This window comes from Gymnoscopelus braueri (genome assembly GCF_963280865.1).
Source record: "Gymnoscopelus braueri genome assembly, chromosome: 24".
Lineage (NCBI taxonomy): Eukaryota > Metazoa > Chordata > Actinopteri > Myctophiformes > Myctophidae > Gymnoscopelus > Gymnoscopelus braueri.
Genome location: NC_137626.1, coordinates 33,340,848 through 33,412,936, shown reverse-complemented (window position 1 = coordinate 33,412,936; position 72,089 = coordinate 33,340,848). Strand labels below are relative to the sequence as shown.

The 72,089-nt window shown below is 42.1% G+C and overlaps 1 protein-coding gene across 1 annotated transcript; it reads left to right on the top strand.

Annotated features, from left to right (window-relative positions):
• Positions 1-21,920: 21,920 nt before the first annotated feature.
• LOC308080591 (uncharacterized protein) lies at positions 21,921-55,809 on the top strand (the record flags this gene model as incomplete). The annotated part of the gene is made up of 3 exons (XM_080422484.1): positions 21,921-21,980; positions 49,361-49,440; positions 54,896-55,809. The coding sequence occupies 3 exons, from the start codon at positions 21,921-21,923 to the stop codon at positions 55,191-55,193; spliced, it is 438 nt and encodes a 145-aa protein (XP_080278610.1). The 3' UTR covers positions 55,194-55,809.
• Positions 55,810-72,089: the final 16,280 nt, after the last annotated feature.

Below are 72,089 nucleotides of genomic sequence, written 5' to 3'. Positions count from 1 at the left end.
CACTGTACTGTACATCAGTGGTTCTCAAACTGTGGGTCGGGACACCCAGGGGTTTTATTTTTGGGGGGTCCCCAGATGATTAGCTTAATGTGCAACATTGTTTTCTCACTCAACAGTAAACAAACCAACATACAGTATAAGTGTATACAGGGTATCTGCACAATACCTTTTTAATACCTGTAAAATCTTGTACAGTGTACACGACGGTGTTCTATTGTAATGACACATAACGTGGACAAATAACACATGTCATTACTGTAGATAATTTCAGCCCACAACCGTGTCCTCACCTATTCATTCAAACCTGTTTAATGAAGAAAACAAAGCCGTATAGCCTGTAGCATTGTCTGATTATGCAGCACAAACAAAGACACTGGACAGTTTGTTTAATTTCTTTGTCATTATGATGGGATGCCGTTGACTAAAATGTTGACTCATTGACAGTGGTTCTCAAAGTAGGGTACGGGGTTGGTACGAGGAGTTACGAGTCTAACTCTGAGAGTGTACAAATGGTAGAGATGATACAAAGTCCCGAAGCTGACCAAATGGTCCATGCAAAAGGTTCTGGTTATTTGTCACAATAGATGCACATTATAACGTTGCTGTCGGGCAGAAACCTCTTATCTCCATAATAACAGCATCCTGAAACCGTTTTGGACATTTGAGGTTTCCACCCGACAGAGACGGTATGCGTCTAATTAGTGTGTACACAGGATTGAGCACAATATTGTGAAGTAACCAAGTACATTTACGTACAGTAAGTACTGTACCTACAGTAAGTAGAATTTTGAGGAACTTTAACTTTTTAGATTATTTATACTTCTACTTTTTACTTGACGACAATTATTTGAAAACATTAATTATCAAGTTGCTTTGCAGATTTAGATTATTAGTACAAAATGTGCATTAAAGGGATGGTTCAACCCCAAAAATACTTTTTTCCTATTGATTAGTCACCCCATGGAGACTTGAATTCATGGATATTTCTTTGTTTTTGTCGCATTCCTAAGCCAATAATTTGATGACCGGCAGCGGTTCCGGTAGGAGACACAAAGAGTCTTCTTTGTGAATTCAAGTGTCCATGGGATGTCTAATCGATAGAAAACATTGTCTTTTTGGTGCCTTTAACCCACTTACTAACCCATACTGCTGTATGGGGCTGAGACATGGACCCTCACAGCACAACAGGAAAAGGGCCCTGCATGGAGTCTACACAAGAATGCTACGAATGGCACTAGGTGTCACATGGACGGACGGAAATGTGTTCCTCTACGGGAACCTACCACGGGTCAAAGGCAAGGTCAGAGAGAGAAGGATGAGGCAGGGCACCGCGTCAGGCACCCGGAGCTAGAGGCAAACAAACTGACACTGTGGGAGCCAACCCAGGGTAAAGCCAGGAAAGGCACCACCTACGTAGATGCACTGTGGCGCAACAGCTTAGCTAACAACACTGTGGAGCTCAAGACCCTGATGATAGATAGGAGCGGTGGTGTAAAGTAACTAAGTACATTTACTCAAGTACTGTACTTAAGTACAATTTTGAGCTTTTTTTTTACTTTAGTGGAGTATTTCCAATTTTAAATACTTTTACTTCTACTACACTACATCTCAGAGGAAAATATTGTACTTTTACTCCACTACAATTATTTGAAAACTTTAGTTACTAGTTACTTTGCTGATATAAATTATTATTATAAAACATACATTAACCACTTTAGCCCTATTTTATACATAGGCTATTTGAAAATAGCCGATCTACAAGCTCACAACGCGTCGCATCGCGACGCGTTGTGAGCTTGTAGATCGGCTATTTTCAAACATTTTAGCACTTTTACTTTTGGTACTTTAAGTATATTATGATACCAATACTTTTGTACTTTTACTCAAGTAACATATTGAACACTAGGCCTTTTACTTGTAACAGAGTATTTTTATATTGTGGTATTGCTACTATGTATCTGAGTACTTTTTCCACCACTGGATAGGAGAGTGTGGAGGGCAGCGATTCAGGAGTCCCGAGTTGGTACTGGCCAGACCGCACTCTTGCATCGCTCCCCTAAAATGTTCTCTCCTATGACGTTTTTGTTGTTGTTGTAATTCGAGTGGAGTAGGCCGTCACTTGACCTGTTTAGACGTGTTTGAAGAATAACAACAAAATGAACTTGACCCCAGTTCCTCTGGGCATCGTTTGGTTATGCAGGAAACATAAAAACGTTGGCATATTATACTACTGTATGTGGCACGGTATGATGTTGACTGTACAGTACATGCCCTGGGTGTTTATCTACGCACACTATTTTTCCAGTGCACGACACTGGCACGCAACTATGTATAATGTTGTAATTATAAACGTACAAAGAACCATTTTTCTTAACAAACGTTGTGAGGACCATTTTCTTGGTCATCACAATGTTTATCTCTTAAATTTCTACTTGTGGGGACGTTTGATGCGCGAGCACGCACGCACGCACGCACACACGCACACACACACACACACACACACACACACACACACACACACACACACACACACACACACACACACACACACACACACACACACACACACACACACACACACACACACACACACACACACACACACACACACACTATGGGTCATGAGTATATATCAGATTATTTCCGTTTCCTACATTTAAAAATATATATTTATATATATACATTATTTCAAAATTATTAAACAAAAATAAATCAGGTATTTTCATCAATTAAAGACAATTCCAACATTTCAAAACTATTTAATAAATACATTCTAATCATTTATAGAACATCATTTATAGAACATACATTTTTTTATAGAACTTTTAATTATTTCAAAAGATTTTCAAAAAAATTGAAATAATGGATTATCAAAACAAAACGTTTCATCGTTCCATTTGTACACAATAGAACTAGTCTTTCTCCCTTATTTCCCGGGAGAACTGCTTTACCACCACACTGAATGTTTAACGTATTCTCCCGCTCATTAAACTTTTATCGTATAACACGAAGTGTGGCTCAACACGAGGTGTGGCTCAACAATGACTAATTGATACATATTCTGCCGTTAGCAGAATCTGTCTTGAGAGATTACCAAGGACCCAACTTGTATTTGGAGCAGTGGTGGAAAAAGTACTGACATTCTTTAATTAAAGTTTTAATACCACAATGTAGAAGTACTCTGTTACAAGTAAAAGGCCTGTGTTCAAAATGGTACTTGAGTAAAAGTACAAACGTATTGGCATCAAAATATACTTAAAGTACCAAAAGTAAAAGTACTTATAGCCTATGTATAAAATAGGGCTGAAGTGGTTAATGTGTGTTTTATAATATATTAATTTGTATCTGCAAAGTAACTAAAGTTTTCAAATAATTGTAGTGGAGTAAAAGTATAATATTTGCATCTGAGATGAGTAGAAGTAGAAGATTAAGTAAAAGTATTGAAAATGGGAAATACTCCAGTAAAGTAAAAAATCCTCAAAAGTGTACTTAAATACAGTACTTGAGTAAATGTACTTAGTTACTTTACACCACTGATTGGGATTATGAATTAACGCGGAGGCCGGAGGGGCTGTGGCAAGCACCTCAAGCAGTTCTAACCACTTAAACCGCAGCATCGGTATTGTGGGGAAAGCAGGGGTGGAAAGTAACTAAGTACATTTACTCAAGTACTGTACTTCAGGACAATCTTGAGGTATTTTTAGTATACTGGAGTATTTCCGATTTTCAATACTTTTACTTCTGTCCCACTACATCTCAGAGGCAAATATTGTACGTTACGCCACAATAATGATTTGAACACTTCAGCCCTATACTTTGGCTATTTGAAAATAGCAGAAATACAAGCTCACAACGCGTCACATTGTGAGCTTGTAGATCGGCTATTTTCCAAATATTTTTTTCATACATTTTGAACTTGTGAAATGGAACATTCTGCAAAATAAGTACATTTACTTTCAGTACTTTTTTTTACAGCAAATACTTTTGTACTTCTACTCAAGTAAATTTGGAATACCTGACTTTTATTTGTAACAGGGTATATCCACATTGTGGTATTGGTACTTTTACTTGAGTACTTCTTCCACCACTGATAATAACTATGGTTATGGACAGAGCTTCTTCCTTATTCCCAGGACCTACGTACGAATGCTGTGGAAGGTCGCGGGGTCGGCCGAGCGCACCACAGGGAGACTCTCTGCTGTCCCCGCAGGCCATATACTGTGACAGGGATTATTAGTGTCATGAAGTTATCATTATAATAACATTGTAAACCGGTTCCAGTGGTGTTATTCTGAGAATAGGCCTGTTGTTTGCCCTTAAGCAAAATATCATCTTTTTTGCTTGTGGTCAGACATGATGGAGACCAGACCTACATATACATATATACAGCACATGGCCTGTTTGTCATTTATGTCCCCAGAAGTGGTGGGAAGTAAGTTTTACTTAAATATTACCCGAGTAGAGAGAGAGTAGGGGCACGGTGGCGCAGTCGGTAGCGCTGTCGCCTCACAGCTAGAAGGTCCTGGGTTCGATTCCCGCCTGGGCACTGGGGGCGTGTCTTCTCCTCCGCGTCATCAGCGCCCATACCCTAGGTGGGGTTGGCGAAAGGGCCTACTCTGTGTGGAGTTTGCATGTTCTCCCCGTGTCTCCTAGGGTAGTTAATACCCTCACAAAAACATGTAGTAATTCTGGTCACTATACCGCCTCCCCCATGACAGCCGGGGCGCCTGATGGAGGGGAAGGGAACTGGTTGGAATAACGTGTTCCTTCCACGCGCTACGTCCAACCAGGGAAATTCCCCCCTGTCAGGTGATAAGAAGGTCAGTTGGCTCTCATGCCTGAAAGAAGCATGAGCTCGGCCCTGGCCTCCCTACTGTGGGGTGACAGGTGTAATACTGGTGTAGGGCTGGTGTAGTGCCCAGGATCACTTAGGAAATTGGCACCGGGTGAAAAAAATGGGTTACAAAAATCGCGGGATAAAAATTTAGAGAAAAAAAAATAAAAATAATATTACCCGAGTATTTCGATTTTTTTCATACTTCTATTCCACTACATCTCAGAGGCAAATGTTGTGATGTAGATTACAAAACATGCAGTACATTAACCCAGTGGTTCTCAAACATTTCCGTTTTCAAGGACCCCCCAAATTGATGTATATATTTGGCCGCGGACCCCCGTCTAAAAAGGTTTTGTGCCAGGGACCCCAAGAAGAGAAGATTTGTGTAAAAAAAAACACAAAAAACACACAAAAAATGATTCCAAATCTTCCAATACTTAAAAAAAAAAAAAGTGTTCAACAAGCTGATGTACAAGCTCGCAGAGCGGCACAAAGTGACGCACTGTGAGCTTGTAGATCTACTATTTTTTGAATAGCCAACGTATAAAATATGGATAAAGTGGTTAAAATGATTGTGATGCTATATTAACTACTTATGCTGGGGACCCCCTGGAACCCCCCTAAAGACCCCTGGGTCCCCAGATCCCACTTTGAGAACCGCTGCATCAACCAATAGATCCCTATTTGATACTTTGTCTATTTGAAAATAGCCGACCTACAACCTCCCAACGTGTCGCGATGTGACGCATTGTCTATTTTCACTTATTTTAGAAGATTTTTGGAAGATAATATTTTCTCAGCTCTATCAAGCCTGTAATAGGGAGGCCACGTTGAACGTGGTTAAAGGGATAGTTCACCCCAAAATTCTATCGATTAGTTAGATATTCTTTCGTTTTTGTCGCATTCCTAACTCAATAATAAGCCAATAATTTGCTGACCAGCGGACCGGTAGGCAGCGGTTCCGGTAGGAGATACAAAGGAGACTCTTTGTGTCTCCTACCGGAACCGCTGCCGGTCATCAAATTATTGGCTTACAAAAACTAAACAATATCCATGAATTCATATAGTCACCATGGGGAGACGCCTGCCATACGAAAACACACTACGGAAACTGTCTTCATCATCGCTGAGCAGTGGTGGAAATAGTACTCAGATATTTTACTTAAGTAAAAGTAAACAATACCACAATATAATAATACTCTGTTAGGGCGCGCTCCCACCACACTTTTATTTTACCTCTGGGGCAGAATCTGCCAATGCATTGTCAATGTAAATGCGTGGATTCACGCAAGAGCAGATTTTTCCGCTTGTCGCGCAGACCTTGCGTTTATCTGCTCTCCGCGACTAAGCATAAAACTGCTGGAGGCAGGAGACGATTTTCTCCCTCTGTCCAATCGGGTGAGTTGAAGGCGGACCGTCCCAAGATTCAGGAAGCACCATGGTGCTCAAGGCAGCAGGCGGTGCGGGCTACAGGGACGGACTTGAATGTGAGTGACAGGTGCGTCACAGCGTTTTTTTTAATCCGCTGGCTGCAAAAAACTGTGGCCGCGCACAACCGGCGTTTAACAGCGGCCAGCCAACTCTTGGTGGGAGCGCGCCCTTAACAAGTAAAAGTCCTGTGTTCAAAATGTTACTTGAGTAAAAGTACAAAAGTATTGGCATGAAAATAATAAAGTAAAAGCACTAAAATCTTTGAAAATAGCAGATCTACAAGCTCACAAAGCGCGATGCGGCACGTGTGAGCTTGTAGATCTGCTATATTTTCAAATAGCCTATGCATAAAATAGGGCTGAAGTGGTTAATGACTGCATAGCCACACATGTCTCCAACACCATCATAAAGTACGCGGACGACACGACAGTGATAGGCCGAATCGTCAACAACGACGAGTCTGACTACAGAGAGGAGATCAAATCACTAGCACGCTGGTGCCGGGAGAACAACCTCTCTCTTAACGTCGACAAGACCAAAGAACTGATCGTGGACTTCAGGAGGCCGCGGAGAGACCATGCGCCCATCCTCATCGACGGTGCTGCAGTGGAAAGGGTCAGCGAGTTCAAGTTCCTCGGAGTACACATCGAGGAGGACCTCAAATGGGAGACGCACTCCACACACGTGAGGAAAAAGGCTCAGCAGCGACTGTACTGGCTCCGCCGCCTGAAGAAGCTCGGAGTAGGACGTCGCATCCTCAGGCTGTACTACAACAGTTCTGTCGAAGGCATCCTAACAGGCTGTGTCACGGCCTGGTACGGGAACTGCACTGCCCGAGAAAAGATCAGCCTACAACGAGTAGTGCGATCGGCAGAGCGGATAATGGGAATCGAGCTCCCAGCGCTCCAGGAACTGTACAAAAAGCGGTGCGTGCTCAAAGCCAAGCGCATCATCAAGGACAAGCACCACCCAAGTCACAGACTGTTCAACCCCCTACAACGACCGCGACCGGGCAAGGGGCTCTACCGCAGTATCAAGAGTTCCACCACCAGGTATTGGTGTAGTTTCAATCCGGCTGCTGTCAGAATGCTGAATGGGGAATAAGCCTGGATGAGGCATAGGCCTTGTTCAGCAGCCTTTTCTTTTCTGGCTCTTCCTGAACACACCTGTGGATTATACCAGGGACAATGACTTGGACTTTAGCCCCCCCTCGGACACACCTGTGGACTACACCAGGTACAAATGACTTTTTGTTGCACTCTCTCATGGAGCTACTTGCGGATTATACTAGGGTCAGTCCACTCTAGGTGGACACGCACTGACCTTTTGCACCTTAATCCCTTGTATAACGCACTGACTTTTTTTTGGTCTTTTTATTGTGCTCCTTTTCCTCTAAGCACCTTAACGTCCATTGTCTATCATGCACAGTATAAGTATAACATGCACAGTATACAATACATTGCTGCTATGCTCAGGCACCTTAGTTTAGTTTTTTTTAGTTTTTATTATCTCAGGTAATTTGTAAATATGTAGATAACTTGTCTGGCCTTCTGTTGCTCTCTTGTTTTGATCTCCTTCCCACTTACCCCCCACCCTCTTCTTCTCCCCCCCCCTCCTCTTTCTATGGAAACTAACGTTGCGATGGGAACGATGTACAAAAAAGAATTTCACCCACTCTTTTACCTTGTAAACCTGTGATGTGACAATAAAACTGATTCTGATTCTGATTAAAGGTAGGGTAAGTGATATTTTTTGGTTAAAACAAAAAGTATTTTGTTAAAAGGTTAAAACACTATATTCTGATAGTAATCATTGCTATAGAGTGTTTTTTCAGTAACATATGTCTCCCTGTCTCTCCAGCTCTTTAATAAACAGAAAATACATTTTCCGGTAGGTGTCAAAACCTCAGCCAATCAGGAGAAAGTACCCATTTTTAAGCTTAATTTGTATAGTGTTCCAGTTCCAATTTTGTCTGCTCATTTCTTAGTGTCATCACTTCCAATTTCACTTGTTTAATCTGTATCCTGATTGAGTTCTCTGCCCTGGTTGGATAAAATTGGAAATGAAACTGAAACTGAAACGAAAATGCATTTTCTGTTTAATAAAGAGGTGGAGAGACAAGGAGACTCCTGTTACTGAACAAACACTCTATAGCAATGAGTATCAGAATATAGAGCTATTTAACACTTATTTTAACCTTTAATGTATGTTTTATAATATAATGATTTATATATGCAAAGTAACTAGTAATTAAAGTTTTCAAATAATGGTAGTACAATATTTTCCTCAGAGATGTAGTGGAGAAAAAGTTAAAGTATTGAAAATTGGAAATACTCCAATAAAGTAAAAGTACCAAAAAATTGTACTTAAGTACAGTACTTGAGTAAATGTACTTAGTTACTGGTGTAACCACTGCTGATCGGAGTTTGGAAAACCTTTTATATCTTGTCAGACCTTTCTTCATTAATCACTGTGCGTGTAATTACAGCAGACGTGGAAGAAAATGAATTGCCGTGGAAGGAAATTAATAATAAAAAGTTAAGAAAAGATTGTAGCGATAACTTCACAGTAATACAGCATGGAATATTACACATAATAATACTTCAGCTGTGCGCCAAGTAACTGACGTCCTTTCAAGATGACACTACGGGTGCTTGGGTGGCGCAGTGGTAAAGTCCCTGCCCGCCACCACGGAGGTTGTGGGTTAGAATCCACCGTGGCGCAACCGGCTTTGTCGGGGCGTCTATGGGAACACAATTGGCCCGTGTTCGGGGGAGGGAAGCCGGGTGGGGAGGGTGATACTGGTCATTGCATGTATTCCTACGGCACCTGTCAGCAGGGAGTGTTGGGCGGGAGGAGTAGGACGAAGGCCCTATAGGTCCTCCCGGTGGGGGCTCCTCACTGGCAGGTGAGTCAGTAGGATACGACAGCAGTGACAACACAGACATGTGTGTAGGGAGGGATTAATTGGGGAGAAAAAAATTGGTAAAAAATTACTGGCTACTCTAAATTTAAAAAAAGAAAAAAAAGATACACTGAGTAAATAAGGATGGGTGCCATGCCATTGTGACGGCCCATTATTCCGACGTCCCATTGGTCCGATTGGCCCCATTATATTTAACCCTAACCTCACACTAACCAAATGGTCGGAATAATGAGATGTCGCAATTATGAGCGGACCCCGCAAGGATGTCCCATTTTACCTATCGATCCCCACATCGCTTCCTTGCGCCGTTAAGTGGGGCAAAGCTAAGGCACCAGGAAGAGACCCAAGTGTGGGACACAAGGATATAATAATAGCTTTGAAACGTGACATTTTCAGTGAACATTCAACTATTTTCCCACAGATTGTTCACCTATTATGATGACATGCCCAGAATCGGGACACCATGTGGTTAATCATTTTACATACAGCATAAACAGCAAGCTCAGTGGCCTTGTGGTTAGAGTGTCCGCCTTGAGATTGGGAGGTCGGGCTTCGATTCCCCACCCTGGTCATACCAAAGGAAAGACTGTTAAAACGGGACGCAATGCCTCCCTGCTTGGCACTCGGCATTAAAGGGATAGTTTACCCCTAAAATGATTTTTATTTCCTATTGATTAGTCACCCCATGGAGACTTGAATTCATGGATATCTTTTTAGTTTTTGTCGCATTCCTAAGCCAATAATTTGATGACTGGCAGCGGTTCCGGTAGGAGACACAATGAGTCTCCTACCGGAACCGCTGCCTACCGGTCCGCTGGTCATCAAATTATTGGCTTAGGAATGCAACAAAAACTAAACAATATCCATAAATTCAAGTCTCCATGGGGTGACTAATCGATAGATTTGGGTGAACTATCCCTTTAAGGGTTGGATTGGGGTAAATCCCTAGGCTACACGCTACAGAAAGAGGAGATATAGGCTCCTAACCTTTGGGCCACATGGTTCGGCAAGGCTTGCCAACTTACTTACAGTATAAACAACAAGGACTAGCCTACCTTTGTCAAGCAGGAGTACTAGTCAACTTGCATCCACAGACCACTCCACTCCATGTCCTGCAGACAAAATATATATGATTCACACGTATCCTACACACAGAAAAATGAAAGTTCTGACTCGGAAACAAAAATGGGTTCAGGCCGCGTTTCGAGCTTGCGGATCTGCTACTGTTCATACTTTTGTGTGACACTGTAGTTATGATCAAGTATCTCCATGATCAAACAATGGAGATAAGAGGTTTCCGCCCAACAGCGACGCTGTAAGGAAAGTCAGAGTACTTCATCCACCACTGCATCCATCCATCCATTCGCACACATCGACGGCAGAGGCAACCATGCAAGGTGCTCACCCGTTTTGGCTCAGCGAACTCACATCTTGAGCGACTGCAATTCCTATGGATGAGGGACGTTTTGATAAGATTTTGGCACCCTTTTTATCTGGTATCTTGGGGAGACATGGGATCTCAGACAGACAGCTATACAAATGGTTCTTTTCGCCTGGAAAAACAAAGCGAGCAGTGCTGTGCTGTTGAACATTATTTCACGCGTTCTGGATTTGATTCCATACATAGTACGCTGCGGCATGGCTTCAGATAAGGTTCTCGAGGTAAAGCCAGGGGCTTTAGGGGCTGCAGCCCCGGGGCACCAGAATCAGGATCAGTTTTATTGTTACTTCCACAATACACAGTAGGCATACTGTACATGGGAGCAAAATACCGTTCTCCGGAACTCATGGTGCTCATCGTCACATTTAGAAACGACAGGCACATTAAAAAGAGGCAAAGGCATTAAAAACATTAAAAAGTAGAGAGAGAGACAACACAAAAAACATGCTCATAAAAAAAAGAAGAAAAAACGAACCGACTATTGCAAGTAACAGTGGCAAATTACTGTCAACCCCTCACCTTGCTGATGAAGCAAAAATGTACATGCATGCAATTCTTTTGAACAAATATTTTTTTGGGAGGAAACACTTTTTTGGTTATTGAAAATATTTTAAAGAAACTGCGATAACGTGTGCCGATTTAAGTATGAATCGTAGAATGCCTAAACTAACAAACACTGAAGAAAACAAGCAGGCATTATATAGACAGAAACCTAACTAGACACATGTGAACTCAAAAACAATCAACTCAGGCCCCATTAATAGGAGCTGGAGCAAATAGGACGCAGGCGACACAAATGAACAAAACTCACATCGTCTAGGTCACTGGTTCTCAATCTGTGGGTCGGGACCCCTGGGGGGTCCCCACATGATTTTGTGGGGGTTCCCAGATAACAGTGAAGTGGCCATTTAAGTAACCTTTTTAATACCTAACAAAAGAAGAAAGCAAGCAAAGAAAGAGACCATTACTGCATCAAAAGTAAACAAACTATGTTAAAAAGCTGGTCAAACATTGGTTAAATTGTCAAATAAAATAGGAAAGAGTCAAAATTTTAAACCATGTCAAACAAAACCAAAACCCTATCCAAGGGCTTGTCAGGGTGGGGGGGTCACAGTTCAAATATGATTATTTTGGGGGGTTCTCGGCCTGAAAAGGTTGAGAACCACTGGTCTAGGTTAGACAAGACAGACAACAGCTACAACAGGACAACAGGAAACACTAGTTAACATTACTTCAAAAACAACAGCCCTGGGGGCTTGTTTACATTGTGGTTCTGTGTACTCAATTCCCCATCAACACATAGGCCTATACAATACATACAAGTCATTGTGAGAATGACCATGTTAGCGGCTGGAAACAGTACAGAGGCACTTATGGTGCAACCAAAGGGCATATTTATTCACCAACATATAACAACTATAACAAGGACATGCACTGTAGCACCCAATCATGGTGATGTCCAACTTCTCACCCTCAGCTATCTCTCTTTTGGACTAGCAGCAGCTTTTTATACCCAGATTTTTATACCTAGACTGCACCATTAGACTGCACCATTGACAGGGGTGTTCTAAAACATAATACATACCAAACTAAACATACAACAAATACTTAAATACCCCACACGTATAAAGTCCCCATTAACTACATAAGTTAATGATTCCTTCATCACACTACAACATAATTAGAAATGACAAAGACACATCATAACCCCCCTCTGCTATCCTGATATGGTCTAGCCCAATCATACTGGAGAGCAACAGGTGCATGTAAAGCATTCAATTATCAACTTTAACATTACAAATATAACACATGTTGCACTCTGTATAGACCGCCGAAGTCTGACGTCATTTACACATCCTTTGTTTGTCTACCTGGTTCGCAGTTTTCCACCCCCGTTCTGAATCCCATAGACGTATTTAATATCGCGTCAAATAAGAACTGTGTTCCAAAAATAAACAAATGACCACGGCGGGTTGACTCTTATGGATATGAAGCATCAACTGACGGTGAGAAAACGCTAATGTTACTTCCGCCGAATTAGTTACATTTTCGCCAGAAACAGACTGTATCAAATATAAGTGACTGACTATGATAAACGATACAGAACCTCCTCCCTGACAATAACGCCGACACGCGGTGTTTATTTTTGGACCACAATTCTTATATGAGACGATTCTAAGATGACCCAATGTTATTCTCCATAGAGAAATTACTTCCGCAAACCTGGGGATGAACGAGTGACGTCAGGACTTCGGTGCTCTATTGCACTTGCTCTTAAATATATTGCACTAAGATATATTGCACTCTCCATCATGATAACGCCCAACATTTGTTTGCCTTTCTCCACAGTTGGAACTCATTATGCAGAGTGGCCACCAGCTCAGCTAGACAGGAAATGACACACTCAAAATGTTCTGTAAAACTGCATTCAACAGTAAAACCATGACTGGGCCTTTCTCCACTGTGCAAAATACAGCTGTGCAAATTAATAAAGTGCAAATATGCTGTGCAAACATGATTCATTAAATAGGGTTAAATTACATGTGCAAACATAGGTAACAGAGGACCTCTCTCTGTTACAGTCATACAGTAAAGACATACAATAGGCAGGGACGGTTTAGGACCGGAGACCCTCAGGGCTCTATACTAGTGTCTTTTTCTGTTTTCTGTTATTGTGGGGAAAAAGCTCCCTCCTAAAATAGCCGATGTGAGCTTGTTGATCTGCTATTTTCTGTGACAGCTGGTTAAGACTCAAGGAGGTCCCATGGCCAGATATTATCGTGTGTGTGTGTGTGTGTGTGTGTGTGTGTGTGTCAGTGTTGATTTTGACAGCAAATTTTGATTTAGTTTTAGTCATAGTCTTTTAAATAAAATTCCATTTCCATAGACTAAATCTACAGTTGATTTAGTCGACTAAAATGTATTTTGGAGGGCCGTGATGGCGTCGTAATGGCTGATTTTACACTTGGTTGCATGCTGAAAGTAGCCAATCTACAAGCTCACAACGCGTCGCGTTGTGAGCTTGTAGATCTGCTATTTTCAGAGCGTAACACCCGAGCGCAACCAAACATAGAATGACTTGTCTTAGTTCTACTGGATCTCTTCTCCACTAGTCCCTCACTAACATATTAATCTAGTTTTTATTTGTTGACAAAATTGTAAATATATTTAGTCTAGTTTTAGTCATCGTAGCTTAGTTTTTATTTAGTTTATGTCAGTGAAAAAAAGGTAGTCGACGGAATTTTTTCATCATAGTTTTAGTCGACTAAATCAACACTGGTGTGTGTGTGAGTGTGTGTGTGCGTGTGCGTGTGCGTGTGCGTGTGCGTGTGTGTGTGTCACACCTTTTTCATCCCACAGGGGGACTTCAGCGTTTGTTTTCAGCTTCACCCAGCTGAGTGCAGAGGAGCGCGGAGGGGGGAGCAGTCAGGGGTCAAGTGCCTTGCCCATGCAGGGACGCTTCGACACATTGCTGAGGCCTGGAATTGAACATGGGACCTCAGGGACCCTCTAAGCATTCAGCTATGGCCGCCCCATTTATCTTCCTGGGGCCCCCTCCCCATCCATCCCCGACCCCATGCGCCATACCCAGGAGGACAGGCAGTCGGGTGGACACACACACATGATACTGGAGTTGTAATGAATGCGATATATCATCTCATCTCTGTCGTGTGGAAACCTCATATGTCCGGGATTCATACAGTATCTCATATGTCCAGGATTCAAATAAAAAAATTGGCAAAAGTAGCAGATCTGCAAGCTCGCAGATCTTCTACTTTTGTGTGACGCTGTAGTATGACCAAGTAGGGCGTTAATTTACGAAAAAACACAAGAAGTTAGAGCATGGAGATAAGAGGTTTCTGCCCGACAACAACGATATATTTTTTTAGAGATTAATTTTGTATCCATATCTAGAGATAAGAAAGCACATTGTAGACATTTATATATATATATATATATAAAATATAAGGATTAACCATTTATTGCAATGCTATTGCATTCAGTTTGGCGGTGGGACTCTGCTCCTGTCATACTACAGATTATCTGCACAAGCATGACGAAGAATCACTAACCCCCTGCATGATACAGAATCTGAGATCACTAACCCCCCAGAAGCAGAGCATAAGATACAGAGTTATTGCATGAACATTGGACCCTTCAAGGGCATATACGTTAAGATACAGATATAACATACAATCCACAGAAACATACAATCCAGAAACAGTCATTTAAATATTGAGCCCTTCAAAGGCATAAGTTAAGATACACAGATATTATATAATATCCACCAAATCATAAATTTAACTTAACCCTTAGATTGAGGGCGTATGTGTTAGCTTGTGGGACCATGGGAATTGAAGGGAGCTGAGTGAGGTTGAACATGGAGAGACTGACTGCCGTGGTCGCATGTATGAATTCACTTGACCCATTTGGACCCATAAGGGTCCCTGACCCTTACGGCTCCAAATGGGTCAAGTGAATTCATGTGCATAGCTCTCACCCCAATAGTCAGCAAATGCTTTGAGAAGCTGGTGAGAGAATACATCTACTCCACACTACATGCCTCGCTGGACCCGTGGCATTTCACGATTGACAATGGCGCTATTGCCATGGCTCTCCACACCGTCCTCTCGCACATGGATGACAAGAAGCCGAAGGACAAATATGTACGTGTGTTGTTCGTGGAACACAGCTTGGCATTCAACACCATTGTCCCAGCAAAGCTTGACACAAAGACCCACGCATGTGCAACTGGATTCTAAACTTCCTTTCAAACCGACGTTAGATGGTGAGAATGGGCCCTCTCCTCTGCTCCCCGTCCACGCATGGCTGCACAGCCACACATGACTCCCAACACCATCATCAAGTATGCGGACGACACGACAGCGATAGGCCGGATTGTCAACAATAATGACTAGTCTGCCTATTGAGAGGAGATGAACTCACTGTCACTATGTTGCCGGGAGAACAACCTTGCCCTCTACGTCGACAAGACCAAGGAGCTGATCGCGGACTTCAGGAGGCCCGCAGAGAGAGCAAGCGCCCATCCTCATCGATGGAGCTGCAGTGGAGAGGGTCGGCGAGTTCAAGTTCCTCAGAGTACTGTACACACATCCAGCAGGATCTCAAGTGGGAGACTGTGTGTGGTGTCACTTGTTTATAAAGCTTTCAATGGTCTGGCACCTTCCTACCTCTATGACTGCCTGCGTAGATATGTTCCAAACCGCCCCCTCAGGTCTTCTAGTGTTGACCTGCTCAAAGTGCCTACAATGACAAGCAATCTGCTTCTACGGGCAGACGGCTTAGAATAAACTCCCATTACACCTAAAACTTTTAGTTAATTTTTAAATATCTGTGTTGTTATTCATGTCCTCACTGTTTTGCCCGATTCACTGCCTTTTTTTGCTATGTTTTTAATGTTGTTTTATGTTTTAGCTTTTATTTTTTTGCTTTATTGTTAATCATTTGTACTTTTTCCGTAAAGCACTTTGAGCTGCATTTCATGTCATGAAAGGTGCTATACAAATAAAGTTTATCATTATTATTATTATTACTACTACTGTCTTATGTCCAAAACATTTTTATTTAATTAAAATAGTGAAAATAGCCGATCTACAAGCTCATAATGTGTTGCATCTGCTATTTTCCAAACTTTTGGGCGACACTCTGATGAAGTTGGACATTAATTTACAAAAAAAAATTTACTATGGAGGTACAAGGTTTCCGGCCAACGGCAACAATATGTTAATGCATGTTCTTTAGTTTCGTAACCCCGGTATTTATTCATTGCTTTTGCTATTCACGCAGACATCAATAAATAATTTTTATGTGGTCAGAGGCTTCAGGGCCCTATGAAGTTTTAATCCTTTCTCTTCTTGATTGATTTGTATGTGAGAGATTTATTTTTGGTGTGTGCCTCTTTTAGCCTCTATGATATCAAAATGTATGACATTGGTTTATGTATCTGCTTCGTGCAATACTAATAATTAACGTTGTTGAAAGAAGCAATGAAACATACACAGCATCTAAAACTGCCTGCACTACTGAACACACAAACTGTAAACTTAGAATAACTGAAATAAAGCTCACTTTCCAGGACTTTGTATACAAGTGTAAACGATGCAAGCTGTTAAGTTATTGTCCTCGTGCTTTGAAGCATGTGTAGCATAATATAAGTAACCTTGGTAACCTACAGTCCGTGGTGTAAAGTAATTAAGTACATTTACTCAAGTACTGTATTTAAGTACAATTTTGAGGTATTTTTACTTTACTGGAGTATTTACAATTATCAATACTTAATGTACTTTTACTCCACTACAATCATTTGAAAACTTTAGTTACTAGTTACTTTGTAGATTTTGATTATTATTACAAAACATACATTAACCACTTAAGCCCTATATACATTTCGGCCACTTGAAAATAGCCGATCTACAAGCTCACAATGCGTCGCGATGCGACATATTGTGAGCTTGTAGATCTGCTATTTTCAAAGGATTTGTATTCATGTTATACATTTGAAAACTTGAGAAATGGGACATTCTGCATAATGAGTACTTTCCACTTGTGCTACTTTAAGTACATTTTGATACCAATAAAGTAAATTTAGAATTCCAGACTTTTACTTGTAAGGGCGCGCTCCCACCAAGAGTTGGCTGGCCGCTGTTAAACGCAGGTTGTGCGCGGCCACAGTTTTTTGCAGCCAGCGGATTCTAAAAAACGGGAGTGTCGCGCCTGTCACTCACTTTCAGGAGCCTCCCCGTAGCCCGCACTGCCTGTGCCTGCTGCCTTGAGCACCATGTTGCTTCCTGAGTCTTGAGACGGTCCGCCTTCGACTCACCCGATTGGACAGAGGGAGAAAATCAGCGCCTGCCTCCAGCAGTTTTATGCTTAGTCGCGGAGAGCAGATAAACGCAAGGTCTGCGCGACTAGCGGAAAAATCTGCTCTTGCCTGAATCAACGCATTTGCATTGACAATGCATTGGCAGATTCTGCAAACAGCGGCCAGCCAACTCTTGGTGGGAGCGCGCCCTAACAGAGTATTTCTACATGGAAGTATTTATACTTTTACTTAAGTAAAACATTTGAGTACTTCTTCCAACACTGCCCACGGTTAACGAGACATGTGGCCCATAGGGCAAGAGCCTATCTACTGTTTCTGTAGTGTCCTCACACTACAGAAACAGTAGATAGGCTCTTGCCGTACTGTGGCTTGATGTACAAGTACACCCCCTTTGACATGACACTAGTAGGCTACGTCGCAGGGACTTACCCCCGATCCAACCCTTGATGCTGAGTGCCAAGCAGGGAGGTATTAGGTCCCATATTTTTAATGATCTTTGGTACTGTAAGACCTAGCCGGGTGATCGAACCCTGACCTCCCAATCTCAGGGAGGACACTCACCACAAACGCCACGGAGCTGCTATTTTTTGCCCCAATATGAATTAGGCAAAAATATTCATATTTCAGATATATAAATAATTCTGAGAGAAATGGTACGTGATGATCGGGTACTGTACTTAAGTACAAGTTTGAGGTACTTTCACTGTACTTGAGTATTTCCATTTTAGGATCATTTAAATTGCAGAGGCAAATGAGTGTACTGTTTTCTCCACTCCGATTACTTGATGATGCTATGCGTTGTGAGCTATCTTCGCAGAATGTTCGCCTAATGTCACTGAATGTTTGCCTATTATGACATTGCCGAGAATAGGAACGACGCTAGGGTTAATGTGGTTACAGTCACATTACCTCCAACAGCAGCGAGGAGCCACAATCAATTATTTCATAATGCTGCTAACATGGCTATTGTAAACACTGTAATTTTGTAAACACTGTCATTTTAAAAAAGAAATCTGTAATTTAGCCGAAAGAACATGATGCACAAGTACATCTATCAGTGGTCACGTCAAGATGACCTTGACCTCGTTTCTTCATCTAGTCTGGTTTACAAAAACACATTCTGCCGTTTCTTTAATATAATGTGGCTTTAATCCATTAAGACCTGGAATTGTGTCATTTTTAGATTTGAGCTAAAAAGCATTATTTTGCACTTTGGGCTATTTCCAAGTAGTCACAGAATTAGGGCTGGGACTCGATTAAAAAAGAAATCTAATTAATTAGAGGCTTTGTAATTAATTAATTGCAATTTTATTTTATTAAATTAATCGCATATCAATATTTGACCTGAGAACAGTGAAAAGCTTTTTTTTTCAAATGGATTTTGGCATGTACTCAAGAACTGTACTTAAGTACTCAATTTTGAGGTATTTGCACTTGACTCTCGAGTATTTCCAATTTCTAATACTTTTACTTCTACTCCAGTAACTCCACTATATCTCAGAGGCAAATATTGTACTTTTTACTCCACTACAATTATTTGAAAACTTTAGTTACGAGTTACTTTGTAGATTTCGAGTATTATAAAACATACCATGTAACCATGTGAAAATAGCAGATCTACAAGCGCAAGGCGTTGTGAACTTGTAGATCTGCTATTTTCCACCACTGGAGGCTGGTAGAGTGTGTTGTTGTTACTGTTGTTTTAAAGTAGTTTAATTAATTAATAAAAATCGCGCGCGTGTGACCCGCACCGCAATAAAGTCCCGGCCCTACATGGAATATTTATCTCCAGTATGATTGATCCCCTGATGGTTGCTAAGGGTTTTCAGGTGTGGTTTCACAAATGTCAACGAGGTCATTGTGACCCTCATTTCTTGTTTGATGTTTGAAAATAGCATGTTTCACTCAAAAATACATGGTAAAACACAGGATAAAAAAAAAATAGCGTTGGATAGCGTTATCTCCTAGTTCCTTTGAGAAAAAACTTTTTTTTTAAATTATTTCTTTTAAGAGACGTCAAAAGACGTCATTGGCAGGGAATGAGTTAAACAAGGCCTACGAATCTTTTCCCAGAACTCTCTCTGTACATTTACTACACTGGCTCTGCTTGTATCATCTTCATTTTCTTATGGAGACCGTAGAAGAAGAGGAATGCCAATAATCCTCCCCCAACCACAAGCACAGCCCCCACTGCTGCACCAATTAGGCCGCCAGGTGGACTTCCAATCGCATCTCCAAAGACAGTGCCAATATAAACAATACAAAGTAGAAGGGATATTGCGTTGAGCGTGTTGAGCCTTTGTTGATGATTCTCTTCCTCGCGGCGGCGGTAGATGTAGGTCAATCCTCCTCCCGCAACCACAGCCCCTACTGCTGCACCAGTTAGTCTCCCTACTGCTGCACCAGTTAGTCTCCCTACTGGTGCACCAGTTAGGTTCCCTACTGCTGCACCAATTACGCCGTCAGGTGGACCTTCAATCAGTGCTCCGAGGGCAGCCCCCAATGCAACACTAGAAACTAGAACGGATGCTAGAAAGAATGCTACTGGAGCCATTGCGTTGATCCTTTGTTGATAATTCTCTTCCTCGTGGTGACGGTGGAAGAAGTATGCCAATCCTCCTACCGCAACCACAAACCCTACCAAACCAACTATGACGCCAGGTAGACCTCCAATCAGTGCTCTGAGGACAAAGCTCAATATACCACTAGAACATAGAATGTTCACATGGTTAAAGAATTCTCCTGCAGACATTGTGTTGAGCCTTTGTTGATGATTATCTTCCTCTTGTCTGGATAATTCCAGTATTGAAGGATGGACTGGTTGTCTAACCCTGGGGTCAATAGCGCGGCACCGAGTGCCACGCTACGAGCTTGTAGATATTTTACTTTTACTACACTACAGATGCTATTTTTTTTAAATCATGAAAATGTGTGCAAATCTTTGAATATATATATTTTTAAAGCGAACCGTTTTAACTCAAATCTTTGCTTCTGGGGGGTCCCTGGAACAAATTTTTATTTTGATGGGGGTCCGCGGCCAAATACATATCATTTTGGGGGTCCTTGACATGAAAAAGTTTGAACACCACTGATATAGAAACATACGTTTTTCAGAATACTGTTGAGATTTAGGAGACATCGGCTTCAGGTCTCAATGGGTTAACACATTTTAGGTGAAAAAACTTTACAACAGAGGATTTCTCTTCTGCTGAAAAATGAGAGCGCCCGAAAAGACTCGCTCTGATACAGCCTGATACAGCCAGTCACATATATATCACTGTTGTAGGACAGAAACCTCTTAGCTCCGTACTTTAACTTTTATGTTTTTTTCGTAATTTTGATCATAACAGCGTCACACAAAAGCATACAAAGTAGCAGATCGACAAGCTTGGAACGCAGCACGAAGCGACACGTTTTGAGCTTGTAGATCTGCTACTTTTGCTATTTTTAGAATTTCAATCCTGAAAAGGAACAGTTTTGGAGATATGAGGTTTCCACCCGATAGAGACAATATATAAAAAGTCAACAGTCCATTTATCTCCTCTGTGATAAAAGGGTGAAAAATGACATTAGTCGCTTCCATCTTGCAGCTCGTAAGTGTTGAGACACACAGCCTTTGCCCAAATAAAAAATAGAATGTAGTGTAGGTGTGGAAATATGGGTTAGAATGAAAATGTGAAAATGAGAGGCCATTGCATTACAGAATGAGAATCAGACCACCGGAGGCTCTCAGGTGACGCAGGGGTAAAAGTACATGTCCACCACCACAGCATCTAGTGGTTCAAACCAAAAACATTAAATTATTAAAGATACGCCATCCCAATTGGAGCCACTAGAGGCAAAATGGTACACAACTCCTACAAATGGTCTCCTAAGTGGGTGCCGTCTCGCGCGAACGTCCGATGTTTATTGGTGCTAGATGTCCTTGTGAGAGTGCAAGGACAGAGAAAGGTCGACAGAGAAAGGTCGATTAATAAAGTAGATATTTTCCTGATTTGTCTCTCTGGAAAAAGTCATTTTAGTATGAAAATCTTGGGAAGATTATGTGGCTCGTGGCTTGACCAGGTCCAATATTTAGTTCAGTGACCAAAAGAATGGTTCAGAAGCTGTGTCACTCTTCCATTGGAAATAATAGACTCCAACCTGCTTCCGGTCTCCCAAAAAGGCGGTCACCTATTTACACCTCATGTAGAAGTAAACGGGAGATGGCACTTCCTTTCCTTTTTTTTTTTGTCTTGTATCTACGCAAATCCTGGACCATACAGAATAGTCTCCACTGTAGTATAGACCAGTGGTTCTCAAAGTGGGGTCCTCGAGCAGATTCGAGGGGGTCCCCAGCTGAAATGTGTTAGTCAGTTAAATTTTAACCCTATCCAGTATCTACAGTACAAGCTCACAATGTGAGCTTGTGAATCTGCTGTTTTTTTTGAAAATTAGAAAAATGCCCATCCTCATCGATGAAGCTGCGGTGAAAGGGGTGAGCGAGTTCAAGTTCTTCGGAGTACACACATCGAGGAGGAGCTCAAATGGGAGACACACACCACAGTGGTGTCACTTGTTTATAAAGCTCTCAATGGTCTGGCACCTTCATACCTCTATGACTGCATGCCTAGATATGTTCCAAACCGCCCCCTCAGGTCTTCTAGCGCTGACCTGCTCAAAATGCTTTACAATGACATATAAAAAACACGGTGAAGCAGCATTCTGCTACTGGCAGACGGCTTGCAATAAACTCCCATTACACATAAGCCATGCAGCCTCTGTGGACAGCTTTAAAGCACAGCTCAGGACCTATTTCTTCACTCTGGCTTTTAGTTGATTTTGTTGATTTTAAAATCTCTGTGTTGTTATTCATGTCCTCACTGTTTTGCCTGATTCACTGCCTTTTTTGCCGTTTTTAAATGTTGTTTTATGTTTTTGCGTTTCTTTTTTGCTTTGTTGTTAATCATTTGTACTTTTTCCGTTAAGCACTTTTTTTTACTACTACTATCTCTTATGTCCAAAATGTTTCCTTTTTTATCAAATTAAAATAGTGAAAATAGCTGATCTACAAGCTCACAATTGAAATATTTTGAAATGTTTTGAATATTTTGGACACGTTTTACCCAGTGTCCCTGGCACAAAATAAATATATTATTAATGTTTTTCTGATTTGTGGCCAAATACATAATTATTAATTTGGGGGATCCTTGGCATGAACAATATTTGATAGAACCACTGCCCTAAATATGCTGTCACATAAAAACATCTGGAAGTTGAAAAGGTTGAGAAAACAAGACTTATTCACCGTTCCTCTCCAACCCAGATGTCATACTGTATGTACAGCGTGGTACGTATCGCATTAAACAGGCACACTAGATCCTCTGTCTGCCAGCCGATAAAACTCAGGCTATGAGTTCAGCAGTGGTGTAAAGTAACTAAGCACATGTACTCAAGTACTGTACGTAAGTAAAACAAATGTAAGTACCTTTACTCTACTGGAGCATTTCAATTTTCAGCACTTTTACTCCTACTCCATTAATAACATCTCAGAGGCAAATATTTTACTTTTACTACACTACAATTATTTGAAAACATTTAGTTACTAGTTACTTTGTAGATTTTAATTATTATTACAAAACATTAGCCACTTCAGCCCTATATTATGCACTTCACCTTTTTGAAAATAGACGATCTACAAGCTCACAACGTTGTGAGCTTGTAGATCTGCTATTTTCAAAAGATTGTTATGCATTTTGAAAACTTGTGAAAATGGGACATTCTGCATAATGAATACTTTTTACTTTTGGTACTTTAAGCATATTTTGATGCCAAAACGTTTGTTACAAGTAAAAGTCTGTTATTTAAAATTCACGTAAAAGTCCAGAGTATTTTTTACAATGTTGTATTGATACTTTTACTCAAGTAAAACATTTGAGTACTTTTTTCCACCACTGGAGTTCAGTGAATAGTGTCTGTATATCAAATTATAAGACGTGGTTTTAGCTACACATTCCTGCCCTGATCTCTGTAACCCTAATAAAGAGCCCCTCTTAGCGTCGGAGTATAACTGTATATCGTTGCTGTCGGTCAGAAACCTTTTATCTCTATAATTCAATTTCCATAAATTAATGCCATGCTTGTGCAACAGTGTCACACAAGATATTCCCCCATTAAGACCTCAGACGAAATTGGGAAGCTATGTGATTAAAGGTTTAATCAGTGGTGTAAAGTAACTAAGTACATTTACTCAAGTACTGTACTTGAGTACACTTTTGAGGATTTTTTACTTTACTGGAGTATTTCCCATTTTCAATACTTTTACTTCTACTCCACTACATCTCAGAGGCAAATATTATACTTTTACTCCACTACAATTATTTGAAAACTTTAGCTACTAGTTACTTTGCAGATACAAATTATTACATTATAAAACATACATTAACCACTTTAGCCCTATTTTATACCTAGGCTATTTGAAAATAGCCGATCTACACAACGCGATGCGACGCGTTGTGAGCTTGTAGATCTGCTATTTTCAATCATTTTAGTACTTTTACTTTTGGTACTTTTAGTACTTTTACTTTTGGTACTTTAAGTATATTTTGATGCCAATACTTTTGTACTTTTGCTCGAGTAACATTTTGAATACAGGCCTTTTACTTGGTACTAATTGATACTTTTACTTAAGTAAAAAAAAAGTTTTTCCACCACTGGGTTTAATATATTTTCAGGGTCGAGATACCAAATTCAATCAGGAGACAGAAGTTAAAGTTCTGTGTACAGGATATACAGAATAAAAGTGAAATTGAAATCAACTTCATTTTCATAGTGTAACCAGTTCCAAATTTTGTCTGCTCATTTCTTTCTCCTGATTGAATGAAATAGGCAAGCCACCTGAAGAGCTGGACAGGACAGGGAGAGACCCCTGTTACTGAACAAACACTGTAATCAATGATCAATATATCAATCTATCACATTATAGAGTACAGAAGTCCTGACTTCACTCAAAGTAATTTCTCTATGGAGAATAACATTGGGTCATCATAGAATCGTCTCATATAAGCATTGTGGTCCAAAAATAAACAAACTGTCTCGGCGATATTGTCAGGGAGGAGGTTCTGTATTGTTTATGATAGTCAGTCACTTATATTTGACAGTCTGTTTCTAGCGAAAATTTTACTAATTCGGCGGAAGTAACATTAGCGTTTTCTCACCATCAGTTGATGCTTCATATCCATAAGAGTAAAACCGCCAGGTTCATTTGTTTAATTTTGGAACACAGTTCTTATTTGACGTGATATTAAATACGTCTATGGGGATTCAGAATGGGGGTGGAAAACCGTGAACCAGGTAGACAAACAAAGGATGTGTAAATTACGTCAGACTTCGGTGCTCTATAGAGCTTTTTTTTAAGTGATATTTTTGGGTTAAAACAATATGATAAAAGGCTAAAGCTCTACATTCTGATAGTACTCATTGCTACAGAGTGTTTGCTCAGTAACAGGGGTCTCCCCGTCTCTCCAGCTCTTTAATAGAAAATACATTTTCAGGTGGGTCGCTAATTTTCAGCCACACAGGAGAGGGATAGGCTATTATCAGCCTAAATGTTATACTGTTCCAGTTCCAATTGTGTCTGTTAATTTCTTTGTGTCATCACTTCCAATTGCACTTGTTTAATCTGTATCCCGTATGAGTTCTCTCTCCTGATTGGATACAATTGGTATCCTGACCAGAAAATGCATTTTCTGTTTAATAAAGTGCTGGAGAGACATGGAGACTCCTGTTACTGAACACACACTCTGTAGCAATGAGTACTAGCAGAATATAGAGCTATTTAACAACTATTTTAACAACTGCCTGCATGGAATTTACTGTGTACTGTGATTTATGTGAACCAGGTTTGAGCTAAAGCCATGCATTTGGTTTTAACCCATTAAGAGTAGAAGTACAGTGATGAGGTAGGCAGTGGTGTAAAGTAGCTAAGTACATTTACTCAAGTACTGTACTTAAGTACATTTTTGGGGGTATTTTTAGTTTACTGGAGTATTTCCAATTGTTTATACTTTTACTACTACTCCACTACATCTCAGATGCAAATATTGTACTTTTACTTTTAAGGATTTGAAAACTTTAGTTACTACTGTAGTTACTTTGCATATCTCTGCTGTCCAGCCCGAAACTGCTAACTCCAAAACGCTCATTGTTCAGGAAACGCAAAAACTAAATATATTTTTTTCAGGAAATGAAGAAAACCTTATATTTTTAAAACAAAGCAATACTGCCTCATCAAAGTTGGTATAGTGACTTTATATATTGTCAGATACTTGCATGTGTCATTATATTATCAACACTTTACCCAAATCGCGGGTAAATCAACACTTTACCCAGCGCTAGTGGAGTTAGTAGTTTCAGACGAGCAGAAATCAAACTGAAATGGAGTTAGTGTCCAAAACAATAGCTCCACTCGCTGCTGAGGGAGAGGTTTCAGCGCGACAGAAATGCTATGAACGCCTTTCTTCTTGTCACATTGCTCTCCTCATTAAACACTTCATAGATTTTAGAAATATGATTACTTGTTTTCATAACATTACCATCAGTGCTAAGTTTGATAAACAGGTACACTGCATAGTTTTAACAGACTACGGGGAGTGTGTTTACGTGATCCTCCTCCTCGTTCACTGCGCAGCGCGCTCTACTCATGCTCTGAAAACGCAGCACTGGAGAGGAGAGGGGGGAGTTGTTTGTTTTTGACGGACAGTTTGAGGATCCAATGGAGTTGGGAGTTTTCGTCAGAGGTGCTTTTTAATACTTTTCATTGGTTCAAATGTTTTGATTTTTTACACAGACGTAAAGGGTGTTCAATAGCGTTGATTTATGAAAAAAAAAAAAAAAGATGAAAATGGAGTTAGCTGGTTCGTTCTGGACACCGACGATATATTAATTATTACATTATAAAACATACATTAACCACTTTAGCCCCATTTTATACATAGGCTATATGAAAATAGCAGTATACAAGCTCACAACGCATTGCATCGCGACGGGTTGTGAGCTTGTAGATCTGCTATTTTCAAACATTTTAGTACTTTTACTTTTGGTACTTTAAGTAAGTTTTGATGCCAATACTTGTGTACTTTTACTCAAGTACATTTTGAATTCTGGACTTTTACTTGTAACAGATTATTTCTATATTGCAGTATTGATACTTTTACTAAAGGTAGGGTAAGTGATTTGCTTTGGTTAAAATAAGTGTTAAATAGCTCTATATTCTGATAGTACTCATTACTATAGAGTGTTTGTTCAGTAACAGGAGTCTCCTTGTCTCTTTATTAAACAGAAAATGCATTTTCGTTTCAGTTTCAGTTTCATTTCCAATTTTATCCAACCAGGACAGAGAACTCAATCAGGATACAGATTAAACAAGTGAAATTGGAAGTGATGACACTAAGAAATGAGCAGACAAAATTGGAACTGGAACACTATACAAATTAAGCTTAAAAATGTGTACTTTTTCCTGATTGGCTGAGATTTTGACACCTACCGGAAAATGTATTTTCTGTTTATCAAAGAGCTGGAGAGACAGGGAGACATCTGTTACTGAAAAAACACTCTTTAGCAATGATTACTATCAGAATATAGTGTTTTAACCTTTTAACAAAATACTTTTTGTTTTAACCAAAAAAAAACACTTACCCTACCTTTAAGTAAAGAATTTGAGTACTTTTCCCACCACTGTGAAGGGGTGCGATACGGAGTCAGAGGGGTGAGGAGGCAGGCACAGCATTATGTTCAGACAAGTGTACTGTGAAAGGATAATGGAAGATAAGGAGCACTATTTCCTCTCACCATGGGATATAACACCCCCTCTCTGTTATCTTTATCTCTCCCTCTCTCGCTCTCTCTGTCTTTCCGTCTCCATCTCTGTATCTATCTCTGTATCTCTCTCTGTATATCTCCCTCTCTCGCCATGTCTCTCTCTGTATATCTCCCTCTCTCGCCATGTCTCTCTCTGTATCTCTCTCTGTCTTGCTGTGTGTGTGTGCGTGTGCATGTGCGTGTGCATGTGCGTGTGTGTGTGTATCTCTCTGTCTACTGTGTATCTGTATTTCTCTCTGTATCTCTATCTCTTTCTCTCTCTCTGTGTCTCTCGTATCTCTCCTTCTCTCTGTATCTATGTATGTCTGTCTGTTGTTCTCTCTGTATATGTCTGTCTGTCTGTCTTTCTCTCTGTATCTGTCTTTCTCTCTGTGTCTGTCTGTCTGTCTGTCTGTCTGTCTGTCTGTCTGTCTGTCTGTGTATCCGTCTGTCTGTGTATCTGTCTGTCTGTCTCTCTCTCTCTCTGCAGTCTGCACGGTCAAGACAGGTGACTGTCTCACCCTAGAGAGCCTGGTTCTGCTCGAGGTTTCTTCCCATTAAAGTAGACTAAAGATTTTTCCTTGCCACTGCCACTGTCGGGGGACAAAACGTTATCTCTGCTCTAAAGTGGTCTGTCTTGACAACATCTTTGTTTTGCGATGATGTAGCACTAATACAATTGAATTTAATTGAAACCTGAGAATTAATTAACTCTCATGTGAGTCTCTCTCTCCCTCTCTCTCTCTCTCTCTGCACAGTCAAGACAGGTGGCTGCTCACCCTAGAGAGAGCCTGGTTCTGCTCGAGGTTTCTTCCCATTAAAGTAAAAGTTTTTTTTTTCTTCCTTGTCTCTGCCACTGTCGGGGGACAAAATGTTCGATCTCTGCTCTAAAGTGGTCTGTCTTGAGACAGCTTTGTTGTGATGATTGGCACTAATAAAATTGAATTTAATTGAAACCGGAGAATTACCTAACTCTCATGTGAGGAACACACATGTGCCCACAGCCCCTCCCACCCGTAGTGGTGGAAGAAGTACTCACATTTGTACTCAGATTTCGCAAAGCGACGCGTTGTGAGCTTGTAGATCTGCTATTTTCAAAGGATTTAAAAAAAAAATTTAACATTTGAAAACTTGTGAAATGGGACCTTCTGCACATTGAGTATTATTCTTTTGGTACTTTAAATATATATTGATGCTAATACTTTTAGTAATTTTTTGACTATTTATTGATACTTTCACTTAAAGGAGCAGTTCACCCAAAAAAAAATTGTCACAGCCCTTTGGCCTGGCCTGTGCGGTCTGTGCATAGTATACTCCCCTGTGTGTGACATAACTTATTTTCTATCAATTACACACCTCATGAAGCCTTGAATTTTCTCATTCCAGAGCCAATAATGTGATGACCGGATCATCAGTCAATAGGAGACTCAGTAAGAAACTCTTTGAGTCTCCGTCGGTCATCAAATTATTGGCTTATGAATGTAACAAAAACAAAAACTCTACATGAAGGCTTCATGGGGTGTGTACTGACTTCGAGTAAGTGACTTCCTCCATTTTTTTTTTGCTAAGTCACAATTGTCTTTGACTTAGGCAATATAAAATGGGTTTAGGTGTTGTCAGCTTTTAGATCAGCTATTTTCAAAATGTTTGCCTCTTTCTTACGTTACATTTGACAATTTGACGAATATTTGGTATTAAAAAGGTCTTAAATTGTCACTTTAGAAATGTGCAGATACCCTGCATACACTTACTGCATATTGGTTTGTTTACTGTTGAGTGAGAACGCAATGTTGCACATAAGCTAATCATCTTTTTCTATGTGTTTTCTATGTATTTTCTGTCTTCTTTTTAAAATGCTGACCCTGGGAGCTGAGCTCCAAAATTTCCTATGCACTTGTGCAAATGGCAAATAAAGTCTATTCTATTCTATTCTATCTGGGGACAACCCCTAAATAATTTGGGGAGCCCCCTGGGGGTCCCGACCCCCCATTTGAGAACCACGGGAGTGTAGTACTCGAGTAAATGTACCTTACTTTCCATCAGCGCCCACCCACCCACTTCTGTGAAGAGTTCATTCAGAGATAACCTGGACGGTGTTCAAGAGCAACAAGGGCAGACAGAGTAGAGGAGGCTAATCCACCATCTCAAGGCAGCTCTGCAGATCAACCGTGATAAGACTGGAAATATGCAGACCCTGCTCCGATCCCGCCAAGCCCAGGATTACTGCCTCACAGCCCCATGAATGGAACCTTATAGCCTCGTTCACAGCCTTTACTCATCAGTGTTAATTTTGACAGATTTTTTTTTAATTTAGTTTTAGTCATAGTCATAGTCTTTTGAATACAATTATATTAGTTTTTAGTCATTTGAAATGTTTAAGTTTTAGTCTAGTTTTAGTTGACCAGAATCTGCCTAAATATCCTCAGAGTTACTACAGGCGGGCTGTAAGGCGTTGTGAGCTTATAGATCGGCTATTTTCGGCATGGAAGTTTAGAGGAAAAAAGAGCAGAGTGAAAGATAACATTTACTAAGTATTGACGGTTTAAGTGGTTGAATGTCTGAAAATACACATTAACGTGAATCCAACGAATAGGAAATCTATGAAAAAAGTTTAATCTAGAACACAATTTTATACAATATGTAGATCCCTGCTTCATCTCTCTCTCTTTCTCAGCTAAGGGGCCCTTGGGCTGAAAAACTTAGAAGACCCCTGCTATAATGTATTCAGATAAATATTTGAGTGTGCTGATTAAGTTTAAAATGAGTAATGCGCCATCTGGCCGTCATCTTGAAGTTGAGATAAATTACGTAGCAGCCCAAGAGTCTCCCTAATTAAAATCAGGTGTGTTACGTGTGTTAACTGTTAGCCTTAATCATAACACCCTTGGAGAGACTCTCACATGTTCTACGGGTTACCTCGGCCGAATTTGTAGAAGCATGCTGCCATTAGCGCCATATGTAGGGGATGAGTAGTCAAATGTTTTGTGTATTGGAGTGACGGAGGATGCAAGTTAGTTGTCATACTAATTGGGAGGCAGGGGATGGATACAAATGGCTAAGCTGTATATGGGAAAGATGTTGCCAACAGATCTACACAACGCCTCGCAGTGCGAGGCGTTGTGTAGGAGGGAAAAAAGAGCAGACCAAGTACAGAGTGAAACATTAAGTTAACTAAGTATTGACAATTTAAGTGTTTGAGTGTCTGAAAATATACATTAACATGAATCCAACGAATATGAAATCTATAAAGTTTAATCTGCAACACAATTTTATACAATATGTATTGGGGGTCGTCCCTGCTTCATCTCTTGCTCAGCTAAGAGGTCCTTGGGACCCCTGCTATAATGTATTCAGATACATATTTGAGTGTGCTGATTAAGTTTAAAATAAGTAATGTGCCATCTGGCCGTCATCTTGAGCTGGATAAATTACGTAGCAGCGTAAGAGTAAGAGTTTCCCTAATTAAGATCAGGTGTGTTAGGTGTGTTAAGTGTTACGCTTAATGCCCTTGGAGAGACTCTCACATGTTCCACGGGGTACCATGGCTGCCATTAGCCCCATATACTATAGGGGAAGAGTGGTGAATGTGTTGTGTATTGGAGTGACGGAGGATGCCAATTAGTTGTCATACTAATTGGGAGGCAGGGGGTGGATACAAATGGCTGAGCTGTAAATGGGAGAGATGTTTTTATATATATATATATATATATTTATAATACATACTTGCAGGTTCGTAATACGTAATATTGTATACAGATATTTATCTCCCTCCCTGTGTATTTCTAATGGAATAATACCTAATCAAATATTGATTGGGTGTATGGGTTTCCTTAAGGAAAATGTATTTGTTATAATTATTTTCACTATCTCCCAAAACCTTTTCAATTTTGGGCATAAATAGCAAATATGTTCAAATAAGTTCTGCACATTTCCTCCAGCATTCAGCACTGCAATGGGAGAGATGTTTTTGGCAGCAATATTGTGCTGATTATTATACAGCCTACTGTATTTGGCGTGAATAAGTGATGTGATTTGTCTTCCTTCTGTTCTTCTGTCTTTATTGTTATGCCGTTATGTTATAACCTATGTGTTGTCATGCTTGTGGTGTATCGTCTACCTTTTTGTTTAATTGAAACAGAAAATCAAGTGTTCTTTATATGGGTTGGACTCCAACACTCTGTCAGCAGAATCTGCTTTAGTATGGACGTACATGGACGTTCTTAACCCATTAAAACCGGGAAAGCATCACTGTAATTTCAGATTTGATCTATATGTATAGCAACACATTTTTTTCCCAGATAACTCTTTGGATTTAGAACAGTGGTTTAGAACGGTGGTTCTCAAAAATAGCAGACATACAAGCTCACAGCTCGTCACTTTGTGCCGTGCTGCGAGCTTTTACATCTGCTATCTTTGAAAATATTTTTAAGAATCTTGAAAGTGTTACAAAACAACGGCTCGTGAACTTGTATATCGGCTATTTTCGCAATGTTTGCCTTTTTCCTACGTAATATTTGACAATTTGACCAATTTGGTATACTTAAAAGTAATTCAATTGTAACTTTAGAAATGTGCAGATACCCTGCATGCACTGTATAATGTACGTTGGTTTGTTTACCGTTGAGTGAGAAAACAATGTAGTCATCTGGGGACCCTCCAAAATAATTTGAGGACCCCCCTGGGGGTCCCAACCCACAGGTTGAGAACAACTGTTGTAGAGCACAAACAGGAGGGGACCCTGCATAGAGCCCTGGGCCACTCCGGTCAACTAAGCATAGGGTTTAAGTGGCTGAATGTTGCGGTCTTCAGCTTTGACAATGGAACTGTAACTGGTGTCAATGTCCCTGCCAGACAGTATATGACATCATTTTTGACAAATGACTGCATCCTAAACATGCTGTCATTGTCTCCGCCAGGCCGAAAGGCATGGCGAGAGAGTATGTTTTACCGCCTGTCCGTCCGTGTGTCCTGTCCGTGTGCGACCAGCTAATCTCCGGCACCGTTGGCCCGGTCACTGCGAAACTGTGCACACCCACTCCCTGGATGCCAATTCAGAACCTCTGCCCCCAATGTTTCACATAATGCCTGTTATAGCGCCACCAGGAGGCCGATTTGTGCAAAACCCTTTTTTTAAAATTACTCCTACAGATTGTATCCAACTGTCATGCAAATCGGTACACAGTATCTCTATAGTCATGTGATCAACAAGGATCTGTCCGATTTTCCATATTCCATCCTCATTGGCTAAGGTTGGCTTCCAAAGTTTGCAGGATTTTGAACAAAATGCCTCAAATCATGAACGCAGTGAAATTTCACACGCACATTCCCACTAGGCCGAGGAAGAAATGCCACCCTTTTCCCATTGGCCTGTTATAGCGCCACCAGCAGGTCTAATTTAGCAAAACACATTTTTGGCACAAAATGCCTCAAATCATGAATGCACTGTCCGATTGCCGTGAAAGGCCTAAGAAGAAATGGCACCCTTTTCACATTGGCCTATTATAGCGCCACCAGGAGACCACAATAACGTACCTGACCTGGCGGAGACCTGTGCTCCGAGGAGCACTTTTTCCAGTTTCTTATGTCTTTGGATCCGCGGCTGAAGAAATTCAGTCTATGAATTCACTCTCACAGATTAAATCTCCTGGGTGGAATCATCGCGATAGAACTGAGCAGGCAAAGTAACATTTGTCTGATAAATATACATTACGCATTATCCCGTTAATCACTTGAAGACTATATCATCGCTGTCGGGCAGAAACCCCTTATATTTTATGCTCGAAGCGATGCGCGAAACGCTGCACGAAATGCTCCGCGAAGCAGCGCGGTTTTCAGCTTGTAGATCTGCTACTTTTGCTATTTTTTTATTTGAATCCTGAACAGTAACAGTTTTGGAGATATGAGGTTGCCACCCGACAGATGTTTCTTTTTAAATGTTTTGCCTACAATATAATGCTCAAAAACAGGGACAGACACCAGGTTACAATCAAGTGTGTACGTGCACTGCGACACGTGCATGCGCTGCGATGTGATACGCACATACAGCACATGTTAGCGTGCACATACTGCAATATGACCGCGTGCCAAATGTCTCAGCAGTGTCACTGGATCCAGCACAGAAACGTAATGTAGTCAAAGCACACAGGATCACTGCTCTGCCCCAAGGCCGTCCCTACCGTGTATACCATGTAAGGAAAACTCAGGGGAACAGACTTGGACACTTTCCCCCAAACAAAATGTCCGAGGCAGAGACGTCCAAAGACATATATACTCATATTTGAGATATACATTTCAGGTGGAATGCAACTATTATCCAAACAGCCTGTCAAGGTAAAGAAAAAAAAACGTTGTTAAAGGGCAAAACCACTTTGGTAGAGGTTTGGGTTGTGGAGTTACCTTGCCATGATGTAACTCCAAAGGTGCACAAGAAATACAAAGTAATTGCTCCATTGATTAGAAATTGATCATTCAAAATATGCTCCTCATTGACTTACATTGTACGCTGAAACAGCTCTCAAAGTCACTCTTTTAGCACGTAAACGAACGCAAACAAAGCCGATTCTGACAGTATAGTCTCCAAACGTTGTACTGTTTGTTTTTTTTATAAAAATGTCAACTTCATGTTGATTTGACCATTTCGAGATCCGGATCCGTGGATCCGGTCCGGGTTTTCTTCCTAATAAAAATAGCTAAATGAACATTTATTAAAAAAATAAACAGTACTGGGTTTGGTGATGTTCTATATTGCCTGAATCAACTTTGTTTACATTCGTTTACGTGCTAAAAGAGTGACTTTGAGAGCTGTTTCACCGTACAATGTATGTCAATGAGGAGCATATTTAGAATGATCCATTTCTAATCAATGGAGTAATTATTTTTGATTTATTGTCCACCTTTGATGTTACATCATGGCAAGGTAAACTACACAACCCAAACCTCTACCAAAGTGGTCTTGCACTTTAAGTTAGATGTTTGGAGATGAGATGGCCCCAGTGTCCCATATTGTCCTGAATTAAACCACTTAAACCCCAGCTTCCTTATTGTGTGGGGAGAGTTTTACAGAAAATAGTCGATCAACAATATATGGATGAAGTGGTTCAAATGACTGTGATGCTGGGGGACCCCCTGGAAGCAGTGAGGACCACTGCTTTACAGCACCTTAACATTTATGTCATATTACGGTGTGTAAATGTGTAAATCTTTCTCCCCTGAGATACAGTAAAAAACTTGAGAGAATATCCGTTTACATTTAGGAAAGAATTTTTTTTTTGGCAAAGAGATTTGTTGGTGTAGATCATGGGTCTTAAACAGGGGGTCCGGGACCCCTAAGGGGTCCTCAGAGTTACTACAGGGGGGCCGCCAAATGTTTGCGTGATAGGATCATGTTTTTTACATTAACCACTTGAACCCTGCATCCCTAATCTGAGTGGAACATTAGCCAAAAATAGCCGATCTACAAGCTCACAACGCCTCGCAGCGAGAGGCGTTGTGAGCTTGTAGATCACCAATTTTTTGCAAAGGGGTTTGGTGCAAAGGGGGGGAAAAAGAGCAGACCAAGTATTGACGGTTCAAGTGGTTAAATGTCGGAAAATACACATTAATCCAGCATACACTGATGATAGTGCGGTCAAAGTCTATGCAACTGTCTAAGAAATCTATGAACGTTTTTAATCTGCAACGAAAAATGTATACAATCTGTAGTAGGGGGTCCCTGCTTCATCTCTCTCTCAGCTAAGGGATCCTAGGCCTGAAAACGTTGAAGACCCCTGGTGTAGATAGAAAGAGAACACACCAAGTACAGTGCAATTCAGGGATATGTTTTACTAAGTATAGACTCAAAGTGAACTGAAGTTATATTGATCAATTCCAAAGGTTTTTTGATAGTATTCATTGCTATAGACTAGAGTATTTGTTCAGTAACAGGGGCCTGTCTCTCCAGCTCTAAAGAGCTGCCTGAAAATGTATTTTCTGTTTATTAAAATAAACAGAAAATACATTTTCAGGTAGGTGACAACATTTCAGCCAATCATGAGAGAGTATTCATTTATCAGCTAAATTTTTTTATAGTGATCCAGTTGCAACTTTGTCATTTATTTGTGTCATCACTTCCAATTTCACTTGTTAAATCTGTATCCTGTCCGAGTTCTTTAGCCTGATTGGACTAAATTGGTATCCCGACCTGAAAATTCATTTTCTGTTGAATAAAGAGCTGGAGAGACATGGATTTTAACAAAAGAAAAATCACTTACCCTACCTTTAAATCTAATGCAGAACAGACACAAGGATGGTCTGTAAACTCCATCACTGAGTTGGTGAGAGGCACAGAGGCTCAGTGTCAGGGAGCAAAACGGAACACGGACATGATGAAGGCTGACATCAACCTTCATTACCATCACCATCACCATCGCTCACATCCCTGAGGTGATCCGTCTGTACGTCCCAGCTGTCTAACACCCCCCCCCCCACCCCTACACCAAACAAGTTGTGGAAAGTAACTAAGTACATCTACTCGATTTCTGTAACCGAAATACAATTTTCAGGAAATTTGACTTTTATTGAGTTGTATTTAAAATAAAATAATAACGCTTCTACTCCACTAAAACGAAGTGCTTTGTTCACCCCTACATTGTGTAAATTTTAGTTACAGGTGTACAGGTTCGTATAGGCTGTTGTTGTTTCAAAAAAATAGCCGATCTACAATCGTGACTGCTTTTCTTTTTTGACAAATTTCTGGTTGGAAAAAAAAATTTTTACCTTTATTTTGGTTAGTATATTTTGATGCCAATACTTTTTTCGGTGAAGTAAAATTTCGGACCTTTATACTTTTAGTAGAGTATTATTATATATATATATATATATATATATATATATATATATATATATATATATATACTTTTTACATCAACCATCATCATCATCATCATTGCTCCTATGCCCGAGGTGCTCCATCTGTAGAGCCCAGCTGTCACAATACCCCCCCCCCACCCAACACTTCAGTGTCGACGAGTTCAGTCAGAACACCATCACTTATATTTGATAGATACATGTCGTCACTGTCGGGTGGTAAAAGCTTGTAAAGTATGTCCAAAAAACCCATTTTATTATTATTTGGAAAAGTTCAAGGAATCAAGGAATTGATAATGCATTTGGCCACGGACCCCCATCTGATTTTTTTTTGTGTGCCAGGGACCCCCAGAATAGAGGATTTGTGTAAAAAAAACATGCAAAATTATTCAAAATGATCAAAAATATATATTTTGTATACATAAATTACACAGAAGTTGCCAAAATAGCAGCTCTGCAAGCTCAAAATGTGGGTTGTAGATAGGCATCTTTTTGACATTCTTTAAAAACTGCCCCTCACTTTCTCCCTCGGGCTGTGTGAGTTGCAGGCTACAGACATTCTCTTCTCTGGCTAATGCCTTCCCATAGCCTTAGAGTTAACAATCAACTGTGGTTCATTTGTAACTACTCTACTATGCCGAAAATAGGTTGCTTTATTCAGATACAATGCGTGTCACTTCCCGCCCCTGCCGGTTCTCTGAATTTTTTCGCTGATAGGACAGTTCACACGGACACGGACGCGCACGGACGCGCACATGCGTGCGTTTCATTTACGTCCCGGACAGAGCCCCCCGGATGTCAAAACATAAATAGTAGGGAAAATACGGATTTCAGAAAGAGGACTGTGTTTCAATGCAGGAAAACACCCCAGCATCATTATATAGTGGCTGATAGAGGGGAAAAAATGCAATATATATATATATATATATATATATATATATACATATTCTTTTTAATTCAGGCTTAAAGTTACCTAGAATCCCTTTAAGGAGAGTGTGCAACATTGTTTTCTCTCTCAACAGTACACAAACCAACATACAGAATAAGTGTATGGGTATCTGGACATTTCTTAATTGACAATGACTTTTAAGACCTTTTTTTATATCAAATTGGCCAAATTGTCAAATATTACAAGAAAGAGGCAAACGTGAAATCGCCGATCTACAAGCTCACAGCGCCTCGCATTGCAAGGGGTTGTAAGCTTGTAGATCGGCTATTTTCACAATATTTATCTGTGGAATCGAGTCAAACTCAATTTAATGCCTCAACTCCTAACTGGTGGGAGCCAGTTCAAATATGATTATTTGTGGGGGGTCACGGCCTCGTCTCAGAGGCAAATATTGTACTTTTTTCTCCACCAAAATTATTAGACATCTTTAGTTTCTAGTTACTCTTCAGATTTTAACTACATATTTGTTTTACTATATCAAGATATTATCACTTTGTGCCGAGCTGCAAGCTTGTACATCTGCTATGTTTGGACATTTTTGAAATATCTTGAAAGCTATTTGAAAAAATTTGAATAATTTTGAATTACATTTGTAGAATCAACCTCAGGTCTTAATGGGTTAATTTTGCACCTGAAACCTTTAGTTTTTTTCACTCATCAGATTAGCATTGATATTATGCCTCATCACTTTGAGCGGGCTTTTGTCACGGAGGTTTAGAGGTTCTTTGCTCTTTCAAGGCGAGGTCGTACTTTGCAAGTCAAAGTAAACGTTGTCGGACGAGGTCAGAAAGAGAGCCTGGCGGATCAAACGCTTGACGGGTGGCTCGTTACTCCCGATCCACTTTGATTTTCATATATCGTCGCTGTCGGGCATAAACCTTGTATCTCCATATTTCAACTTTGTTTATTTATGAATTATTTTGGGGGGTGAAATAAGGCCCTGCATCAGTATAAGTTCTCAAACTCATGTCAAGGAACACCAAATTGATATGCATTTGGCTGCGGACCCCCATCTGCAAAGGGAAAAGGTAACAGGGACCCCCCCCCCCCCCCTGAAGAAGATGTATGTAATTTATGATGGGGACCCAATGGAACCCGCCCATTTATAGGTTAAGGTTAAATTGCATTGACTGCACATTTCTTAGACTCTAGTTTCTTTACGTATATCTGTCCAATGTATTGTTGTGTTTTTTGTTTGTTAAGTTGTTTAGTATTTTGTGTTTAGTATTTTTTTGTGAAGAGGACCACAATGGAAAATAAGCCCTCTTATCTGGCTTTATTGTGTTTGTATCCTCTGTGATAGTCTCGCATGGCCAGACAATATCACGAGGGCAATTATTTTTGCAATGGCAGATTCATCTGGAACCAGGCTACCTTGTGATGCTATGACTGTATGTCGGGAAAGTGCTGCTGTGCTGTTTGTATGTGATATGTCCAAACAAAATCAATCAATCAATAAATAGAGCCTTGTGTAGTATGGCCTCTCACACACACACACACACACACACACACACACACACACACACACACACACACACACACACACACACACACACACACACACACACACACACACACACACACACACACACACACACACACACACACACACACACACACACACACACACACAGAGACATTACTTACCTTTTGAAGAGATACATCTTGTGGTGGATCATCTGGACAGATCGTTGCCATTCTCACTGAAAACGAGGTTGGGTGAATGATCCTTTTCCAGGCGTGGATAAAGAAAAGAAAAAAAAGACAGGCCACAAGAGCTGACTGAGTCATCCTCTCTGGATGCCGTTACGAGACCTATAGGGATGTAAAAACAAAGGAGAGGTATGAATGAAAACATGGATTGTGGCAGTGTTTAACCACTTAAACCCCAGCATCCATATAGGCTCTATGCACGGCAGACATATTGGAAAGAAATTGTGCCTCTTCTTACTTCCTTCACAGGTGTTACCAATGATACTAATGAAGGCTCTGTTCCATTCTGGTCAGGGAGGGTGCTGATATTGTGCATGTTGGCTCACTAGAAACACCCCACATGGCCCCTCATGGTGGGTGTGTAACTCTGAGAGTGTACAAATGGAACCAAATGGACCCGTAAGGGTCCATTTGGTTCCATTTGTACACTCTCAGAGTTATGGGGGTCCTTGGAAATAAGACAACCACCGTGCTACACTAAATGGAGCAGAGTCTTAATTAATATTATTGGTAACACCTGTGAAGGAAGTAAGGGGCCCAATATGGCTGCTGTGCATAGAGCCTATTGTAGGGAAAGCTTTCGCTGAAAATAGCAGAAGTGTGCTATTTTATTATGCTGAGGTCTCTCTCCTGATTGGATACAATTGGTATCCTGACCTGACAATGCTTTTTTGTGTTTACTAAAGAGCTGGAGAGACAGCAGCCCTTGGGGAAGTCCCCCAGGGGGTCCCCAGCAAAATGAGGAACAGTTTACTTACTGTAAGCCAATTCAAAAATAGCCTATCTCACAACGCGTCGTGAGCTTGTACATTTATTATTTATCATTTTTGAAAAGTGTTGACAATGTTGACTAATCTCTCTCGCTCTTGCTCATTTAATTTTCCTATTTTGTCTCATCTGTTTATGAAAGTAGGTAGCTGATATATTTCACTTTTACTTTAGCGCTAGGTATACTCTTAGTTGCTTGTTTTAGAAGAGAATGCACTTAATACTTCTGGTGATTAGTAGTTTTGTTCCCTACCTATGTTGAATGCACTTATTGTAAGTCGCTTTGGATAAAAGCGTCTGCTAAATGACTGTAATGTAATGTAATGTAATGTAATGTAATGTAATGTAATCTTCTCCTCGTCCCTTGGTCAAATATATCAATTTGGGCCTTGACAAATTTGAAAAGTACCATGTAGTCCTAAGAATCTCCCTCTAACTAAGGGTGGCGAGTGATGGTTCAGTTGAGTCGCGGGGGCGCAGAACAAGATGACACCAGGCAGTGTCACACGAGAAGTTCAGAAGTTTATTACACACATTAAAGTTCTATTTCTATATATTTCTATATCTGCTGTCGGGCAGAACTCCAAAATGTACATTTTTCAGGAAATGAAGAAAACCTTATATTTTTAAAACAAAGAAACACTGCCTCATCAAAGTTGGTATTGTGACTTCATATATTGTCAGATACTTGCATGTGCCATTATATTATCACCACTTTACCCAAATCCAGCTCAAGAGGAGTTAGGAGGTTTTGTCCGTCATTGACAAGAACAGCTGACAATAGATCTCTAAGCTCACAATGCATCACAACGCATGAATTAATGCCCTGATGCTTCATGACACTGCTTATATAGGCCTACGATAATGAGCAGGACTTTAAATATTACAATAACTTCTGCAAAGAGGGGTTCCTTTGTCTATCATGCACAGTATAAGTATAACATGCACAGTATACAATACATTGCTGCTATGCTCAGGCACCTTAGTTTAGTTTTTTTAGTTTTTTTTTATTATCTCAGGTAATTTGTAAATATGTAGATAACTTGTCTGGCCTTCTGTTGCTCTCTTGTTTTGATCTCCTTCCCACCTGCCCCCCACCCTCTTCTTCTCCCCCCCCCTCTTCTTTCTATGGAAACTAACGTTGCGATGGGAACGATGTAGAAAAAAGAATTTCACCCACTTTTTTACCTTGTAAACCTGTGATGTGACAATAAAACTGATTCTGATTCTGATTCTGATTCTGATTCACAGAGTTGCAGTTTCAGTAGAACTAGCGAGAGAAATGCTATATGAACTGATTTCTTATCACATTGCTCTTTAGAAATAGAATTAATAATTGTTTTCATAACATTTGTGTCGGTGCTGAGTTTGATAAAAAGGTACACCGCATAGTTATGCTTAACGCAGATGAGAGTGATTCAACACACTTATGTACCGGGTCAAGCAGAAGGTCAGTCTAATCATAACAGTACTTCTGTATCGATCAGCCATGACTCACATCTTCTGTGTGTGCTTAAGACACTTCTGAACATACTGCCTTGGTGTCATTTGGTTCTCTGAGCTCACCGCTTGTTTGAGGAAGAGAGTCAATGAAATGGAATGACGAGTCTGTCACCAGCTCTGACTAGAGGAGAGCTTTTAGCATCATCATTACAGACTCAAACACAACAATCCACAAGTAAACAACACACCTATAATATATTGCATCTCATCAGTCAACAACTGCAAACCCAAAGATGATTGTTGGACAGACAGACAGATTCATAATGATTAGACAGACGGACAAGCTTTAGCTAAGTCTTTTTTTCCTTATGTCTTTTACTCAATGCCTTAATTCATTTGTCTACGCCAGACAAGGCATGGCGAGAGAGTATGTTTTGCCCCCTGTCCGTCCGTCCGTGTGTGTGTCTGTGTGTCCTTGTGACCGTGTGTGTGTCCGTCTGTGAACAGCTAATCTCCGACACTGTTGGCTTGATCGCAGCGAAACTGTGCACACACACTCCCTGGATGCCAATTCAGAACCTCTGCCCCAAATTTTTCATATGGGCATGTTATAGCACCACCAGGAGGCTGCTTTTTGCAAAACACATTTTTTGACAGTACTCCTACAGATTTTGTCCAAACGTCACGCAAATCGGTACACAGTATCTCTATAGTCATTAAACAAAACTTTTTTTTCAGATTTTTCATATTCCATCCTGATTGGCTCAAAAAGTTTTCCAAAGTGCTCCGTGTTGAACAAAATGCCTCAAATCATGAAATTTTTAACATACAATCCCACTAGGCAGAGGAAAAAATGCCACTTATTTTTTTTCAAATCAGCCTCATGGTGGCGCTATAACAGGCCGATTCGTGTTTTTACCCGTAACTGCACCGATCTGTTTACAACTTTGTATGCGCACTCCCAACAGGTCAAGGAAAAACCTTTGCCCTGCATTTTTCACATCTGCCTTTTATAGCGCCACCAGTAGGCCGACTTATGTAAAACACATTTTTGGATATTACTCCTTCAGATTGTATCCAAATTTAACATAAATCGTTACACATGATCTCTATAGTCATGAGATCAAGACGGATCTGTTTGATTTTTCATATTCCATCCTGATTGGCTATGATTGACATCTAAAGTTTGCAGGAATGGGCCGTATTGAACTAAATTGCCGCAAATCATGAACGCAGTGTCCGATTGCCGTGAAACTTTGCACGCACATTCACACTACGTTGAGGAACAATTGCCACCCTTTCAACATTGCCCTATTATAGCGCCACCAGGAGGCCGATTTTTACTAAACTTGATTCATCACACAAACCAGTACACATCATCTCTATAGTCAAGTGATCAAGACGGATCCGTCGTCCGATTTTTCACATTCCATCCTGATTGGCGAATTCAGTACATTGCTCCACACTCACCTACCTGACCTGGCGGAGACCTGTGCTCCGAGGAGCACTATTTCTAGTTTATCTACTTTTTACCCTAAGAAGTGTCTTATGTTGTTGCCGATGTTTTTTGTTTTGCTATTTTTATGCCATTTTTTAAAAACCCTGTAGCACTTGATTTTCAAAAATGTAAAGTGCGTTATAAATAATATGTATTATTATTACAAACAGACAGACACTTTATTAATCCCAGTGGGGGGATTCTGGTATCCCGTTGCTTTTTCATAAAAATGCTCTACTTAAAAGGTGAGTAGTCCTATAACAATTTTATTAAAAGAATGTGATAAAAAGGTATAACTTGGAATGATCATTCTGTTATTGTACATGGCACCTTTTAATGCTTTTTATCACCTTTTAATTGGATGGATTAAAAGTGGTCAGTGATTCTCAAAGTGGAGTCCGGGGACCCCCAGGGGTCCTTGGGGGGTTCCAGAGTAAAAAGTAGTTAATACAGCATCACAATCATTTTAACCACTTTACCCATATATACGTTGGCTATTAAAAAATAGCAGATGTTGGCTATTTAAAAATAGCAGATCTACAAGCTAACATCGCGTCAGTAGGCTACATCTGATATTTTTGACTTTTTTGATATTTTCGACCCCCCCAGAAGAAGTGTATGTAATTTATGATGGGGACCCAATGGAACCCCCCCCCCCCCCCCCCATTTATAGGTTAAAATAGGTTAAATTGCATTGACTGCATATTTCTTAGACTCTAGTTTCCTTACGTATATCTGTCTGATGTATTGTTGTGTTTTTTGTTTGTGATGTTGTTTAGTGTTTTTTTTTTGTGAAGAGGACCACAATGGAAAATAAGCCCTCTGGCTTTATTGTGTTTGTATCCTCTGTGATAGCCTCACGTGGCCAGACAATATCACAAGGGCAATTATTTTTGCAATGGCAGATTCATCTGGAACCAGGCTACCTCGTGATGCTATGACTGTATGTCGGGAAAGTGCTGTTGTGCTGTTTGTATGTGATATCACCAACTAAAATCAATCAATCAATAAATAGAGCCCATTGTGTAGTATGGCCTCTCTCACACACACACACACACACACACACACACACACACACACACACACACACACACACACACAGAGACAATCCTTACATTTGGAAAGAGATACATCTTGTGGTGGATCATCAGGACATCTGGACAGATTGTTGCCATTCTCACTGAAAAGAGGTTGAGTGAATGATCCTTTTCCAGTATCCAGTATTCAGTATTCCAGTCATCCTCTCTGGATGCTGTTACGAGACCTATAGGCATAGGATGTAAAAACAAAGGAGAGGTATGAATGAAAACATGGATTGCGGCAGTGTGTGCGTGTGTGTGTGTGTGTGTGTGTGTGTGTGTGTGTGTGTGTGGGGGGGGGGGGGTTAGTCTTGGGTGATTTGAGAGGAGCCATTAGTGGCAAAACAACATCCTGTGTGGGTCTTTAACCACTTAAACCCCAGCATCCATATAGGCTCTATGCACAGCAGCCTTTTGGAAATAAATTGTGCCTCTTCTTACTTCACAGGTGTTACCAATGATACTAATGAAGGCTCTGTTCCATTCTGGTCAGGGAGGGTGCTGATATTGTGCATGTTGGCTCACTAGAAACACTCCATTTTGGTTCCCAAATGGCCCCTCATGGTGGGTGTGTAAGGGCTCGTACACACTGCAGGAGATTTGGTCCGAGATTGCTGTCGCCGACATTTTTTGGCGCTCGCCGACAAAACCTCCCGATCTGACGCAGATCGGCCTTTGATCTGCGAGATAATGCTCGCTCTGTGTGAAAGGTTCCGCGAGACGATGTGGCCGCGATTATCCGCTCTGCGACGGCTTTCCGACCGTTTTCAGATAACTACCATGTTAGATATTCAGCTCTGTCCCAGACAGGAGATCGGACAGTATCATACATTATGAAAGGGTCTGCGAGGAGATCCACGCTACAGCCAATGAGAGCACATTACAGCCACCGTGGCCAGGGGAGCGTCGCTGGATCTGACCACAACAAACAGTCCCTACCGCAATATTACCGTCCAGTCCTGTATTAAGTTAACATTATAAAACAAAATGAGAGAGTGAGCGAGCCTGGTGGGCTGTTTATTTTAGAGGAATTGTACAGAGAGAGAGAGAGAGAGAGACAGACAGACAGACAGACAGACAGAGAGTGAGAGCAAGAGCGAGCTCTGTGTGTGTGTGTGTGTGTGCGCAGCATGTGCTCGCTGTTATGAACAGCGTTGCCAGATGTTGCGAGAGAAATAAGCAACCAGGTCTATGAAAACAAGCCCAAGAAAAGGCCACTTGAGCACTTTAAACCTATTTACAAATACATTGGATATTTGAAAATAGCCGATCTACAAGCTCACAACGCGTCGCAGCTATTTTCAAATAAAAATCTTGAGAAAATTTTGGAATATTTTCCAAATCCACACAAATCTTGTATGGGGGTCTATGATGGCACAACATATTTACAGAAGGGGGGTCTGCGGACAAATACATATTATGTGTTGTTTAAACCACTGGTTTAAACAACATTAGGAAACAAGGCCAAATAAGCAACTACACAAATAAGCCCAAAAAATGCACCCCGCAACAACCAATATTTACAAGCAACTCTACAGAAAAACAAGCCCAAAGTCGCTTATAATAAGCGGACATGGCAACGCTGTCACTGACGGCTTCTGCGCACTTGACGTGGAGAGAGAGAGAGAGAGAGAGAGGGAGAGAGAGAGAGAGAGAGAGAGAAAGAGCGAGAGAGGGGGGAGAGGGAGAGGGAGAGAGGCATATCACGGGATACGTCGATTAAAATGAATTGGAATAAACTCAAATGTATGTATTGGGTCTGACTCTGGAGATAGCATTCTAGTGAACTATCCTACAGTGTGTCAGCCCTTGTCGGGGATCAATCCTGTTGTGAAGACCACAACGATATTATGACAGCCGATTTCAAGAAATAAACTCCTGCAGTGTGTAATGCTTAACGATCAGATAACCCCCCGAGCACTTTAAGGTCCTGCAATGTGTACCTGCCTTAACTCTGAGAGTGTACAAATGGAACCAAATGGACCCGGGTTCATTTGGTTCCATGTGTACACTCTCAGAGTTATGGGGGTCCTTGGAAAATAAGACAGCCACTGTGCTACACTAAGGGCAGGTACACGCTGCAGGACCGGTCGGGGGGTCATCTGATCGTTAAGCCTAACACACTGCAGGAGTATATTTCTTGAAATCATCTCTCACATATCCTTGTGGTTTTCACACTATACGATTGATCACCGACTAGGGATCACACACTGTAGGATAGTTCACTAGGATGCTATCCAGACCCGATACATACATTTGTTTTTATTCCAATTCATTTTAACCGACGTCTCATGAAAACGTGCACAGCTCCCGTGATATGCGCGAGACCGAGACAGGACGCTATTGATTGTTGAAATTAAATAATTAATTCTCTATTTCTCTGTATGTATCTCTCTCTCTCTCTCTCTCTCTCTCTCTCTCTCTCTGAAACAAGTAAACCAGCTTAAAAGTGCGCAATGAAACTCAGTAACAGCGTTGCCATGTCCGCTTATTATAAGCTACTTTGGGCTTGTTTTTCTGTAGAGTTGCTTGTAAATATTGGTTGTTGCGGGGTGCGTTTTTTGGGCTTATTTGTGTAGTTGCTTATTTGGCCTTGTTTCCTAATGTTGTTTAAACCACTGGTACATAATATGTATTTGTCCGCAGACCCCCCTTCTGAAAATATGTTGTGCCATTATAGACCCCCATACAAGATTTGTGTGGATTTGGAAAATATTCCACAATTTTCTCAAGATCTTTCTTTGAAAATAGCTGCGACGCGTTGTGAGCTTGTAGATCGGCTATTTTCAAATATCCAATGTATTTGTAAATAGGTTTAAAGTGCTCAAGTGGCCTTTTCTTGGGCTTGTTTTCATAGACCTGGTTGCTTATTTCTCTCGCAACATCTGGCAACGCTGTTCATAACAGCGAGCACATGCTGCGCACACACACACACACACACACACAGAGCTCGCTCTTGCTCTCACTCTCTGTCTGTCTGTCTGTCTGTCTGTCTGTCTCTCTCTCTCTCTCTCTCTGTACAATTCCTCTAAAATAAACAGCCCACCAGGCTCGCTCACTCTCTCATTTTGTTTTATAATGTTAACTTAATACAGGACTGGACGGTAATATTGCGGTAGGGACTGTTTGTTGTGGTCAGATCCAGCGACGCTCCCCTGGCCACGGTGGCTGTAATGTGCTCTCATTGGCTGTAGCGTGGATCTCCTCGCAGACCCTTTCATAATGTATGATACTGTCCGATCTCCTGTCTGGGACAGAGCTGAATATCTAACATGGTAGTTATCTGAAAACGGTCGGAAAGCCGTCGCAGAGCGGATAATCGCGGCCAGATCGTGTCGCTGTGCCTTTCACACACAGCGAGCATTATCTCGCCGATCAAAGGCCGATCTGCGTCAGATCGGGAGGTTTTGTCGGCGAGCGCCAAAAAAGGTCGCAGACAGCATTATCGGACTAAATGTCCTGCAGTGTGTACCTGCCTTAAATGGAACAGCTAGAGCCTTAATTAATATTATTGGTAACACCTGTGAAGGAAGTAATTAAGGGCCCAATTCATTCCCAATATGGCTGCTGTGCATAGAGCCTATTGTGGGGAAAGCTTTCGCTGAAAATAACAGAAGTGTGCTATTTTATCTTATGCTGAGGTCTCTCTCCTGATTGGATACAATTGGTATCCTGACCTGACAATGCTTTTTTGTGTTTACTAAAGAGCTGGAGAGACAGCGGCCCTTGAGGAAGTCTCTCAGGGGGTCCCCAGCAAAATGAGGAACAGTTTAAATAAACACTTACTGTAAGCCAATTCAAAAATATACACAACGTGTTGCAGCACGTTGTGAGCTTGTACATTTATTATTTTTGAAAAGTGTTGACAATGTTGACTAATCTTCTCCTCGTCCCTTGGTCAAATATATCAATTTGGGCCTTGACAAAATTGAAAAGTACCATGTAGTCCTAAGAATCTCCCTCTAACTAAGGGTGGTGAGTGATGGTTCAGTTGAGTCGCGGGCGCGCAGAACAAGATGACACCAGGCAGTGTCGCACGAAAAGTTCAGATGTTTATTACACACATAGAGAATATATATATATATATATCTGCTCTCGGGCAGAAACCAGATAACCCTAACCCAACTCCAAAATGTGAATTTTTCAGGAAATGAAGAAAACCTTATATTTTTTAAACAAAGAAACACTGCCTCATCAAAGTTGGTATTGTGACTTTATATATTGTCAGATACTTGCATGTGTCATTATGTTATCACCACTTTACCCAAATCCAGCTCAAGTTAGGAGGTTTTGTCCGTCATTGACAAGAACAGCTGACAATAGATCTCTAAGCTCACAATGCATCACAATGCATGAATTAATGCCCTGATGCTTCATGACACTGCTTATATAGGCCTACGATAATGAGCAGGACTTTAAATATTACAATAACTTCTTTAAAGAGGGGTTCACAGAGTTGCAGTTTCAGCAGAACTAGCGGGAGAAATGCAACACAGTCTCACTCCGAAGAAGGCACATATTGCCTTTTGGTCAGAACCCCAGGAAGGCACTATGTGTCGTCCATGTCCGCCCTCGACGATAATATGCGCCTTCCAGGGCACCCATAGACATTAATAGAATTCTTCAAAAGGCAGCCTGCGCCTTCTTAGACGTTCCATTGATAATACATTGGACTGACACACAACGTGAGCTAAGAGACTTGGTTGAAATGCACCAGAGCACACACCACCCACAAAAACCTGACAATATTCTGAGCATTTCCATATTATTTTGGTAATTTTTCGATGAGTATTTGTTGAGAACGGGACATTTGTTTGACGTTTCCAAGCCCATGACGTCATGGCAGATTACTTCCGCAGTGTCCGTCACGGGCGTCATGGCTGAACTTCAGCCTTTTTTTTTTGCACTACTTTTTCCATTGCACTCGGTACATCTACATTAACGTTCAAATCTCAAATATAAAGTGCTTACCTAATGGCCACGGATGTTAAAATTCTGTACGGGTCCTCAAAAATACCTGTATCTTTTGTATTGTTCAATAAAAAGCATTTTAATCCGATTGGTGACCATTTTCTTCATGCTTTTTACTGCGCGACCCTATTGGTTGGGAGGTGTATTGCACTCTGATACATTATAACTCTGTGAGAAAATGGCAGCCAATCGGATTAAAATGCTTTTTATTGAACAACACGGAATATACGGGTATTTTTTAGGTACCGTACATAATTGTAACGTCCGTGGCCATGGGTTAAGCACTGTATAGTTGAAATCTAAACGTTTATGTAGATGTGCGGGCCGTAAATGGAAAAAGTGCAAACATCAGGTTGAAGTTTCGTCAGGGCTACTTTGAAACCGAACTTTCTTCCCACCATATAAATGCTGCTACTATCTATCTATCTATCTATCTATCTATCTATCTATCTATCTATCTATCTATCTATCTATCTATCTATCTATGTATGTGTTTAACACAGGGGTTTTCTGTTCAAGGCCAGGCAATCACCTTTTTGAATGTTGTTGATGCTGTTAATATATCCCGAATCAAATAATAATAATAATAATAATAATAATAATAATAATAATAATAATAATAATAATAATAATGAATAATAAATAAATAATTGTGCTTAGATAATTTAGAATGTTAAATGCAGGGGTTTTCTATTGAGAACCAGGCCGGCACAACCTTGAAATAGCCTAGTTACCATACATATTAAACCTATTTCTAATTAAAATATATATTATCTCAGTTTCCGTATCCGCTAGACCGGATACAGACCACTTCTGCACTGCACACTGCACTGTTGTTGTATGTAAACTTCTTCTCAGGGTAAGTGAAGTCTGTTCTATGTGTATGCATTTATAAGATATAAATCGTTAAATATACACCACGAAATGATAGAACCAGGCCATGGCGTCATTGTTCTCATGTTAGTATATAGCAAGTTGTTTGATCTGGACAAGTTAAAGAAGACTATAAGTTTGGTTGGACCTTGCTAAGCTAACCAGCTAAACCAAAACAACGCGCCGCACTACGATGCACCAGTAAATATTGTACTTCTCCTGTACAAATGCAACATATAGGGTGCTTACCCGGTTGCCCCAAATGTTAACTAGCAGTCCGGAGTCTTTGTGCAATGTATTAGTCCATGTTTTTCAATAAAGAAGTGTTTTAATCCCGTCTGTGGCCGAACGCCATTCCCCCCCTCCTTTATTCCCCTTTACCTTGAGTGTAATTCCGCTTTTGACCTGATGCGCCCCGTCACTACCGCCATTGGGAACTTCCAACAGAATCGTCCACAGACGGGATTAAAACACTTCTTTATTGATACTTACGGTCTAATACATTGCACAAAGACTCCGGACCGCTTATTAACATTTAGGGCGAACGGGTAAGCACCATGTGTATATTTTTTGTACATTTACGGGATTTACTGGTGAATGTCCAGCATTGAAAGTCAGCTATTTTCAACATGAATTAAAACGGAATGCAATATTGTAGGGCAGGGGTCTTCAACCTTTTCAGGCCAAGGACCCCCTTAACTGAGAGAGAGATGAAGCAGGTACCCCCTAGCTGAGAGAGCTATGAAGCAGGGACCCCCTAACTGAGAGAGAGATGAAGCAGGGACCCCCTAACTGAGAGAGAGATGAAGCAGGGACCCCCTAGCTGAGAGAGCTATGAAGCAGGGACCCCCTAACTGAGAGAGAGATGAAGCAGGGACCCCCTAACTGAGAGATAGATGAAGCAGGGACCCCCTAACTGAGAGAGCTATGAAGCAGGGACCCCCTAACTGAGAGAGAGATGAAGCAGGGACCCCCTAACTGAGAGAGCTATGAAGCAGGTACCCCCTAGCTGAGAGAGAGATGAAGCAGGGACCCCCTAACTGAGAGAGAGATGAAGCAGGGACCCCATAACTGAGAGAGAGATGAAGCAGGGACCCCATAACTGAGAGAGAGATGAAGCAGGGACCCCATAACTGAGAGAGAGATGAAGCAGGGACCCCCTAACTGAGAGATAGATGAAGCAGGGACCCCCTAACTGAGAGAGAGATGAAGCAGGGACCCCCTAACTGAGAGAGAGATGAAGCAGGGACCCCCTAGCTGAGAGAGAGAGATGAAGCAGGGACCCCCTAGCTGAGAGAGAGATGAAGCAGGGACCCCCTAACTGAGAGAGAGATGAAGCAGGGACCCCCTAGCTGAGAGAGAGATGAAGCAGGGACCCCCTAGCTGAGAGAGAGATGAAGCAGGGACCCCCTAGCTGAGAGAGCTATGAAGCAGAAGCAGGGACCCCCTAACTGAGAGAGAGATGAAGCAGGGACCCCCTAACTGAGAGAGCTATGAAGCAGAAGCAGGGACCCCCTAACTGAGAGAGAGATGAAGCAGGTACCCCCTAGCTGAGAGAGCTATGAAGCAGGGACCCCCTAACTGAGAGAGAGATGAAGCAGGGACCCCCTAACTGAGAGAGAGATGAAGCAGGGACCCCCTAGCTGAGAGAGCTATGAAGCAGGGACCCCCTAACTGAGAGAGAGATGAAGCAGGGACCCCCTAACTGAGAGATAGATGAAGCAGGGACCCCCTAACTGAGAGAGCTATGAAGCAGGGACCCCCTAACTGAGAGAGAGATGAAGCAGGGACCCCCTAACTGAGAGAGCTATGAAGCAGGTACCCCCTAGCTGAGAGAGAGATGAAGCAGGGACCCCCTAACTGAGAGAGAGATGAAGCAGGGACCCCATAACTGAGAGAGAGATGAAGCAGGGACCCCATAACTGAGAGAGAGATGAAGCAGGGACCCCATAACTGAGAGAGAGATGAAGCAGGGACCCCCTAACTGAGAGATAGATGAAGCAGGGACCCCCTAACTGAGAGAGAGATGAAGCAGGGACCCCCTAACTGAGAGAGAGATGAAGCAGGGACCCCCTAGCTGAGAGAGAGAGATGAAGCAGGGACCCCCTAGCTGAGAGAGAGATGAAGCAGGGACCCCCTAACTGAGAGAGAGATGAAGCAGGGACCCCCTAGCTGAGAGAGAGATGAAGCAGGGACCCCCTAGCTGAGAGAGAGATGAAGCAGGGACCCCCTAGCTGAGAGAGCTATGAAGCAGAAGCAGGGACCCCCTAACTGAGAGAGAGATGAAGCAGGGACCCCCTAACTGAGAGAGCTATGAAGCAGAAGCAGGGACCCCCTAACTGAGAGAGAGATGAAGCAGGTACCCCCTAGCTGAGAGAGCTATGAAGCAGGGACCCCCTAACTGAGAGAGAGATGAAGCAGGGACCCCCTAACTGAGAGAGAGATGAAGCAGGGACCCCCTAGCTGAGAGAGCTATGAAGCAGGGACCCCCTAACTGAGAGAGAGATGAAGCAGGGACCCCCTAACTGAGAGATAGATGAAGCAGGGACCCCCTAACTGAGAGAGCTATGAAGCAGGGACCCCCTAACTGAGAGAGAGATGAAGCAGGGACCCCCTAACTGAGAGAGCTATGAAGCAGGTACCCCCTAGCTGAGAGAGAGATGAAGCAGGGACCCCCTAACTGAGAGAGAGATGAAGCAGGGACCCCATAACTGAGAGAGAGATGAAGCAGGGACCCCATAACTGAGAGAGAGATGAAGCAGGGACCCCATAACTGAGAGAGAGATGAAGCAGGGACCCCCTAACTGAGAGATAGATGAAGCAGGGACCCCCTAACTGAGAGAGAGATGAAGCAGGGACCCCCTAACTGAGAGAGAGATGAAGCAGGGACCCCCTAGCTGAGAGAGAGAGATGAAGCAGGGACCCCCTAGCTGAGAGAGAGATGAAGCAGGGACCCCCTAACTGAGAGAGAGATGAAGCAGGGACCCCCTAGCTGAGAGAGAGATGAAGCAGGGACCCCCTAGCTGAGAGAGAGATGAAGCAGGGACCCCCTAGCTGAGAGAGCTATGAAGCAGAAGCAGGGACCCCCTAACTGAGAGAGAGATGATGCAGGGACCCCCTAACTGAGAGAGCTATGAAGCAGAAGCAGGGACCCCCTAACTGAGAGAGAGATGAAGCAGGGACCCCCTAACTGAGAGATAGATGAAGCAGGGACCCCCTAACTGAGAGAGAGATGAAGCAGGGACCCCCTAACTGAGAGAGAGATGAAGCAGGGACCCCCTAGCTGAGAGAGAGATGAAGCAGGGACCCCCTAGCTGAGAGAGAGATGAAGCAGGGACCCCCTAACTGAGAGAGAGATGAAGCAGGGACCCCCTAGCTGAGAGAGCTATGAAGCAGAAGCAGGGACCCCCTAACTGAGAGAGAGATGAAGCAGGGACCCCCTAACTGAGAGAGCTATGAAGCAGAAGCAGGTACCCCCTAGCTGAGAGAGAGAGATGAAGCAGGGACCCCCTAACTGAGAGAGAGATGAAGCAGGGACCCCCTAGCTGAGAGAGAGATGAAGCAGGGACCCCCTAGCTGAGAGAGAGATGAAGCAGGGACCCCCTAGCTGAGAGAGCTATGAAGCAGAAGCAGGGACCCCCTAACTGAGAGAGAGATGAAGCAGGGACCCCCTAGCTGAGAGAGCTATGAAGCAGAAGCAGGGACCCCCTAACTGAGAGAGAGATGAAGCAGGGACCCCCTAGCTGAGAGAGAGATGAAGCAGGGACCCCCTAACTGAGAGAGCTATGAAGCAGAAGCAGGTACCCCCTAGCTGAGAGAGCTATGAAGCAGAAGCAGGGACCCCCTAACTGAGAGAGAGATGAAGCAGGGACCCCCTAACTGAGAGATAGATGAAGCAGGGACCCCCTAACTGAGAGAGATGAAGCAGGGACCCCCTAGCTGAGAGAGATGAAGCAGGGACCCCCTAGCTGAGAGAGAGATGAAGCAGGGACCCCCTAACTGAGAGAGAGATGAAGCAGGGACCCCCTAGCTGAGAGAGAGATGAAGCAGGGACCCCCTAACTGAGAGAGATGAAGCAGGGACCCCCTAGCTGAGAGAGAGATGAAGCAGGGACCCCCTAGCTGAGAGAGAGATGAAGCAGGGACCCCCTAGCTGAGAGAGCTATGAAGCAGAAGCAGGGACCCCCTAACTGAGAGAGAGATGAAGCAGGGACCCCCTAACTGAGAGATAGATGAAGCAGAAGCAGGTACCCCCTAGCTGAGAGAGCTATGAAGCAGAAGCAGGGACCCCCTAGCTGAGAGAGCTATGAAGCAGGGACCCCCTAACTGAGAGAGAGATGAAGCAGGGACCCCCTAACTGAGAGATAGATGAAGCAGGGACCCCCTAACTGAGAGAGCTATGAAGCAGAAGCAGGTACCCCCTAGCTGAGAGAGAGATGAAGCAGGGACCCCCTAACTGAGAGAGAGATGAAGCAGGGACCCCCTAACTGAGAGAGAGATGAAGCAGGGACCCCCTAACTGAGAGAGAGATGAAGCAGGGACCCCCTAACTGAGAGAGAGATGAAGCAGGGACCCCATAACTGAGAGAGAGATGAAGCAGGGACCCCCTAACTAGTATTTTCAGACATTTAACCACTTAAACCGCCAATACTTAGTAAACTTTCACTCTGTACTTGGTCTGCTCTTTTTTCCCCTCTTTGCCGAAAATAGCAGATCTACAAGCTCACAACTCCTCGCAGCGTGAGGCGCTGTGAGCTTGTATATCTGCTATTTTTGGCTAAAGTTGTCCTTAGAATAGGGATGCTAGGGTTCAAGTGGTTAATGTAAAAGACAATGATCCTATCGCACAGAGATTTGGCAGACCCCCTGTAGCAACTCTGAGGACCCCCTAGGGGTCCTCAGAGTTGTCCTGATAAATGGTTACTCTCTCCTGATTTTCTGTTTCTCTCTTTGAAGATTTTAATATGCAGAGGTTTGAGGACCTTCTATGGCAGTGGTTCTCAACCTGTGGGTTGTGACCCCAGGGGGCTCCCCACATTATTTTGGGGGAGTCCCCAGATGACAGTGAAGTGACAATTAAGGACTTTTAAGACCTTTTTAATACCAAAGAAAATGACAAAGAAAAAAGACCATTACTGCATTCAAAGTAATCAACAGACTATTCTATTAAAACAGGTAAAACATTGGCCAAATTGGCAAATAATGTAAGAAAAAGGCAACAATTATGAAAATAGTCGATCTACAAGTTCACAACGCATCGTAACGCGGGGCGTTGTGAGCTTGTAGATCTGCTATTTTCATAATATTTATCTGTGGAACCGAGTCAAACAAAATGTATTTAATATCTGTTCTCACTGATAAATATGTTATGCGTGTCCCATTAATCTTCCTTAACCTTAACTTCCTTAACCAAACTGTTTGTTTGTTATTCTATTTAACCAGGAATAGTTTGGTGACCACCGGAGAGACGGGTGACAGCCGGAATGTAGACGGCATCCGGGAGCAGTATGGGTTGGCGCCCCAGCCTGTGTCTTCCGTGAGGAAGAAGCCCAACAAATCCACGGTGAGGCCTTTAAGGAGGGCCATTCAAGCAAGCCGCAAGGGGAGCCTGCAGTACCACCACGGGCCAAGAAACCATCACGCCAGAATGAAATGTTTGGAGTGGGGGAGTCTGGTGCAACGCTCAGGTCCTGGACCTGGTGAGGAGGAGCCCGGCCAGGAGGCCATCCACAGAGCCTAGCTAGCCCCTCCACGTGCAGAGCCTCTCTTCTCCCCCAGTCCCGGCAGAGTAGTTCCGGACAAGCGGATTGAGTGCCCTGCGATACTGGAACACTTTCTTTTGACAGACTGTTTCCCATATATTGGATTACCTCCGTTCGTGTGGATTATTTATACCCCTATTCGTTGATATACATTGTGGATTTGACCTTTAGTCAGCCATATGCATGCACTCTATTCAGGAAGGCAAAGGGCAGTGCCAGTTTCATCCCCTTTGCCATTGGGCTCCTTAATAAACCCTGATCCACCTCACCTGGTCGAACTGGACTTGCTTGCTAGCCCCCCCACGCACACGCACACAGGCACCTGGATGGACTCTGTGCTAATCATTCCATGGACTTGCATACATGCACGCACAAATCATGGGTGCGTTCGAAAATACAGCACTGAGCGCACTGGCCAATACAAACTAATAGGCGAGTGTGCTCCGGTGCGTAATTTTCGAACGCGCCCGAAGTCATACACAAACACATTCTGGGTGCTCCACCACAAGTGTGGAGAGGACATTGCTTTCTTTTAAAGTCTCTTTTAAATTTAGAATTTTATCTTTTATAGAATTGAAGTACTTTGCTAGGTGTTTTAATCTAATCTAATCTAATCATTATTAGCATACTTATAATGCCATATGATCTTCTTTATAATCCTGTATAATTATAGTCATAAGAACTAATAAATACTCATAATGCTTTATAACAATAAGCATGTCACAATATACAGCATTCTATAAGGACTTATACGGTCAAGTATAAATGCAATGTTATATGCTTGTAGCACTATAATTACAATGACATTATAAATAAGTATAAGCACTCCTAATGTAATCAGAACACTGTAGTCATATGGTCAAGTATTATGATACTTTATAATTACTGGTCACTCACTGACTTTTTTCCTTTGACCAGGATCATAGGCTTACTATAGTTCATTGTGTATTCTTAGATACAGATGCTGAGTGATAATACTATGGAGAGTTCTTCTGCATGCACATCAGCTATTTTTGCAATGTTTTAGTTAAAAGAGAAATTAAAAAGAAAATCTATGTTCATCACAATATTTGGTCCAATGTGTTATGTATGCATGTATGTTTATCTATCTAAACTGTTTGTTCACAAATGACACGTATGTTATTTAGATTGCATCCGGTTTGGCATGTTTACCTCTATCTTGCACTAAATTGTTTTCTTTGAACGATTAACTTTGTCCTGCAATTTGGTGAAATAAAAATTCTGCTTTTTGAATTGGATTGGAGTGATTGAATTCAACATAGTATATTATTATTAAATATATAGTATTTAGACTACAGCTCAGGGCTTGTTTCCATTAAGATCTTGTGCATTCAATGCATAGATACATACATATAAAGACAAACAATGATATAGCCTACAGTAATATGCTAAACATATCATATATACGAGTAGTAATAAGACAGAAAGATATGTACTGTAAACAGTTTGGAGTTTGTTTCCGGTGATGAGCTTAGACTTTTTACAGGGGCCAGTTACAATTTGCAGTCTTTTGGAAGAGGGTAAGTCCTCCACTTTGCTAATCCCATCGGTAGGTAGGTACATAAAGGGCATGACCTTTACACCATATAATCTTCCTATAATTTGAGTAAATTTGAGTAACCTCTGTCTGTCCGTCTTGGGTCGTGGTCTGTGTCGCGCCTGTGTTGCGCATGCGTCGCATCCACAGAGGGTGGAACTGCGCATACACAGTACAGTACAGTACAGTACAGTACAGTACAGACCGTACAGTACTGTATAGTACAGTACAGACAGTACAGTACAGCACAGTACAGCACAGTACAGTACAGTACAGTACCGTACCGTACAGTACAGTATGTACAGTACAGTACAGACCGTACAGTACAGTACAGTACACTACAGTACAGTATACTACAGTACAGTACAGACCGTACAGTACAGTACAGTATGTACAGTACAGTACAGTACAGACCGTACAGACCGTACAGTACAGTACAGTACAGTACAGTACAGTACGTACAGTACAGTACAGTACCGTACAGTACAGTACGTACAGTACAGTACAGAACGGAACTGCGCATGCGTCGCATGTGCCCGTGTGTGTGCGCACACGCTGGCTCTGTGTGTGCGTGTGCGCGCACGAGACGACTCGCGCTAAACGTTGCGTGTGTGTGTGTGTGTTTGCGACGGGACCCGGGGGGTTCCGCGACGGGGGGGTGTGTGGGGGGTTGCCCGTGGGGGGCGGGGGTTGCCCGTGGGGAGGGGTGACCGCAGGGGATGCCGCGGGGGGAGCAGATCCAGAATCTGTTGTCCGATTGTGTTTTCGCCCCCTAGTGGCCGAGATAATAGTGAAAAACTGTTCAAAAAGAGTAAAAACAAAATCGGACACCAGATTACGCATCAGCGCGCCGCCCCGAACGTGCTCGTATAACTCTCCTCACACACGGAGATACGGTTCTCTTAATTGATAGCTAATTGGTTAGCCTATCTCGCTTAATATCTCGAATACAATAAGGACTTAGAGTCCAATGTTCGGATATGTTGTTCAGCTCACCGAGACGCACGTGTGGATATCTTGTTTGTCCCTCTACGACAATTTTTTATTTCTGACTTTGTCTCTCAGTATGGGTCAACGTTTTACGCCTCTATGTACCTTGCGACAGTGTCAGAAGCAAACGTTAGAAGTGTCGTAGCGGGACAAACAAGACATCCACGCGTGCGTCTCGGCGAGCTGTACAACATATCCGAACGGCAGATTCTGAAAACGTATCGTTATGGATATATATTGTGTTATTGCGCGAAATACATTGAGATTAGACCCCAGCCAATTAAGGAGAACGGTAAGGCCGTGTGCAAGGAGAGTTATACGAGCGCGTTCGGGGCGGCACGCTGATGCGTAATCTGGTGTCCGATTTTGTTTTTACTCTTTTTGAACATTTTTTCACTATTATCTCGGCCACTAGTGGGCGAAAACACAATCGGACAACGGATTATGGATCTGCACCTCAGCCCGAACGCGCCAATATAACTTTCCTCACACACGAACATGTGGTTCTGAAAACTAGGGTTACGGGCCTTCTTGAATAACTTGGCCACTAGGGGGCGCCAACACGATCGGACAATGGATTCTTAATTAGCTCCTCAGCCCGAACGCGCAAACACACACACACACACGCAACGTTTAGCGCGAGTCGTCTCGTGCGCGCACACGCACACACAGAGCCTGCGTGTGCGCACATGCGACGCATGCGCAGTTCCGTTCTGTACTGTACGGTACTGTACTGTACGGACTGTACGTACTGTACGTACTGTACTGTACTGTACGGTCTGTACTGTACTGTACTGTACTGTACATACTGTACTGTACTGTACTGTACGGTCTGTACTGTACTGTACTGTACTGTACAGTCTGTACTGTACTGTACTGTACTGTACGGTCTGTACGGTCTGTACTGTACTGTACTGTACATACTGTACTGTACATACTGTACGGTACTGTACTGTACTGTACTGTACTGTACATACTGTACTGTACTGTACTGTACTGTACGTACTGTACTGTCTGTACTGTACTATACAGTACTGTACGGTCTGTACTGTACTGTACTGTACTGTACTGTGTATGCGCAGTTCCACCCTCTGTGGATGCGACGCATGCGCAACACAGGCGCGACACAGACCACGACCCAAGACGGACAGACAGAGGTTACTCAAATTTACTCAAATTATAGGAAGATTATATGGTGTAAAGGTCATGCCCTTTATGTACCTACCTACCGATGGGATTAGCAAAGTGGAGGACTTACCCTCTTCCAAAAGACTGCAAATTGTAACTGGCCCCTGTAAAAAGTCTAAGCTCATCACCGGAAACAAACTCCAAACTGTTTACAGTACATATCTTTCTGTCTTATTACTACTCGTATATATGATATGTTTAGCATATTACTGTAGGCTATATCATTGTTTGTCTTTATATGTATGTATCTATGCATTGAATGCACAAGATCTTAATGGAAACAAGCCCTGAGCTGTAGTCTAAATACTATATATTTAATAATAATATACTATGTTGAATTCAATCACTCCAATCCAATTCAAAAAGCAGAATTTTTATTTCACCAAATTGCAGGACAAAGTTAATCGTTCAAAGAAAACAATTTAGTGCAAGATAGAGGTAAACATGCCAAACCGGATGCAATCTAAATAACATACGTGTCATTTGTGAACAAACAGTTTAGATAGATAAACATACATGCATACATAACACATTGGACCAAATATTGTGATGAACATAGATTTTCTTTTTAATTTCTCTTTTAACTAAAACATTGCAAAAATAGCTGATGTGCATGCAGAAGAACTCTCCATAGTATTATCACTCAGCATCTGTATCTAAGAATACACAATGAACTATAGTAAGCCTATGATCCTGGTCAAAGGAAAAAAGTCAGTGAGTGACCAGTAATTATAAAGTATCATAATACTTGACCATATGACTACAGTGTTCTGATTACATTAGGAGTGCTTATACTTATTTATAATGTCATTGTAATTATAGTGCTACAAGCATATAACATTGCATTTATACTTGACCGTATAAGTCCTTATAGAATGCTGTATATTGTGACATGCTTATTGTTATAAAGCATTATGAGTATTTATTAGTTCTTATGACTATAATTATACAGGATTATAAAGAAGATCATATGGCATTATAAGTATGCTAATAATGATTAGATTAGATTAGATTAAAACACCTAGCAAAGTACTTCAATTCTATAAAAGATAAAATTCTAAATTTAAAAGAGACTTTAAAAGAAAGCAATGTCCTCTCCACACTTGTGGTGGAGCACCCAGAATGTGTTTGTGTATGACTTCGGGCGCGTTCGAAAATTACGCACCGGAGCACACTCGCCTATTAGTTTGTATTGGCCAGTGCGCTCAGTGCTGTATTTTCGAACGCACCCATGATTTGTGCGTGCATGTATGCAAGTCCATGGAATGATTAGCACAGAGTCCATCCAGGTGCCTGTGTGCGTGTGCGTGGGGGGGCTAGCAAGCAAGTCCAGTTCGACCAGGTGAGGTGGATCAGGGTTTATTAAGGAGCCCAATGGCAAAGGGGATGAAACTGGCACTGCCCTTTGCCTTCCTGAATAGAGTGCATGCATATGGCTGACTAAAGGTCAAATCCACAATGTATATCAACGAATAGGGGTATAAATAATCCACACGAACGGAGGTAATCCAATATATGGGAAACAGTCTGTCAAAAGAAAGTGTTCCAGTATCGCAGGGCACTCAATCCGCTTGTCCGGAACTACTCTGCCGGGACTGGGGGAGAAGAGAGGCTCTGCACGTGGAGGGGCTAGGCTCTGTGGATGGCCTCCTGGCCGGGCTCCTCCTCACCAGGTCCAGGACCTGAGCGTTGCACCAGACTCCCCCACTCCAAACATTTCATTCTGGCGTGATGGTTTCTTGGCCCGTGGTGGTACTGCAGGCTCCCCTTGCGGCTTGCTTGAATGGCCCTCCTTAAAGGCCTCACCGTGGATTTGTTGGGCTTCTTCCTCACGGAAGACACAGGCTGGGGCGCCAACCCATACTGCTCCCGGATGCCGTCTACATTCCGGCTGTCACCCGTCTCTCCGGTGGTCACCAAACTATTCCTGGTTAAATAGAATAACAAACAAACAGTTTGGTTAAGGAAGTTAAGGTTAAGGAAGATTAATGGGACACGCATAACATATTTATCAGTGAGAACAGATATTAAATACATTTTGTTTGACTCGGTTCCACAGATAAATATTATGAAAATAGCAGATCTAAAAGCTCACAACGCCCCGCGTTACGATGCGTTGTGAACTTGTTGCCTTTTTCTTACATTATTTGCCAATTTGGCCAATGTTTTACCTGTTTTAATAGAATAGTCTGTTGATTACTTTGAATGCAGTAATGGTCTTTTTTCTTTGTCATTTTCTTTGGTATTAAAAAGGTCTTAAAAGTCCTTAATTGTCACTTCACTGTCATCTGGGGACTCCCCCAAAATAATGTGGGGAGCCCCCTGGGGTCACAACCCACAGGTTGAGAACCACTGCCATAGAAGGTCCTCAAACCTCTGCATATTAAAATCTTCAAAGAGAGAAACAGAAAATCAGGAGAGAGTAACCATTTATCAGGACAACTCTGAGGACCCCTAGGGGGTCCTCAGAGTTGCTACAGGGGGTCCGCCAAATCTCTGTGCGATAGGATCATTGTCTTTTACATTAACCACTTGAACCCTAGCATCCCTATTCTAAGGACAACTTTAGCCAAAAATAGCAGATATACAAGCTCACAGCGCCTCACGCTGCGAGGAGTTGTGAGCTTGTAGATCTGCTATTTTCGGCAAAGAGGGGAAAAAAGAGCAGACCAAGTACAGAGTGAAAGTTTACTAAGTATTGGCGGTTTAAGTGGTTAAATGTCTGAAAATACTAGTTAGGGGGTCCCTGCTTCATCTCTCTCTCAGTTATGGGGTCCCTGCTTCATCTCTCTCTCAGTTAGGGGGTCCCTGCTTCATCTCTCTCTCAGTTAGGGGGTCCCTGCTTCATCTCTCTCTCAGTTAGGGGGTCCCTGCTTCATCTCTCTCTCAGTTAGGGGGTCCCTGCTTCATCTCTCTCTCAGCTAGGGGGTACCTGCTTCTGCTTCATAGCTCTCTCAGTTAGGGGGTCCCTGCTTCATCTATCTCTCAGTTAGGGGGTCCCTGCTTCATCTCTCTCTCAGTTAGGGGGTCCCTGCTTCATAGCTCTCTCAGCTAGGGGGTCCCTGCTTCTGCTTCATAGCTCTCTCAGCTAGGGGGTACCTGCTTCTGCTTCATCTATCTCTCAGTTAGGGGGTCCCTGCTTCATCTCTCTCTCAGTTAGGGGGTCCCTGCTTCTGCTTCATAGCTCTCTCAGCTAGGGGGTCCCTGCTTCATCTCTCTCTCAGCTAGGGGGTCCCTGCTTCATCTCTCTCTCAGCTAGGGGGTCCCTGCTTCATCTCTCTCAGTTAGGGGGTCCCTGCTTCATCTCTCTCTCAGCTAGGGGGTCCCTGCTTCATCTCTCTCAGTTAGGGGGTCCCTGCTTCATCTCTCTCTCAGCTAGGGGGTCCCTGCTTCATCTCTCTCTCAGTTAGGGGGTCCCTGCTTCATCTCTCTCTCAGCTAGGGGGTCCCTGCTTCATCTCTCTCAGCTAGGGGGTCCCTGCTTCATCTCTCTCAGTTAGGGGGTCCCTGCTTCATCTATCTCTCAGTTAGGGGGTCCCTGCTTCATCTCTCTCTCAGTTAGGGGGTCCCTGCTTCTGCTTCATAGCTCTCTCAGCTAGGGGGTACCTGCTTCTGCTTCATAGCTCTCTCAGTTAGGGGGTCCCTGCTTCATCTCTCTCTCAGCTAGGGGGTCCCTGCTTCATCTCTCTCTCAGTTAGGGGGTCCCTGCTTCTGCTTCATAGCTCTCTCAGCTAGGGGGTCCCTGCTTCATCTCTCTCTCAGTTAGGGGGTCCCTGCTTCTGCTTCATAGCTCTCTCAGCTAGGGGGTCCCTGCTTCATCTCTCTCTCAGCTAGGGGGTCCCTGCTTCATCTCTCTCTCAGCTAGGGGGTCCCTGCTTCATCTCTCTCTCAGTTAGGGGGTCCCTGCTTCATCTCTCTCTCTCAGCTAGGGGGTACCTGCTTCTGCTTCATAGCTCTCTCAGTTAGGGGGTCCCTGCTTCATCTCTCTCTCAGTTAGGGGGTCCCTGCTTCTGCTTCATAGCTCTCTCAGCTAGGGGGTCCCTGCTTCATCTCTCTCTCAGTTAGGGGGTCCCTGCTTCATCTCTCTCTCAGCTAGGGGGTCCCTGCTTCATCTCTCTCTCAGCTAGGGGGTCCCTGCTTCATCTCTCTCTCAGTTAGGGGGTCCCTGCTTCATCTCTCTCTCAGTTAGGGGGTCCCTGCTTCATCTATCTCTCAGTTAGGGGGTCCCTGCTTCATCTCTCTCTCAGTTAGGGGGTCCCTGCTTCTGCTTCATAGCTCTCTCAGTTAGGGGGTCCCTGCTTCATCTCTCTCTCAGTTAGGGGGTCCCTGCTTCTGCTTCATAGCTCTCTCAGCTAGGGGGTCCCTGCTTCATCTCTCTCTCAGCTAGGGGGTCCCTGCTTCATCTCTCTCTCAGCTAGGGGGTCCCTGCTTCATCTCTCTCTCAGTTAGGGGGTCCCTGCTTCATCTCTCTCTCAGCTAGGGGGTCCCTGCTTCATCTCTCTCTCTCAGCTAGGGGGTCCCTGCTTCATCTCTCTCTCAGTTAGGGGGTCCCTGCTTCATCTCTCTCTCAGTTAGGGGGTCCCTGCTTCATCTATCTCTCAGTTAGGGGGTCCCTGCTTCATCTCTCTCTCAGTTATGGGGTCCCTGCTTCATCTCTCTCTCAGTTATGGGGTCCCTGCTTCATCTCTCTCTCAGTTATGGGGTCCCTGCTTCATCTCTCTCTCAGTTAGGGGGTCCCTGCTTCATCTCTCTCTCAGCTAGGGGGTACCTGCTTCATAGCTCTCTCAGTTAGGGGGTCCCTGCTTCATCTCTCTCTCAGTTAGGGGGTCCCTGCTTCATAGCTCTCTCAGTTAGGGGGTCCCTGCTTCATCTATCTCTCAGTTAGGGGGTCCCTGCTTCATCTCTCTCTCAGTTAGGGGGTCCCTGCTTCATAGCTCTCTCAGCTAGGGGGTCCCTGCTTCATCTCTCTCTCAGTTAGGGGGTCCCTGCTTCATAGCTCTCTCAGCTAGGGGGTACCTGCTTCATCTCTCTCTCAGTTAAGGGGGTCCTTGGCCTGAAAAGGTTGAAGACCCCTGCCCTACAATATTGCATTCCGTTTTAATTCAAAATAGCTGACTTTCAATGCTGGACATTCACCAGTAAAGCCCGTAAATGTACAAAAAATATACACATGGTGCTTACCCGTTCGCCCTAAATGTTAATAAGCGGTCCGGAGTCTTTGTGCAATGTATTAGACCGTAAGTATCAATAAAGAAGTGTTTTAATCCCGTCTGTGGACGATTCTGTTGGAAGTTCCCAATGGCGGTAGTGACGGGGCGCATCAGGTCAAAAGCGGAATTACACTCAAGGTAAAGGGGAATAAAGGAGGGGGGGAATGGCGTTCGGCCACAGACGGGATTAAAACACTTCTTTATTGAAAAACATGGACTAATACATTGCACAAAGACTCCGGACTGCTAGTTAACATTTGGGGCAACCGGGTAAGCACCCTATATGTTGCATTTGTACAGGAGAAGTACAATATTTACTGGTGCATCGTAGTGCGGCGCGTTGTTTTGGTTTAGCTGGTTAGCTTAGCAAGGTCCAACCAAACTTATAGTCTTCTTTAACTTGTCCAGATCAAACAACTTGCTATATACTAACATGAGAACAATGACGCCATGGCCTGGTTCTATCATTTCGTGGTGTATATTTAACGATTTATATCTTATAAATGCATACACATAGAACAGACTTCACTTACCCTGAGAAGAAGTTTACATACAACAACAGTGCAGTGTGCAGTGCAGAAGTGGTCTGTATCCGGTCTAGCGGATACGGAAACTGAGATAATATATATTTTAATTAGAAATAGGTTTAATATGTATGGTAACTAGGCTATTTCAAGGTTGTGCCGGCCTGGTTCTCAACAGAAAACCCCTGCATTTAACATTCTAAATTATCTAAGCACAATTATTTATTTATTATTCATTATTATTATTATTATTATTATTATTATTATTATTATTATTATTATTATTATTATTATTATTATTTGATTCGGGATATATTAACAGCATCAACAACATTCAAAAAGGTGATTGCCTGGCCTTGAACAGAAAACCCCTGTGTTAAACACATACATAGATAGATAGATAGATAGATAGATAGATAGATAGATAGATAGATAGATAGATAGATAGTAGCAGCATTTATATGGTGGGAAGAAAGTTCGGTTTCAAAGTAGCCCTGACGAAACTTCAACCTGATGTTTGCACTTTTTCCATTTACGGCCCGCACATCTACATAAACGTTTAGATTTCAACTATACAGTGCTTAACCCATGGCCACGGACGTTACAATTATGTACGGTACCTAAAAAATACCCGTATATTCCGTGTTGTTCAATAAAAAGCATTTTAATCCGATTGGCTGCCATTTTCTCACAGAGTTATAATGTATCAGAGTGCAATACACCTCCCAACCAATAGGGTCGCGCAGTAAAAAGCATGAAGAAAATGGTCACCAATCGGATTAAAATGCTTTTTATTGAACAATACAAAAGATACAGGTATTTTTGAGGACCCGTACAGAATTTTAACATCCGTGGCCATTAGGTAAGCACTTTATATTTGAGATTTGAACGTTAATGTAGATGTACCGAGTGCAATGGAAAAAGTAGTGCAAAAAAAAAAAGGCTGAAGTTCAGCCATGACGCCCGTGACGGACACTGCGGAAGTAATCTGCCATGACGTCATGGGCTTGGAAACGTCAAACAAATGTCCCGTTCTCAACAAATACTCATCGAAAAATTACCAAAATAATATGGAAATGCTCAGAATATTGTCAGGTTTTTGTGGGTGGTGTGTGCTCTGGTGCATTTCAACCAAGTCTCTTAGCTCACGTTGTGTGTCAGTCCAATGTATTATCAATGGAACGTCTAAGAAGGCGCAGGCTGCCTTTTGAAGAATTCTATTAATGTCTATGGGTGCCCTGGAAGGCGCATATTATCGTCGAGGGCGGACATGGACGACACATAGTGCCTTCCTGGGGTTCTGACCAAAAGGCAATATGTGCCTTCTTCGGAGTGAGACTGTGTTGAGAAATGCTATATGAACTAATTTCTTGTCACATTGCTCTTTAGAAATAGAATTAATAATTGTTTTCCTAACATTTGCGTCAGTGCTAAGTTTGATAAAAAAAGGTACACCGCATAGTTATGCTTAACGCAGACGAGAGTGATTCAACACACTTATGTACCGGGTCAAGCAGAAGGTCAGTCTAATCATAACAGTACTTCTGTATCGATCAGCCATGACTCACATCTTCTGTGTGTGCTTAAGACAATTCTGAACATACTGCCTTGGTGTCATTTGGTTCTCTGAGTTCTGAGCTCACCGCTTGTTTGCGGAAGAGAGTAAATGAAATGGAATGACGAGTCTGTCACCACCTCTGAGAAGAGGAGAGCTTTTAGCATCATCATTACAGACTCAAACATAACAATCCACAAGTAAACAACACTCCTATAATCTCATCAGCCAACAATTGCAAACCCAAAGATGATTGGATTGATGGACAGACAGATTCATAATGATTAGACAGACGGACAAGCTTTAGCTTAGTCTTTTTTTCCTTAGGTCTTTCTTTTACTATATGCCTTAATTTGTTTTTAATCTACTTTTTACCCTAAGAAGTGTCTTATGTTGTTGCAGATGTTTTTTGTTTTGCCTTTGCTATTTATTTATGCCATTTTTTGAAAACCCTGTAGCACTTGATGTGATTTGTAAAAATGTAAAGTGCGTTATAAATAATATGTATTATTACAAACAGACACTTTAATAATCCCAGGGGGGGGGATTCTGGTATCCCGTTGCTTTAAAACATAAAATGCTCTACTTAAAAGGCGAGTAGTCCTATAAAAATGTAATTTAAAAAAAGTGATAAAAAGGTATCACTTGGAATAATCATTCTGTTATTGTACATGGCACCTTTTAATGCTTTGTATCACCTTTTTAATTAGATGACTTAGATCAGTTGTTCTCAAAGTGGGGTCCGGGGACCCCCAGGGGTCCTTGGGGGGTTCCAGAGTAAAAAGTAGTTAATACAGCATCACAATCATTTTAACCACTTTATAGCAGCCGTTGGCTATTTTAAAATAGCAGATCTACAAGCTCACATCGCGTCAGTAGGCTACATCTGATATTTTTGACTTTTTGTTTGGAAAAATATCGAAAATGTAGAATAATTTTGGATTATTTTTTTCACAAATCTTCTCTTTTGGGGGTCCCTCATGGCACAAACCTTTTCAGATGGGGGTCCTCGGCCAAATACATATCAGGGTTTGAGAACCACTGACTTGAGTTACAGTAGATGAGGTGGAGTGTGAAGAGGTGAGTTTTTTTGTCTTGTAGTGCATTGGTTCTCAAAGTGGGGTCCGAGGACCCCCAGGGCCAGGGGTCCTTGGAGGGGTACCAGGGGGTCCCCAGCTAAATTAGTTAATCATTTTAACGTCAAAAATAGCTTGTAGATCTGCTATTTTTGAAAAATCGTGAAAACTTGTGCAAATCTTTGAATATATTTTAAAGTGTAACTCAAATCTTTGCTTCTGGGGGTCCCTGGAACACAATATTTTGAGATGGGGGGTCTGCGGCCAAATACATATCATTTTGGGGGTCCTTGACTTGAAAATGTTTGAGAACCACTACTGTAGTGAATCAGAGACAAGATCGTCCGGATGTGAATCATCGTTGCATGGCGGGGGACCCAATGGAACCCCCCATTTTAGGTTAAAATAGGTTAAATTGCATTGACTGCACATTTCTTATACTATAGTTTCTTTACATAAATTGCTCACAAAATGTAAGGAAACTTGAATTTGGGCCATTATATCTCCCCTTTACTAATACCAATCAGTAAAGTGTTACATATCATTGTTATCGGTGATTAGTCACCTTTACAACGAGGTACAGCTTGTAAGCATCAGGCATTCATGGAATGAGCAACACAGGCAAACGTGTGGGTAGCGCCGAGCCAAAATGTGCCAAAATGGCCTGTTAGACTTTTCTGCTGACATTCAATGTCGTGGCATTCATGACATTCAATGGGCTTCAGGTGTGTGCCAGTCACAGGTGTGTGACTGCCTCACAGGTGAGTGACTGGCACCTGAACATGGGTTCTGCAACTTTGTTGAGTTTGTGTATGCTCCAAGCAGCAACACTGCCTACATGGAAAGATGCCACTTTTGTCAGGATAAGGGGAAGTGAAGCTGGTGTTCCGTTATGCAGAGTGACAGCATTATTTGGTGTTAGCCCTGGTACCATTTCCAAACTTAGGACTAAGTTCTGTGAGACTGGTGAAGTCAACAAGGAAGACAACAACCCAGACCCCTTGCTTCACTGAGGAACCATAGATTTACATTTAACGGTACCAAAGACAGATGTCAAAGTTGCAGGGCCCATGCTCAGGTGCCAGTCACACACCTTTGACTGGCACACACCTGCCTGCAAATGGTACCAGGGCTGACATCAAATAATGCGTAATCTGCGTAACGGAACACCAGCTTCACTTGCCCTATTGCACGGGCCTTATCCTGGAGGGACAAACGTGGCATCTTTCTATGGGGGCAGTGTTGCTGCTTGGAGCATACACAAACTCAACAAAGTTGCAGAACCCATGTTGCAGAACGCAAAGTTGCAGAACCCACCTCTCAGCAGGTGTGTGCTGGCAGGTCGCTCAAAACAAGAGCGATTACCAGCAAAAGCATATTGGGTGATTTTGGCAAATTTTTGCTCGGCGCTACCTCCACGTTTGCCTGTGTTGCTCATTTCATGAATGCACATGAATGCACTGAATGAACACTTTACTGATTGGTATTAGTAAAGGGGAGATATAATGGCCCAAATTCAAGTTTCCTTACATTTTGTGAGCAGTTTTATATCTGTCGGATGTATTGTGTTTTTTTGTTTGTGATGTTGTTTAGTGTTATTTTTTGAAGAGGACCACAATGGAAAATAAGCCCTCTGGCTTTATTGAAGTACCATGTAGTCCTAAGAATCTCCCTCTAACTAAGGGTGGCGAGTGATGGTTCAGTTGAGTCGCAGTTTATTACACACATAGAGAATATATATATCTCAGCTGTCGGGCAGAAACCAGCTAACTCCAAAATGTTTCAGGAAATGAAGAAAACCTTATATTTTTTAAAAGTTGGTATTGTGACTTTATATATTGTCAGATACATCTGTCATTATATTATCACCACTTTACCCAAATCCAGCTCAAGTGGAGTTAGGAGGTTTTCTCCTTCATTGACAAGAACAGCTGACAATAGATCTCTAAGCTCACAATGCATCACAACGCATGAATTAATGCCCCGATGCTTCATGACACTGCTTATATAGGCCTACAATAATAAGCAGGACTTTAAATATTACAATACCTGCTGCAAAGAGGGGTTCACAGGGTTGCAGTTTCAGTAGAACTAGCGCGAAATGCTATATGAACTGATTTCTTCTCACTTTGCTCTAATAGAATTAATTGTTTTCATAACATTAGTGTCAGTGCTAAGTTTGATAAAAAGGTACACCGCATAGTTGTGCTTATTAGCGCAGATGAGAGTGATTCAACACACTTATGTACCGGGTCAAGCAGAAGGTCAGTCTAATCATAACAGTACTTCTGTATCGATCAGCCATGACTCACATATTCTTCTGAAGACTTCTGAACATACTGCCTTGGTGTCAGAATCAGAGACAAGATCGTCCGGATATGAATCATCGTTGCATGGCGGGTCCTTGAACCGAAGTGGTGAGACAGACCGCTGCCTGCTCCAGCATAATGCTCTCACCTCCGTCTGTTACATTGTGCCATCGAGCAAAGCCGTCACTTCACAGGACAATAACGCTCCATCCAAGCTGTCTCAGAGGCTGTGTGTGGAATATAATAGAAGTCTGGCCACATGTCATGTGCAGCTGTACGCTACATAAGCTATACATTCAAACACCCAGTAGTGCAAAGTAACTAAGTACATTTACTCAAGTAAACTTACCGTAAGCACAATTTTGAGGTATTTTTATTTTACTGGAGTATTTCCAATTTCCAATACTTTTACTTCTGAGATGTTTTCCTCATCTCAGAGGAAAACATTGTACTTTTACTCCACTACAATCATTTGAAAACTTTAGTCACTAGTTACTTTGCAGATATAAATCATTATATTATAAAACATACATTAACCACTTAAGCCCTTATACATAGGCTATTTGAAAATAGTCGATCTACAAGCTCACAACGTGTCGCATCGCGTCGCGTCGCGTCGCGTCGCGTCGCGTCGCGTCGCGTTGCGTCGCGTCGTGTCGCATCATATACTGTGATGCCAATACTTTTGTACTTTTACTCAAGTAACATTTTACTTGTAACAGAGTATTTTTTTATTGTGGTATTACTTAAAGGTATCATGACATTCATGTTTACACCACATTCAGAGTCTTTGTCCTGGTCCTTCAAACGTGTACAAAAAGTTTTAACTGAAAATTCCACTCCAGTGATTCACTGTAGGTGTTTTTGTCTCACATTTCTAAAGCCTTTTCAACTGCAATGAAAAAAAAAATATTTGCCTGCGGGTGTCGCTGGTGAGGGATTTTGCCTGTCAATCATCGCCTCTGCTCCGCCCCCCCCCAAAGGAAAGGATAGGGGAGGGGAGGGGCGAGGAGGAGAGTGGGCGGGATTAATCGACTGTGACCTCACTGTCGAAGGGCCAAGCTCAGATTACTTTTCAGACTAATTGTTCAGAAAACCCCAGACCACAGAAAATCCACTGAATGTTCAAAGTTCAGATTTTTTGGGTGTAATTGAGGTCATAAAACCCCCAAAAAAACATAAAAAATAAAAAAAGTGAAAATGAATGTCATCGAACCTTTAAGTAAAATATCTGAGTAGGCTACTTCTTCCACCACCTTCTTTGTAGTGCATACAAAGAAGGTAGAATACTCACCGGTAGAATCTACCAACAGCCGACGCTGACGGCCCCTCCCGTGAACAGCTACAGGGAAGAGAGGCAATAGACCCAGCGGCCTTCCAGCGGTATGTCCATGCGCTGTCAGAACAGCAATGGCTGGACTTCCAGGCCCATGAGAACGACTACAGAGAGTGCTTTAACACCAAGCGACAGTGCGAGACTAAGAACTTTTGTTTCCTCTGGTGATCTAGGCTAGGACATACCCACAGACTGGTTGTTAGAGGGTTTCAACAACTTCCAAAAAGGACGCAAAAAGGCTGGCAATATTGGGCTGTCTCTGCTATAATTGACAGCCGCCATACTTATACGCAGAGTACTGAGTGACATGCTTATTGTATCATGAAGACATATGCCATGATTTTGTGAATGTAACCTTACTGCACCTATAATATTTGTGTGCTCTCCCTTATGTGGACAGAAATATATTGTTCGCGCGCGCGCACACACACACACACACACACACACACACACACACACACACACACACACACACACACACACACACACACACACACACACACACACACACACACACACACACACACACACACACACACACACACACACACACACACACACACACACACTGCCTGCTAACAAAGCTGCCTTAGATTCAATCTACTGTAAAGTTTGTAATTGAAGAGCATCATTGATTTGCTTGTGTCCTTTGGGACACTTCAGAAATATTCTCTTGCCATTTCCTGCTCATACATTGGTAATGAGCTCTTCTCTGACTCTGCAGAACATGACGAGGGAAAAGATGTGCGTTTCGACAATGTTAAGGGATATTTCACTTTCAAACATGTTTTGGGTCATTTTCACGTGTACTCAGGCTTTTGTGAGCACCCCAGACAGTTTTTAAATTGCTTGATTCAGTATTTAGATATTTGATATTCATTTTAACAGACATGCCCCCTTCCTATACAAACCCATCGTAACTTCGAACTATTTTAACCATGATAGATTCATCGAAAACACGCGTCCTTGGTTCTGGTGACTGATATTGTCCTTCTAATATGTGAGGGGGTTTATTCAATTACTTTTTTTATATATTTTATTTATTTATTTTATTATTTTCATTATCCCGAAAAATTATAAAATAAATAATGAAAAAAGTAATGGAAAAAACACGACCCCCTTACGTATT